This window comes from Schistocerca cancellata, chromosome 10 (assembly GCF_023864275.1).
Source record: "Schistocerca cancellata isolate TAMUIC-IGC-003103 chromosome 10, iqSchCanc2.1, whole genome shotgun sequence".
Taxonomy (NCBI): Eukaryota; Metazoa; Arthropoda; class Insecta; order Orthoptera; family Acrididae; genus Schistocerca; species Schistocerca cancellata.
In genome coordinates this window covers 119,238,668-119,310,756 of record NC_064635.1, presented here as the reverse complement: position 1 = coordinate 119,310,756, position 72,089 = coordinate 119,238,668, and the positions used below count along the sequence as shown (strand labels likewise).

General features: G+C 43.7%; 1 pseudogene; it reads left to right on the top strand.

Moving 5' to 3' along the window:
* Positions 1-35,092: 35,092 nt before the first annotated feature.
* LOC126106948 (5S ribosomal RNA) lies at positions 35,093-35,210 on the top strand (annotated as a pseudogene).
* The last annotated feature ends 36,879 nt before the right edge of the window (positions 35,211-72,089 follow it).

Below are 72,089 nucleotides of genomic sequence, written 5' to 3'. Positions count from 1 at the left end.
GGTGGGAACTGTGAATGCCACGGGACTAGGAGCGAGTTCATTGTAGTGGGAAGCATGTTTCCCACGGCTCGCGAAAGGGTTAACAATAAATATGGTTTCAGCAAAGAAAGTGGAGCATTATTTACTGAACGACCATCGCATATACAGTGAGCGGACAAAATAAAAGAGACGATTTAACAAAGTATCACTCCTTAAACTGCAAACGGTGTTGGTGTGTTCTTCAGTCCCAACAACGCTGCGACACCGTCCTGTATGACAGTCTATCCGAACAAGGGGAGGCTACGATCACAGACTTACTGCAAACTTGGTACACCTTTGGTAGCCATTAAAATAACATAATGTGCTAATAATAAGATACACTGCTCCGGCAATTCCGAGAAAATCGCAAGAGATGTTTTACGTGTCGACTATGTAACTGATGTGTCTGTGCGTATGTATTGTGTTGGCAGAAGAGCCAACACCGTGTTGCTAGAGGAGGCCGAAATGCACGCCTTTAAGCTCACGCAGGCCGGCGTGAGGTCTGGAAAATGACAATGTAATTAATATAGACAATAAGGTACGTTGCTGCTGGAATACTTAACTTTAATCCATAATTGGTGTACATCGGTCTGATAGTACAGGCATCACAATATACATAGCAAAGGATAAATGGCGCCTTGCTAGGTCGTAGCAAATGACGTAGCTGAAGGCTATGCTAACTATCGTCTCGGCAAATGAGAGCGTATTTGTCAGTGTAGCATCGCTAGCAAAGTCGTCTGTACAACTGGGACGAGTGCTAGGACGTCTCACTAGACCTGCCGTGTGGCGGCGCTCGGTCTGCAATCACTGACAGTGGCGACACGCGGGTCCGACGCATACTAGCGGACCGCGGCCGATTTAAAGGCTACCACCTAGCAAGTGTGGTGTCTGGCGGTGACACCACAGTATGCGCTGGATGTTACAGTTCATGGTGGGCAAGTACTTTTCGTTCGAGCTACGTAAGACGGACGTGTATGAGGCGATGGTTCTACTCCCGCTCAAACTTAATTTTCAATCTATTTTTTTCATCACTGTTAATATTATTTAATTTCTATGACATTTGAGAGGTTATATAATTTTTAAAAAACCACGTGTATTTTCACGAAGTTTTAGTGAACTTCATGTTATTTGACTACTTACTATTTTTAATTAAATTTAATTGTTAGAACAAATATATTTGTAACTATCAACAAGTAAACGAAGAAATGTGTTCTGATTTATACAATGACAAATTTATCGATGACATAGGTCTTCCAAGTTGTACAGTTAAACTCATACTCCCCAAATGTACTCCGATTTGCCAACCATGCGACGTTTATTTGTATCGGCAAGTTCCTCTCCTGTGCCTACCTCTTAGAGTAGCACTTGCATCCTACGTTTCTCAATTATTTGCTGGATATTCCAATATCTGTCTTCAGTTTTTGCCCTCTACAGCTCCCTCTACTACCATGGAAGTCATTCCCTCATGTCCCTTCTCCTTGTCAGCGTTTTCTACATACTCTTTTCCTCTCCGCTTCTGCGCAGGACTTCCTCATCCCTTACCTTATCAGTTCACCAAATTTTCATTATTCACCTGTAGCAACACACCTCAAACGCTTTCGATTCTCTTCTGATCCGGTTTTCCCACAGTCCATGCCTATCTGCCGTACAATACTATGCTCCAAATGTCCATTCTCAGAAATTTCTTCCTCAAACTAAGGCCTATGTTGAGATACTAGTACACGTCTCTTGTCCAGGAATTCCCTTTCTGCCAGTGCTAGTCTCCTCCTGATGCCGACCTTGCTCCATCCGTCAGCGCTTATTTTGCTTCCTAGGTAGTAGAATACCTCAACTTCATCTACTTCGTGATGATTAATCCTGATGCTAACTTTCTCGCTATTCTCATTTGCTGCTAACTTTCTCGCTATTCTCATTTGCGCTACTGCTCATTACTTTCGTCTTTCTTCGATTTACTCTCAATCCATATTCTGTACTAGTTGGACTGTTCATGCCATTCAGTAGATCATGTAATTCTTCTTCATTTTCACTCAGGATAGCAAAGCTATCAGCGAATCGTAGCATTGATGTCCTTTCACCTTGAATTTTAATTCCGCTTCTAAACCTCTCTTTTATTTCCATCATTGCTTCTTCGATGTAAAGCCTAACAGTAGGGGTGAAAGACAACATGACTGTGTTACACCGTTTTTAATCCGAGCACTTCGTTCTTTCTCGCCCACCCTTAATATTCCCTCTTGTCTCTTATACATAATGTATAATACCCGTCTCTCCCTATAGCTTGCCCCTATTTTTCTCAGAATTTCGATCAACATGCACGATTTTATCGAATGCTTTTTCTAGGTCGACAAATCCCATGAACGTGTCTAATATAGTTATACAACAATAAAGTTTAAGTGATTTTGCATACACCAGGAACAATGAGATTGCTAAGACGATGACCGCTTGAAGCAGCTTTGCTCCAATGCGCTTTGTGTCCAAGAACAACTAGAAAGTCATAAAAGCAATTTCCCCTGTCGACCGCACGCGGGGCGGAAGACAGAAGCAGCTCCGCCGTATCGACTGCGGAGGTTTATCCACTGGTCTGCAAGTTTTGCAAGCCTCCCTCGCTCAGCTTCGCCCCTCTTGCTACCCCGGCACACACTTACGTGGTGGACTTACGAGCTGGCGGTCCAACTTCACCGCCGGCGCAGGTGCAGCCTCTGACAAAGTTTGGGGGTCGTCGACCTCTGCCTGCGAGGGCGCAAGATGATGGACTGCTAAGACCACTTGAGGCAGCACCAGAGTAGCGAAATATGGCGGAGAACAGGGAGGAGCTGTCGGATATGGGAAAACTTCTCCACGAACCGGTTCGTGATACACGTGTGGCTCAGATGACCGTGGAAAAGGTCTACCACCGGCGAATAAAGTAAGGAAGAGTGGAAAATCAATATACAAATGACAAATTCAGGAGCACGTAATATATTTTAACGTGATGGACAATATCAACATACAAATTCTGTGGCGGTGTAATGGTCAGCATATCTGCCTAGTAAGCAAGAAGACCGCAACACAAATTTTAATTCACTTCTTCAGCTTCCAACGTTGTCGTAGATAAATTAGAGACTTAAATGTCTCAGGGAAAATTTAAGATCTATACGATCACTTAACTTCCCATGCTGGCGTGCTATTCCAATGACGGAGAGCCCTGGTAACAGTGACAATATAAGGGGAGATGTGAATTAGAGTTTGTGTTGGGAAGGGTAATTGACTTGGCTAATTCGTGCAGCTATGTTGACCATAATGCTGTGGTGGTGTAATGATCAGCATATCTGCCTAGTAAGCAAGAAGACCCTCGTTGATATTTTTGCCAAGTTGATTTCATGTCTAGTGTATATTCTACTACGGTCTGGTCTTCAAGGCGCAACGTAAAATGCCTCCCGTTTTTGCTTTCCAACACTAGATTTAATAAGAAACTTGTTAAAAAACAACATTATTTTAAAAGTGATAGAAGACATCCACAATTCAAAGTATAAACAAATAATAATAATCCAACTAGTAATAAGTAATTCCTTAAAATAACTTTTATGTATCAATTAATTCCGTGTAACTAGCTAGATCTTGCAATCAATGCTTGCTTCCAAATTCCTTCTGCCACATGTAATGAAATAATTACTGTGGTGTCACCGCCAGACACTTGCTAGGTGGTAGCTTTAAATCGGCCGCGGTCCATTAGTACATGTCGGACCCGCGTGTCGCCACTGTCAGTGATCGCAGACCGAGCGCCACCACACGGCAGGTCTTGAGAGACTTACTAGCGCTCGCCCCAGTTGTACGACGACTTTGCTGGCGACTACACTGACGAAGCCTTTCTCTCATTTGCCGAGAGATAGTTAGAATAGCCTTCAGCTAAGTCCATGGCTACGACCTAGCAAGGCGCCGTTAACCATTTCTAGAGAGAGTCTCACTTGTATCATCAAGAATGCTGTATACAAATGATGGATTAAAGTTAAGTATTCCAGCAGCTACGTACTTTTCTTTATAGCATTCATTACGTATCCTGTTTCAGACCTAACGCCAGCCTGCGTGAGTTGACGCGTGCATTTCGGCCTCCTCTCTCAATTAGTGTGCGTTGTGTTGGCTAATCTGCCGACACAACAATTACCTGGACAATAACAGAAAAATAAAAGCACAGAACCAATTGCCTTATCGGAACTAGTAAAATGCAAACTGTATTTGTAAAACGAAAATTGTTATTTTGTAAATAAAAGTTTAGAAACGTTAAAAAAATGGTTCAAGTCCTCGTCGCTACACAAATTTTTAATTCACTTCTTCAGCTTCCAACGTTAACATATACAGTCTTATACAAACAAAACAAAAATCTGTAATGTTTCCATAAGGTGAGGTTCAACAGCTGTAAAGTATTTTATTTGATGGTAAGTTCCTATGCGACCAAACTGCTGAGGTCATCGGTCCCTAGGCTTACACACTACTTAATCTAACTGAAACTAATTTACGCTAAGGACAACAGACACACATCAATGCCCGAGGGAGGACTCGGGCCTCCGACGGGGGGAGCCGCGCGTACCGTGGCAAGGCGCCCTAGACCGGCTGGCTACCCGCAAGGCAAATATTTTTACAAGATGCATTTTAACCATCAGCAGCTTCTTTACCCCCACCTACCGATTTCGGTTATTAACCATCATCCAGGATTTAGGGTACAGTAAGTTGGTTAAAAGCATCCCATATTTCTTTGAAGCTGAACAATATCGAAATTATCCAGTGAAATGGTACAAACAACTGACGTAATTTGTCTCACAATACTAAGACTCATATCTCATGTCAAAAAAAAAGGGAAAAAAAGGTATGACAGCATTCTAAGACAAATTATGTCAAGTGTTTGCCTTTAACTAACCTGTTGCACCCCACATGCTGAGTGATGGTCAATAACAGAAACCGGTAGATGACTGATGGGTCAAATAAACAGCTGGTGGTTAAAACGTATTTAAAAAAAAAAAACAAAGATTCTTCGTATTTTACATTTGAGGTACTGTACAAAATCATACCGTCCCAATACCCATTATAAGCTTTTAATGTATGCACTGGTAATTCAGGGTTGGGGTTGGGTTGTTTGGGGGAAGAGACCAAACAGCGAGGTTATCGGTCTCATCAGATTAGGGAAGGATGGGGAAGGAAGTCGGCCGTGCCCTTTCAGAGGAACCATCCCAGCATTTGCTGGAGCGATTTAGAGAAATCACGGAAAACTTAAATCAGGATGACCGGACGCGGGATTGAACCGTCGTCCTCCCGAATGCGGAAATTCAGAAAACAGCCATATATTTTGTTTTTGACGCGAGAACGTCGATGTGTTCGTCGGTCAAACTTTCTTGTGTGACAAAATATACTCAGATTTGAACCGCTAAGAGCTTTACATGTGTAAATAATGACTGAAATTCTTCCAATCCATCTATCGCATGAATCAGGAAACCAGTGTTTAATAGTATTAGTTGAAAACAGTCTGGGTTGCCATTTAATTTTTTTTATTTATCAACTACGCGTTTCACCTTATTTAGGCATCTTCAGGCTGATCTTAATTTGGTATTTCTTAGGACGATTCTTTAGAGAGTGTAGCTAAAGGGCATCGTCGAATACATCAGGTCAACATCGCCTTCGTTAACCTCAGTAAATACTTTCTAGATGGACGTGAGTGACTCCAAGACCTGCATAAGGCGTACACGTTCACAGGACAAAATAACAGAATAAGATGGGGCTTAAGTAGTTAGCATAATGCACCACGACGCTGTGGATACAATAGTAAGTCTTCTCGTTACGTACAATGAAATCAGAGAGAACCTAGTATCTCCGAGTAATGGACCACTAATAAGAGTTTATAAATTATTAACGCTGCTTGCGACTAACTCGCGGTCGGAAAAAACCGTAATTATTTCGCAATAATCGCATTTAAATAAACTGTCTCTGAAATAAAAAAAATTTTTGCATCACTCCGGTTCCCAGAACTCCTGAACATAGACGTTGACTGTGGATATTGTATCACAGACACAGTCCGTTTCACCGTTCAGAGGTGTCACTAAACCCGCCCAAAGATGTAAACAACCATGCATGAGCAGCGCCTATTAGACGGAGGGGGTTCCGACAGCCGATCAGTTCCAGTCATTCCACCAGGAAGGACGTACACGGTTCGTGTTGTCTGTAGTTCTATCATGCCTACAGGGTCAATACCGCGGTTAGATCGCGTACGCACTGTTACTTTGTGTCAGTAAGGGCTTTGAACAAGGGAAGTGTCCAGGCGTCTCAGAGTGAACCAAAGCGATGTTGTTCGGACATGGAGGAGATACAGAGAGACAGGAACTGCCGACGACATGCATCTCTCAGGCCGCCCGAGGGCTACTACTGCAGTGGATGACCGTTACCTACGGATTATGACTCGGAGGAATCCTGACAGCAACGCCACCATGTTTAATGCTTTTCGTGCAGCCACAGGAGGTCGTTACGACTCAAACTGTGCGCAGAAGGCTGCATGATGCGGAACTTCAGTCCCGACGTCCATGGCGAGGTCCGTCTTTGCAACCACGACACCATGCAGCGTGGCACAGATGGGCCCAACAACATGCCGAATGGACCGCTCAGTTTCATTCGCCGATGTGTGTCGCATATGTCTTCAACCAGAAAATCGTCGGAGACATGTTTGGAGGCAGCCCTGTCAGGCTGAACGCCTTTGACACACTGTGCAGCGAGTGCTGCAAGGTGAAGGTTCCCCGCTGTTTTGGGGTGACATTATGTGGGGTCGACGTACGCCGCTGGTGGTCATGGAAGGCGCCGAAACGGCTGTACAACACGTGAATGCCATCCTCCGGTCGCTAGTGCAGCATATTGGCGAGGCATTCGTTTTCAAGGACGACAATTCGCGCTCCCATCGTGCACGTCTTGTGAATAACCTGTAACGTCCCTTAGCAAAGGACATATTTTGTAGTAAAGAGAAAATATTGTGCATTGTATTCAGTTATTGTATGGAATTATGTATTTTTTTTATTATTATTTATATTAGATAATATCTGTGTCGTCGAGTACTGAAACCGCACAGACGATAAATATCATACAGAGATGAAAAATATCCCTAGTATAAATAATACAGAACGAACAGTAATGTCTTTGTCTTCTTCTTGGAGTTACGTGAGAAGGATAGCCTGTGACGTGATATTGTATGCTAGCGTAGCATTCTTTTGTCAAGTTTGTAAGAGGGACGCCATTAGGCAAGATTGTTAAAAAGGTGTGTACTACTCAAATTGTTTAAATGTTTGAATAGAGTTATTTAGTGAAACCTCGCATTATGATTCATGTCAAGCTTGCCTGGTATTTTATCCCATCCCTTTAAGACATTTTCAGTTGTTTAAATATTATTCGTGGTGCAGAGCGGCGCTACGAACGAGCCAGCCGCTGCCGCGGTTCATTTAAATTGCAGTACATGAAACCTATCATACCGCAAAGAAGCGGTCAGGTAACAGTGAAGTGAAAAATTATTTCTTTCAGCTTTCGAAGTCGCAGAGCAGAGCTGCAGATTTTATGATGTGTTTTACAGGCTGACGCGGGCTGCTGATAATATAGTACTAATAGTGAAAAGAGATAATTTATTTTCATCACATGAAAGAAATCTTGCTGTGCGTAGTTCTGGTCTGGCAACCTTATAGTAAAAACATCATTTTTCTCCGATAATAGTCTCATGTTCTCGGGTTAGCCGTGATACTTATTGTTGTCTTACTATTAACAAAAATCCACTGCAAAATTATGATGTTGAACAATCATTGCGTACTATAACTGCTTTAATAGAAAGCCAGATACAGAACAATAAGAACCCAATATATTCTGTTTTGTTGAAAATTAATGATTATAAAGAAATTCTTGGCACAGCATTACTAAAAGGTATTTCCCAGCTCTTTTCGTAGTAACATATCTCATTTAATATATGAGTTGTTACGCGAATAATAATAATCACAATAATAATAAAACAAAAACAAAATAAATAGAAAAGAGAAATTTACAAGTTACGCGAAAAACCTTTCAGGATAACGGCATCGCTCGATCAGAGTGGCCAGCATGTTCTCCAGACATGAATCCTATCGAAAATGCCTGGAATACATACAAAAGGGACGTTTATGGACGACGTGACCCATCAACCACTCTGAATCGCCATTGAGGAGTGGGACAATCTGGACCAACAGTGCCTTGATGACCTTGTGGATAGTATTCCATGATGAATACAGGCATGCATCAATGCAAGAGAGCGCGCTACTGGGTGTTAGAGGTAACGGCGTCTACAGCAATATGGACCACCACCTCTGAAGGTCTCGCTGTATGTTGGTACAATATGCGATGTGGGGTTTTTATGAGGAATGAAAAGGGCGGAAATGATGTTTATGTTTATCTCTATCCAAATTTTCTGCACAGGTTCTGGAGCTCTCGGAACCCAGATGATGCTAAACTTTTTTTTGGTGTGTGCACTACTTTAAGTCAATACGTTTTAACTTCTTGTTGTTGAGGTCTTCAATCCGAAGTAGTTTTGCATGTTAGTCTACCTCTTAATGTCCGAATAACTACCGCAGCTTACATCCTTCTGAATCTGCTTGCTGCATTCGCCTCTTGGCCTCCCTCTACAATTTGTACCACCGCACACTACCCTTCAATACTAAACTCGTGATCTGTTGACGCCTCTGAATATGTCCCATCAACCGATCCCTTCTTCTATCCCTTCTTCTATTTAGATTGTGCCACAAATTTCTTTTCTCCCCAGTTCTGTTTAGCACTTTCTCATTAGCTACGTGATCTACACACCTAACCTTCAGCATTCTTCTGTAGCGCCACATTTGGAAAGCTTTTATTCTCGTCTTGTCTAAACTATTTCACTTCCGCACGTGGCTACACTCCAAATACCCTCAGAAAAGACTTCTAACACTTAAGTCTATATTCGATGTCAACAAATTTCTCTTCTTCACATACGCTTTTCTTGCCATAGCCAATCTACATTTTATATCCTTCCTGCTCAGCCCCAATCGGTTATTTTGGTGCCCAAATAGCAAAACTCTTCTCCTACTTTAAGTCTCTCGTTTACTAATGTAATTCCCTCAGCATAACCTGATTCATTTCGACTACATCCGATTGTCATTGTTTTTCTTTTCTTGGTGTTCATCTTATATCCGTAAATAATGACAAATTAATACACGCACATCGCGTCATTATATTTGATGCGTTTAGATCGGTGCGCCGGATGCCCTGTGTCATTTGAAAAGAAGACAGAACCGCGACTCACCAGACCACACTATACTCCTGCCGCCAGCTGCTGCCCAGTTTCTGCGCTGTTTGGTCCACTGCAGACGAACAGCTTGTTATGCTGCTGTGAGCAGGCTCTTTTGCGAGACATCCTAATCTAACTGTCATTTGCATGCAGTTGTCTTCAAGGTTCTCTCGGAAACTGGTTGAGATGGACCTGAATTCACCGACTGCAGCAATTCCTGTCGGTTTTGAAACCAGTTATCGTGTTAGAACTCTTTTTACAACTACTGTTCTTACACCGAATTACATGGCTTGGAGTCGCAGACCCCTGATTGTAGATGTATTGCACAGCCCTTGTTCATACACCATGTCCGGCAGTTTCGTTCACCGTGTGGCCATGGTCGGGTCCAAACACGATAGAACCTATCTGCCATTATGTTTCGTCTGCACGTCGACCCATCTTAGGGAACTGATTCCAAATAACCGACTGGCACATACACGATCCTTCGCTACAGTAACTTATATCGGCGGTGGAAGGTCAGGTAACGCGTGGTGGATTGCAAACCGTAGAGACAAGAGTTCGATTCCCGACCAGGTCGGAGGTTCTCCACTCGTGGACTGGGTGTTCTGCTGCCCTCACATTTGTGTATCGTCACAACTGACAGATGGCTGTAGGAAACGTCCAGGAAAAAAAAGTCCTGCCACATCAACTTTAGTGACTGATCTGCAATGCTGCAAAGCGGCTGCCTTTTTAAGGCGACAACCAATATTTTGTGTTCTGACCTTTTCATGTCGTATTCATATTTTTTCCCTGGCAGTTTTACGCTCTGACATCAGACCGACCCCTATTGTACGAGCGGGAAGACGTATTACCTGGCCTTTGGTGATGGCGACCCAGTTACTTTGACGCGGCTGTCAATGCCCTCAGAGCGACGACAAAACGCGGTTCTTCGACCTGGGGGAGGAAGCGGAGGCGCCTTTGTCGCAGCAGACGGCGAGTAATGGCGGATCCCCGGCCAGTTACTGTGCAGTCGCGGGTCGATGCATCGCGTCCAGGCTCGGACAAGCAGGCCGCAGTCTTTGTCTGCTGCTCTAAGGAAACAGGCGGCCGACCTGAACCACTGCTTACTCCTCCAGACCGGAGAGCTCAGAAATGTCATGATGCGACTGCCTTGGGAACAGGCGTGATTTTCTGTTGCTAGACTCCCAACTCAAAAAACACCACACCCCGATGACTGATGTGAAAATTCCTGTGCGTAACGTTGGGGAAAAACGCTAAGGATCAGGCCTGCCATTACAGACAGAGACAATGTGTGTGTGTGTGTGTGTGTGTGTGTGTGTGTGTATTTGTGTACGTTTATAATTATTTGTGTGTGTGTGTGTGTGTGTATCTGGGTTTTCCCTCCTAATCCCGCGTTCACCAGTATAATTACATAATCTTTAATACACTGTAAATGTGGGCAAATCTGCTAAAATTTTGTATTAAAACAACAATTCTGTTAAAATAACGAGATAACGATATGTGGCTGACCAGACGGGGCTGTGGTTTCCATACTAGCGAAGGCTGCGACATTTATCGATCGGAACTCACCTAGGCCTTGGACTACGGTACAGATCAGCCTGTTACCACAAGTAAGATTACCGGAGGGGTGAGGGGGCGGCAATATCACACTCTATACAAACGTTTACATACTGTTTCTTTCACCATCAACTATTAAATAAGATCAAAAGCTAAATCCAAGGGAAAATCTGTACGTAGCTCAAAAATAAATAAATAAATAAAATGTTCAAATGTGTGTGAAATCTTATGGTACTTAACTGCTAAGGTCATCAGTCCCTAAACTTACACACCACTTACCTCCCCCCATATGAACCATGGACCTTGCGGTTGGTGGAGAGGCTTGCGTGCCTCAGCGATACAGATAGCCGTACCGTAGGTGCAACCACAACGGAGGGGTATCTGTTGAGAGGCCAGACAAACATGTGGTTCCTGAAGAGGGGCAGCAGCCTTTTCAGTAGTTGCAGGGGCAACAGACTGGATGATTGACTGATCTGGCCCTGTAACAGTAACCAAAACGGCCTTGCTGTTTTGGTACTGCAAACGGCTGAAAGCAAGGGGAAACTACAGCCGTAATTTTTCCCGAGGGCATGCAGTTTTACTATATGGTTAAATGATGATGGCGTCCTCTTGGGTAAAATATTCCGGAGGTAAAATAGTCCCCCATTCGGATCTCCGGGCGCGGACTACTCAAGAGGACGTCGTTATCAGGAGAAAGAAAACTGCCGTTCTACGGGTCGGAGGGTGGAATGTCAGATCCCTTAATCGGACAGGTAGGTTAGAAAATTTAAAAAGGGAAATGGATAGGTTAAACTTAGATATAGTGGGAATTAGTGAAGTTCGGTGGCAGGAGGAACAAGACTTCTGGTCAGGTGACTACAGGGTTATAAATATAAAATCAAATAGAGGTAATGCAGGAGTAGGTTTAATAATGACTAAAAAAATACTACAAACAGCATAGTGAACGCATTATTGTGGCTAAGATAGACACGAAGCCCATGCCTACAACAGTAGTACAAGTTTATATGCCAACTAGCTCTGCAGAGGATGAAGTAATTGATGAAATGTATGATGAGATAAAAGAAATTATTCAGGTAGTGAATTAGACGAAAATTTAATAGTCATGGGTGACTGGAATTCGAGAGTAGGAAAAGGGAGAGAAGGAAACATAGTAGGTGAATATGGATTGGGTTTAAGAAATGAAAGAGGAAGCCGTCTGGTAGAATTTTGCACAGAGCATAACTTAATCATAGCTAACACTTGGTTCAAGAATAATAAAAGAAGGTTGTATACATGGAAGAATCCTGGAGATACTAGTAGGTATCAGATAGATTATATAATGGTAAGAGAGAGATTTAGAAACCAGGTTTTAAATTGTAAGACATTTCCAGGGGCAGATGTGGACTCTGACCACAATCTATTGGTTATGAACTGTAGATTAAAACTGAAGAAACTGCAAAAAGTTGGGAATTTAAGGACATGGGACCTGGATAAACTGACTAAACCAGAGGTTGTACAGAGTTTCAGGGAGAGCATAAGAGAACAATTGACAGGAATGGGGGAAAGAAATACAGTAGAAGAAGAATGGCTAGCTCTGAGGGATGAAGTAGTGAAGGCAGCAGAGGATCAAGTAGGTAAAAAGACGAGGGCTAGTAGAAATCCTTGGGTAACAGAAGAAATATTGAATTTAATTGATGAAAGGAGAAAATATAAAAATGCAGTAAATGAAGCAAGCAAAAAGGAATACAAACGTCTCAAAAATGAGGTCGACAGGAAGTGCAGAATGGCTAAGCAGGGGTGGCTAGAGGACAAATGTAAGGATGTAGAGGCTTACCTCACTAGGGGCAAGATAGACACTGCCTACAGGAAAATTAAAGAGACCTTTAGAGAAAAGAGAGCCACTTGTATGAATATCAAGAGCTCAGATGGAAACACTTTTAAGCAAAGAAGGGAAAGCAGAAAGGTAGAAGGAGTATATAGAGGGTCTATACAAGAGCGATGTACTTGAGGACAATATTATAGAAATGGAAGAGGATGTAGATGAAGATGAAATGGGAGATACGATACTGCGTGAAGAGTTTGACAGAGCACTGAAAGACCTGAGTCGAAACAAGGCCCCGTAAGTAGACAACATTCCATTAGAACTACTGACGGCCTTGGGAGAGCCAGTCCTGACAAAACTCGACCATCTGGTGAGCAAGATGTATGAGACAGTCGAAATACCCTCAGACTTCAAGAAGAATATAATAATTCCAATCCCAAAGAAAGCAGGTGTTGACAGATGCGAAAATTACCGAACTATCAGTTTAATTAGCCTCTCCCCGATGTTATTCAATCTGTATATTGAGCAAGCAGTAAAGGAAACAAAAGAAAAGTTTGGAGTAGAAATAAAGAAACAAAATCTTTGAGGTTCGCCGATGACATTGTAATTCTGTCAGAGACAGCAAAGGACTTGGAAGAGCAGTTGAACGGAACGGACAGTGTCTTGAAAGGAGGATATAAGATGAACATCAACAAAAGCAAAACGAGGATAATGGAATGTAGTCGAATTAAGTCGGGTGATACTGAGGGAATTAGATTAGGAAATGAGACGCTGGAAGTAGCAAAGGAGTTTTGCTATTTGGGGAGAAAAATAACTGATGATGGTCGAAGTAGAGAGGATATAAAATGTAGACTGGCAATGGCAAGGAAAGCGTTTCTGAAGAAGAGAAATTTGTTAACATCGAGTATAGATTTAAGTGTCAGGAAGTCGTTTCTGATAGTATTTGTATGGAAGTGAAACATGGACGATAAATAGTTTGGACAAGAAGAGAAAAGAAGCTTTTGAAATGTGGTGCTACAGAAGAATGCTGAAGATTAGATGGGTAGATCGCATAACTAATGAGGAGGTATTGAACAGAATTGGGGAGAAGAGGAGTTTGTGGCACAACTTGACTAGAAGAAGGGATCGGTTGGTAAGACATGATCTGAGGCATCAGGGGATCACAAATTTAGCATTGGAGGGCAGTGTGGAGGATAAAAATCGTAGAGGGAGACCAATACACTAAGCAGATTCAGAAGGATGTAGGTTGCAGTAAATACTGGGAGATGAAGAAGCTTGCACAGGATAGAGTAGCATGGAGAGCTGTATCAAACCAGTCTCAGTACTGAAACCACAACAACAACAACAACAGCAACAACCTAAATTATCCTAAGGATAAACACACACACACGTGCCTGAGGGAGGATTCGAACCTCCGCCGGGACCAGCCGCACAGTCCATGATTGCAGCGCCCCAGACCGCTCGGCTAATCCCGCGCGGCTGTACGTAGCTCATTTATCACACAACGTCAAACTTTTGACAGAGTACCACAATCGTACTAAAAGTCGTGTTTTTGCAGAAATCCTTAATGTGATGTATGTTAGCTTCGCTGCATGCTTGATGTTTTTGGTACGTTCACTTCTAAGATTCAAATGTTTAGGCCGGCCGCGTTGGCCGTGCGGTTCTAGGCGCTGCAGTCCGGAACCGTGGGACTGCTACGGTCGCAGGTTCGAATCCTGCCTCGGGCATGGATGTGTGTGACGTCCTTAGGTTAGTTAGGTTTAAGTAGTTCTATGTTCTAGGGGACTGATGACCTAAGATGTTAAGTCCCATAGTGCTCAGAGCCATATTTTTCAAATGTTCAGTGTTTTGGGTGATCAGACTGCGAAGTTTTTGAGTTCGCGTGACGAGACAGTGATGTTCCCATGACGTCACGATTCTTGTGCTGTGATCGGCAGACATGAGCAATCCGAACAACCGCCATGGTCACTTACACACCGTACTTGTCGTTATACTTGTGTGTTACAAAAATGTGCATTTTATGTGACAAAAGGCACACTGCACTGTACATTGCTATGTTAAAACTGGGCGTACATCACTGACTGGATTTACACAGTTTTTGTTCTTGATTCATGTTTACACCGGGTGTGGGCGCATCAAGTTTCTTTACTTCGATCCTAACCGCGTGTTCCAAAATTTTACCTGATAAAGTGCACGCTGAATGTTTTCGAACACGCAGTATGCTACTGTTATTCTCAAAAACGCAAAACTCACTAAACCCATGCACAATACACTCGCAATAAGAAACTTGCCGATAACGTACGTTACCCGTAGTCAGAAAGTAAAGTAACGGGACACATTTCGCTCATGGAGCATATTTCGCGCACTTTTCCTCGAATCATTCGTGAACCTCTCTCGAGGTTGTGACACGTTACGGTGCTTCTGTGCACTGTGCCGGGACGTTTCCAAACTTTTGCAACGATGGACAGAATAGACATGGGCAGAAACAAAAAAAACTGTCTAAAACACGATAAAAACAATAATACAAAACGTCGATTATTAACACAATCAAACATAATAGAGATACACAAAATCTGGACACCTGGCTGAAAATGACTTACAAGTTCGCGGTGCCCTCCATCGGTAATGCTGGAAGCAATATGGTGTTGGCCCATCCTTAGCCTTAATGACGGCTTAAACTCTCGTAAGCATACATTCAAGCAGGTGCTGGAAGGTTTATTGGGGAATGGCAGCCCATTTCTCACGGAGTGCTGCACTGAGGAGAGGTATCGATGTCGGTCGGGTGAGTCCTGGCACGTAGTCGGCGGTCCAAAACATCCCAAAAGGTCAGGACTATGTGCAGGCCACTCCATTACAGGGATGTTATTGTCGTGTAACCACTCTGCCAATTGCCGTGCATTACAAACAGATGGTCGATCGAGTTGAAAGTGCAATCGCCATTCCCGAATTGCTCTGCAACAGTGAGCAGCGAGAAGATGCTTAAAACATCAATGTAGGCCTGTGCTGTGATAGTGCCACGCAAAACAACAAAGGGTGCAAGCCTCCTCCATGAAAAACACGACCACACCGTAACACCACCGCCTCCGAATTTTACTGTTGGCACTACACACGCTGGCAGATGACGTTCACCGGGCATTTGCCATACCCACACCCTGCCATCGGATCACCACATTGTGTACCGTAATTCACCACACAACGTTTCTCCACTGTTCAATCGTCTAATGTTGAGGCTCCTTATACCAAGCGGGGCGATATCTGGCATTTGCCGACGAGTGGCTTATGAGCAGCCGCTCGATCATGAAACCGAAGTTTTCTCACCTGCCGCCTAACTGTGATAGTACTTGCAGTGGATCCTGATGCAGTTTGGAATTCCTGTGCGATGGTCTGGATAGATCACTGCCTATTACACATTACGACACTCTTCAACTGTCGGCGGTGTCTGTCAGTCAACAGACGAGGTCGGCCTGTACGCTGTACGTGTCCTTTCACGTTACCACTTTACTATCAGATCGGAAACAGTAGACCTAGGGATGTTAAGGAGTGTGGAAATCTCGCGTACAGAAGTATGACACAAGTGACACCCAATCACCTGAACACGTCGGATGTCCGTGAGTTCCGCAGAGCGCCCTATTCTGCTCTCTCACGATGTCTATTGGCTACTGAGTTCACTGATATGGAGTACCTGGCAGTAGGTGGCAGCACAGTGCACCTAATATGTGTGGCGGTGTCCGGATGCTTTTGATCACATAGTGTATATACAGAATGGGATTCGATAGTGAAGTTTCAGAACTCTGTTCATTCCCTTTTGATGTAACAATGGAACGTGAAAATTCTGTGCTGGTTGGTAGGACAACATTAGGCAGAAGCGCCACGCCCTACTGCCACGGCCCAAAACCTCTGCTAAGCGGCATTTCAAGGTGCAGTCGTAACACTAGCTACTACCCGTTCGCAAAACATCGCTTCATATCAGATATCAATAGTTCCAAAAACGTTGACAGCTATTAATTAAAACCGAGTGGGAAATATACGAAATAATCTCTTACAGTGAGTTCCAAAAAGGACTTTACAACATCAAAAATTCGTATAAATTTATTCAAAGAAGATACAGAGCTGGGATTAGTGTTATGTTGTAGGGAAACACAACAAGTTCTTTTATCTTAAACTAAAGATCTTGTATGTGGTTTCCGTTGGTTATCCTGCACACAACCCTTCAGAAGTAAATTTCCGCCCATAATGGCTGTAGCAATGCAGGTGTAACTTGTTCAGTGGCGGCGTAAATTCTTGCTCTAAGTTTAGGCAGAGGAGCCGTCGCAGTAGGTACAAACACGATATCCTTGATGAATTCCCATATAAAAAATTCATGTGGTGTCAGGTCTGGAGAACGTGGCGGCCACGCTATTGGCGCGTTACGGCCAATCAGTTGACCTGGAAAGCGGTCACTGAGAAAATCCCGGACGTCAGCCGGCCGGTGTTCTTGGTCATCCTCATCGATCTACGGTATCAAAAATTGTTGTAACATTTCCAGGTACACAATCGCGTAGTTGGTTCTCTTACGGAGAAAATGGGCCTTACACTTTGTTCTTAAGCACGAAAAAGTTCAGTTTAGGGCTGTCACCAACAAGCAGCTTTAGCGTACTTGGTACGGAAATTACGCTGACCTGTTGTCGCAAACTTCGATTCTTCAAACCAAAACACACAGCTAGCACGCTCGGGTCCAGTGAAGGCAGCCATCTTTAACGCAACTGCCGCTAGCGCTCCTTACAGTGCGATTCGGCACTAGCGAAATACAGATTGACACTACAGTCACCTGTGTAGGTACTATGAATTAATTTATATGAAGTTTGAAAGTTGTAACGTCCTTTTTGAAACACCCTTTTATAACTAAAAATCTACACTACGTTTTTGAGAATTTTTTTTTCAAATGTTCAAATGTGTGTGAATTTTTAAGGGACCAAACTGCTGAGGTCTTCGGTCCCTAGACTTACACACTAATTTAACTTATACTAAGAACAACACACACACCCATGCCCTATGGAGGACTCAAACTCTCGGCGGGAGGGGCCGAGCTGTCAGTTACATGGCACCTCTAACAGCGCGGCCACTCCGCACGGCGATTTTTTTTGAATATATATATTTTTTTTTTGGGGGGGGGGCACCGCATTTACACAAAACATAGTTGAACCAGACAGTCTGGTCCACACATAAATACAATGTTAACTCGTGCAATATGACTCGATGATTCTTGGACTACATATAGAAGAATGGTATAGCAGGTAGCTTAATAATAATGCTTAATGAGACAAACACAGAGACAATAACTACACAAAAGTCACCGCAATTCATAATGGTGAACTGGGTATTGCAAACAGCGGGACATGATTCGTAAAAGAATGTGTCATCACCATGGACGGCAATGCATGGTTGCAACGTGGTCCATGCTGGAGTTCTTGTACTAGGGGGTTCCATTAGTCCATAGGTTCGATTGACAGCTGTTGGATGTTCATTGGTGCATGACCGACAATGCTCTACGCACCTTCTTATAGCAAGAAATGGGAACACGTAATGCACTCAGAAACATCATCGACCATGGTCGCTTTGGTGGCCGAGTTGCGATGGCGTGAGAAGCATAATGTTCCATTGCTGCACCGGCCTCCAAATCTTTGAACGCGGTACAGTCTTCACCGAAATTGGCCTATTGATCACTGGAAACATGTTGCCTGGTCGGATGAGTCTCGTTTTAAATTGTATCCAGCAGATTGGCGTGTATGGGTATGGAATCCATGGACCCCGCATGTCAGAAATGGACTGTTCAAGCTGGTGGAGGCTCTGTCATGGTATGGAGCGTGTGCAGTTGGAGTGATATGAGATCCCTGAAACGTACAGATACGACTCTGAGAGGTGACACGTACGTAAGCATCCTGTCTGATCACCTGTATCCATTCATGTCCACTGTGCATTCCGATGGACTTGGGTAATTCCAGCAGGACAATGCGACATCCCAAACGTCCAGAATTGCTACAGAGTGGCTCCAGGAACACTCTTCTGAGTTGAAACACTTCCGCTGGTCATCAAACTCTCCAGACGTGAATATTACTGAGCATATCGGATTTATGGACAGCCCTGCAGGATTCGTGACGTCAGTTTCCTCCAGTACTACTTCAGACATTAGTCGAGTCCATGACACGTCGTGTTGTGGTATTTCTGTCTGCTCGCTGAGGCTCTACACGATATTAGGCAGGTGTACCACTTTCTTTGGCTCTTCAGTGTATAAGCATCAAACAGTATGAAAGGGAAGCTGTTCATGTCCAACTGCCCAACACTACAACAGCGAATATTCCAACAATGCCAACCAGCCACAGACGGCACACAGCACAGTCAGTGATTTTCATACAGAGCGCTACCTGTCGTTACCAACATAAAAACCTAAACAGCCTACTTACAGATGGATTTCAACCAAATTTGGTTCACTTGCTACTTACTGAGTGGAAAGAAATACTGTGGGAGTAAGAACCACCTAACTCCCATAGGCATGAGTGGAAAATGTTGGTAACACCTAACATCCAGGCTGCCTTGCACTACTGATGTGCTGTGCAGGTAGCATCAGAAAGCATTCCAGGCAGTATGAGAGCAGATGACATGGCTGAGCAGAGAGATAGAGCAGGAGGAGATGCATAATGAGTGGGATGATGAGATGGACAGAAAAAGCGGAGAGGAGAAGATGGACAGATAGAAGTGGTAATAGGAGAGGGACAGAGGAAAAGAGAGAGGGGGAAGTGGAGACAGATGGAGACAGCAGTTAGTAGGATATGGACAGAATGAGGAGGGAAGAGGAGACAGGCAGAGATGGGGGAAAGGAGGAGATGGAGAGAGAGTTGGGAAGGAGGAGCCTGACAGAGAGAAGGGAAGGGCAGATGGATAGATAGGATCTGTGCAATATTTGCGACATACGCATACGCGAGCGAAGCCGCGGGTAAAAAGAAAAGGAGGGAGACAGTACAGTTTGGTCACCCTCTGTTGTGGCACATTGCAACTGTCCTTCACAACAGCTGTAACTTCTAATTCTGGGAAAAACAGCACTCGTCTGAGGCGACTTCTCCAGTTACTTGTTTCACCGGGAAGCTTTCACTTCAACAATTGCACACGAGGTCTGGCAGTCACGGATCCATTGTTCACCCTTCGTGTCCGGTGGAATTGATCGCGTGCGCTGGTTTCACGGTAGCTGCTGCGGTTCCGTCCATTTAGGGAACTCTAGTATTTGTAAGAAAGGTAATGGAAAACTGTTGTATAACCTACCGTAGAATGTGTTGGAATGTTGAAGAATAATATGACGTTGACGTAACTGGGGATATAGACTATGTACAGAGATACTTGTGAGAACACCTGCATTAGAGACACGGAAAAGTGTACAACTGTTGAAAAATGAAGGAGGATATTACTATTTGCACGATCACTTTATAGGAATCGGAAATGCATAACGGCATTTCAGCGCAGGTATCTGAAGACGATTCAAGTCAAGAGACATTGAAGACCTCGTTATTATCCCAGGAAAGCACCCCGTCGGACGTTAAGTCTTGGGATCTTTGGAAGAAAACCAGAATACACGTCGTATACTAGATGAACCAGATGTCCCTTTTAAAGCAGTTTTACATACGGTGTTGGTAATAATTCTCATACTTCTATCCCCAAGGTGTATCGACTGTTCTGCAACGGTATTCCTTGTCATATCGCAATGTTATGTTCGGAAAATATAGGGCTAGGTTACATAATATTAATGCTTTGGCAGAGGAAGGTGTAATGAAGTTAACCAAGAGTAATGTACCATGTATATAACTTTATGGGTAAAACGGCAGCACAGACACCTACTCCAAGCCGCACGTTGCCTATCTAACGAGTTTAAGGGGCAACAAAAACGTGATATTCGATATACTTATTGGCCGAATTGAAAAATTTAAACTGCTGTCATAATCTACTCATTAACAGATATAATCTTACGTTAAGGGTTTAACACAATGAGTCAAGTATTAATATTAGAAACTGCGTACATCGTCTTGAAACAACGTAACCCTTTTGGTCATGAATTATTAATTTTTTCCTGAAAGAAAAAAAAATCATGGCTTTGCTACCCGGTTCTTCGAATTAAATCATGACTTTTCAGATTTATAAAATATTCCGAGGTGCCCCCCAAGGGGGTATACAACGTATCCCCATATGAGGACATTGTGTTCAGGTGGGTGCAGTGTAAGTCGAAAAGTGAAAGTATTGTATTTGATTTTATTTCACCAAAATACATGAATTACATTAAGCTTACTTGATGATTATATACATGAACTATTCAAATTCAAATGTGTGTGAAATCTTATGGGACTTAACTACTAAGGTCATCAGTCCCTAAGCTTACACACTACTTAACCTAAATTATCCTTAGGACAAACACTCACACCCATGCCCGAGGGAGGAGTCGAACTTCCGCCGGGATCAGCCGCACAGTCCATGACTGCAGCGCCTAAGACCGCTCGGCTAATCCCGCGCGACACATAAACTATGGTTTTACGCTTGTGAAGAATGATAATCCAAGAAACAATTTTTCTTTCTATCCAGACACAAGTGAATGTTACATTCTACACAATAAAATTTGTGTTTTGCCTTTGAAACCCGGTTTCTTGTGCCTGTCGAATGATTTTTTTGTCACTGACCACTGGAAGATGCCCAGCGTTGTCCAAACGAACATCAGCTTCAGGACGAAATTCTGCATTGGCTCGTTTTGAAGTACTTGGAGATGGCATTGGACTCTCATTAGTGGGACGCCCCCTTTTCCTGCCAGCTGACTTATCTATTTTAGTCAGTACTTTGGCCACATTTGCCCTCAAGTGAAGCAAATGAAGGTTTTTATTTTTAGGAACGCCTAATGCTGATGGGTTTTTCTTGTACTCCATCCGTTCATTTCCACATGCAATATCATTTGCATGAGCAAACATGCGAAGCGTTCACTTTCACGATCTGATGAATGTGCGAAAAATTGTGATCAGAAAATCCATCTTGTCGACCCTTCCCATATGCTGATTGTAAACTTGCCCAGGGCAAGTCGATACTAACATATTTCTTTTCAGTTTTATCCCATCTTTTACACACATTTTTGTTTCCAATTCCCACAAATTTCGAGGCCATTACAGCTGGCTTACTGTTATACCATTTTATTACTATAACGTCTCCATCCTCACTTATCAGTTCCTCAGCAGAACCTATACCACGTTTCTTCATGTCTTTGTCACTAGAAAACGGTGGCTTCTTGAAGTGATTTTGGCGCAGTGTACATGTTGTATACATACTATTATTTCTCAAGTAGGCCTACTACAGGAGACTATAATTTGGGAAATAATTATCAAAATGAGAAGCACACATCTTTTATTGATTCTTTCTGCTAATTTCACTACTACTGATGCACCAATGCCAAAAAGTTTTAACACTGCTGGATCAAGTTCTGTCGTCGAGCCTTGATATAAAATCAAACATTTTTATTCCCCATGGTTTCGGTTTGCCTTTAATATACTATTTCAAATTCAATGATCCCTTGAAAGGCACCATTTGCTCATCGACACTAAGATATTCTTCTATTGGCAAACTCCGTAATGGTACTGTTATGGAATTGTACATTGGTCTGACCTTCCAAAATCGATCATTTTTATCAGGATCACTTGTTATGTCAACACAGTGGAAGTTCTGTCTCAATTTTAACAAACGGTCAACTGACGAAGTGTCTGCTATTTGGGACATACGTAACTGCGGCTCCCAGTAATATCTAATCCTGGGGTGTTTCAAATTCCTTTAAATGAAAGTATTTATTTTTCTGTCGTGAGAGCAAAAGTACCTACACTTCTGCAAACTGCATAAGTGTTTGTGCACTCCACACATTTCTGCACAAGAACATCAGTAATATATATATATATATATATATATATATATATTTTAAATTGGCAGGGCCTCTCAAGGTTAGACCGAGCGAGGTGGCGCAGTGGTTAGCACACTGGACTCGCATTCGGGAGGAGGACGGTTCAATTCCGCGTTAGGTTTTCCGTGATTCCCCTAAATCGCTCCAGGCAAATGCCGGGATGATTCCTTTGAAAGGGCACGGCCTACTTCCTTCCCCGTCGTTCCCTAATCCGATGAGACCGATGAAGTCGCAGTTTGGCCTCTTCCCCCAAACAACCCAACCCACTGGCTCAGAATAATATTTGTACCATTCTATAAAAGTAGATATATGAGTGAGTCCTCTTTTCCTCCACCATATATCTTTTTTAGGTATTCATTATCCAAAATTATGATGCCACTGTAGATCAACAACGTCCATCATATCAGTTGAGGATGGTCTTGTTCATTGTCATCACTGTTTTGCGCTCCGATTATAGGGGGATCTCCTGAACCTATAATATAAAATGCTATTACAAAAAGAAAAACTCACAAAAAATGTACATCTGAGTACCCCAGTTGTAAAAGCCGTTAAATTCATTCTGAAATGGGCATATGGCCGTACAGATTTTTTCAGCATCTACATGATGTAATATGTTTCAGGTTGCAAAACGGGCTATAAACCGTCGAAAATGGCTGTTGAAAACTGTGTTCGGTTTCAAAAGCAGCTAACTGCATTTTGTCTTCGGGTGCAAATCCGGCTAACTGCCCAATAGGGGTGGCTGTCGCCCTGCCATGTTAGGATGCAAGGCACGTGAACAGACATCAGACTCACAAATAGGGACATTCAAAGCTGCCTGTCAGTCTGTTACGATCAGAATGGATATTTTTCTTATCCACCTTTAGGTTGGCTGTACTGTAACAAATTCGTACGCAACAACAACATTCTCGCTGCCAAAGCATTGTCGTTTGGATGGGACGAGTGTTTTGTGATTATCTCATTGTCACTTACCATGCAGTTAGCGGGCTTTGTATCTACGCAACTTAGCTCACAATATACCATACGATATAAAATGTCTAACATTACCTCCGTCATTGTCCTCTTGTTCAGAATCATCGCCGGGATAATCGGATAGATCGTCAGTTTCAGACGAATTATGGAAGTCTATAATTTCTTCTTCTGTAAGTGGCCTTCGTCTATCTTGGACTTGGCGCATTGTGAAATCACCATTAGATGACTAAAAAGACAGCGAAAAAATGTTCTAAATTTCTATGCTTTTACAACCTTTCAATCACAGTGTCCTCATTTGGAGACAGGTACAAAATGATAAATATGTCACTTACCTTTCGTTCTGAGGCACACCTTTAGTTTTTTCTTTCAAGAATGCTTCTTTCTACGCACAAATAAATTTTTTTACCAGAAGATATTAACCGGCAGATGGGAGGTACAAAGATTACTGGGAAGCGTCCATGTAACTGTGCTCATTCAGTTTTGTTTTGTGGCACAGCAGTTCGACAGGTGTCGACAATGTTCTCAAATGAACTATCTGTTTGTGACAGTATGAGGACAACAATCATAAACGGTAAAATTTAACGAATTTTAATATAACAAACATTTATTTTGTATGTCCTTGTATGAGGATGCCATGACCGAAAGGGTTAATCCATGCCACGCAAAGTACCCATACTTTATTCGTCCAGGGTTTGAGGATGAGATCGCTTAGCCACTTCCAACAAATTTTAAAGATAAATTCAAACCTACTCATAACTTTTTTCTCGCTGACACCCACCACACACAGAAGGCAACAAAAGGAAAAAAGTTTGTCGCTTACTACATTTTCGCTGTTCATGTATCAGCACCAGCCATTACGTTTTAATTTACGACTACTACGTGTGCCACTGAATGTACGTACAAAGTTATATGCCTGTACGACACGTAGCTATAAGATATGACGTCACAAACATTGAGATGTGTGAAAAACTATGTTCTCCTGTTTTATACATGGGACTTCGATACTTCAGAGAATCGGCTATAGGGGAGGGAAGGGGGGAGGGGGTTACTGTCAAATACTCTTCATCTAATATACAGATATAAAGATGGTCTTAAAATTGCTGTGAACTTTGAACACTCTGGTTTATTTGAAAAATTAGGGGCTGTCTTTCGCAAGAAATCAGATCTACCCCTTATCAAAAAATGTTCAAATGTGTGTGAAAATCTTATGGGACTTAACTGCTATGGTCATCTGTCCCTAAGCTTACACACTATTTAACCTAAATTATCCTAAGGACAAACACACACACCCATGCCCGAGGGAGGACTCGAACCTCCGCCGGCACCAGCCGCACAGTCCATGACTGCAGCGCCTCAGACCGCTCGGCTAATCCCGCGCGGCTACCCCTTATCAATGTAGCGGAAACCCCCTTTCGTTAAGTGGCGTACCATTACTAACGAAACGAAAATTATTTTATTTAATCATTATTTATGAGTATCTCAATCAGTAGGATTGAAGCTAATGTTCTGAATAATAATTTTAAAATATTTGCATCCTTAACAGAGTTGCGGAAAAACTTGAAAATACCTACATGGGAAATTTTCCAAACCGAACTCGGGTGAGAAGTGTAAGAACATTCTGAAGTTTCGTACAGATCATCTCGGCGTGTACTAGATTGAGTGGAAGATACAAGTAATTATCCCGTCCATGGTTCATCCATGATTCGACCTGGACTGGAAGTACGCTCTGCTATGTATTATCGTAGCTCAGCTGTTCTCTGAGGTCTGCAGAGAGCACTCGTCCCACAAGCAGACTTATAAATTGAATCGACCTAGTGGGGACCAGCAGTAAACGTAAGCCGCCGACGTGAAAAATAAATTGCTAGTTCGTCAGCAACATATTGTTCAAGTACTATGTCCAACAGATACACAGGGAATACCAATTACGAGCCATCCGTTAAGAACGTGAATTCATCGTACTAGAAAGGAAACTTGTACATACCCGTAGTGTTGCAGTGAGAATGTGTCAGCAGGACGGATCAAGTATGGCTTACCTGGAACACAAGAAAGGGATAGGTCATGTTATTAGAGCGCTAAAAATTCGAATAACAGCAGTATAAAAATCTTACATAACGACAAAAGTCTCTTGCAACGTATTCTTTGTATTAAATATTCTCCGTGTACTTGTTGTGGTTGTGGTCTTCAGCTCTCCCCACTAGTCTATCCAGCGCGAGCCTCTTAATCTCTACGTAACTACTGCATCCTACCTCCATTTGAACCTCCTTACTGTAATCCGGTTTCTATAATTTACCATCCTCCCCCGCCACTTCAAACACAAGCACACTTCCCTCGATTACCAAATTGAAGATTCGTCTATGTCTCAAAATGAGTCCTCTTAATCGATACCTTCTTTTTCTCAAAAGATGTCAAAAATAACATTTCCCCCTAATTGTATTCCACTTCTCCTCATTAGATATTTAATCTGCCCATCTAAGCTTCACCATTCTTCTGCAGCACCATACTTGAAAAACTTCTATTCCCTTCTTGTCTCATTTATCATCAACGTTTCAGTACTGTATACGACTGGGTTCGAGACAAACACCTTCAGATAGGACTTAATAATATTCAAATAAATATACATTATCTCCTCCGTTCAACACTTATTCGAAGTGTTCTGCCATCTCTAACAATGTCATTAGTAAATGTCAAACATTTCTTACCTTCTCTTTGAGTCCCCTTCCAAATTTATGCTAGGTTTCCTTTATTGCTTTCTAAAGGTGAAAAATGTGAAACTAGTCTCATCTCATCTCAACTTCAGCTTTCCTTTCATGCCGTTTGACACTTACACACTGACGAGCCAAAGAAACTGGTACACCTGCCTAATATCGTGGAGGGCCGCGCAAGCACACACAAGTGCCGCAACACGAAAAAAAATGGTTCAAATGGCTCTGAGCACTATGGGACTCAACTGCTGCGGTCATAAGTCCCCTAGAACTTAGAACTACTTAAACCTAACTAACCTAAGGACAGCACACAACACCCAGCCATCACGATGCAGAGAAAATCCCTGACCCCGCCGGGAATCGAACCCGGGAACCCGGGCGTGGGAAGCGAGAACGCTACCGCACGACCACGAGATGCGGGCGCCGCATCACGACGTCGCATGGACCCAACTAATGTCTGAAGTACTGCTGGAGGAAACTGACCCCATGAATCCGGCAGGGCTGTCCATAAATCCGTAAGAGTACGAGGGGGTGAGGCTCTCTTCTGAACAGCACGTTGTATGGCATCCCAAATATGCATAATAATATTCATGTCTGGGGAGTTTGATGGCCAGCGGTGTTTAAAATCAGAAGTGTGTTCCTGGAGCCACTATGTAGCAATTCTGGACGTGTGCAGCATCGCATTGTTCTGCTGGAATTGCCCGTCGGAATGCACAACGGACATGAATGGATGCAGGTGATCAGATACAATGCTTACGTGCGTGTCACCTGACAGAGTCGTATCTAGACGTATCAGGGGTCTCATATCGCTCCAACTGCACACGCCCCACACCATTACAGAGTCTCCGCCATCTTGAACAGTCCACTTCTGACATGCAGCGTCCATGGATTACACACCCGTACACGTCCATCCGCTCGATACAATTTGAAGAGAGACTCGTCCGACCAGGCAACATGTTTCCAATTATCAGCAGTCCAGTGATGGTGTTGACGGGCCCTTGCAGGGCGTAAAGCTTTGTGTCCTACAGTCATCAATGGTACACGAGTGGGTCCTCGGCTCTGAAAGCTCATATCGATGATTTTTCGTTGAATGGACACTTGTTGATGGCCCAGCATTGTAATCTGCACCAATCTGCGGATGGGTTACACTTCTGTGACGTAAATCGATTCTCTTCCGTCGTCGTTGGTCCCGTTCTTGTAGGATCTTTTTCCGGCCGCAGTGATGTCGGAGATTTGATGTTTTATCGGATTCCTGGTATTCGAGGTACACTCATGAAATGGTCGTACGGGAAAGTCCCCTCTTCATCGCTACGTCGGAGATGCTGTGTTTTAAGCTCGTGCGCCGGCTATAACACCACGTTCAAACTCACCTAAATCTTTATAACCTGCCATTGTAGCAGCAGTAATCAATCTAACAATGCGGCAGACATTTGTTGCCTAACGCAGGCGTTGCCAACCGCAGCGCCGTATTCTGCCTGTTTCCATATCTCTGTATTTGAATACGCATGCCTATACCAGTTTCTCTGGCGTTTCAGTGTAACTGTATTCTACTATACGTATATTTTTATTAAAATTTTATTAAAATTGAAGTTCCTCCAGCTGTACTTAAGATTTTTTATTTACTTCACTACTAGTTTCTACGTTGCGTCAACGCCGTCTTCAGGCCCGTATACTTTGATGCAATCAGTTGCGTGTGGCTCAGTCTAGAAGTCCGCGGTGAGACCAACACGTGCTCCACTTGGATGGCTGGCAGTAACTAGTGTCCACTGCTCGCCATCCTTGTGGAGCACGTGTTGGTCTCACTAGACTGAGCCACACACCACTGATTTCATCAAGGTATACGGGCCTGAAGACGGTGTTGACGCAACGTCGAAACTAGTAGCGAAGTAAATAAAAAATCTTGAAGTACAGCTAGAGGAATTTCATTTCTAACAAAACTTATACCAGTTGTGTCCCACCTTCAGCCCGTTTAAATATGGATGTACGAAGACTATCTGTATAATTTGTAGATAACTTCTCAGACCCTGTATTTTATTCCTGTTCCTTTGGAAATTTCGGTGAGTGGACGCAACGTTGCTGAAAGACTTCCCTGCATCTTCAAGTGTTATAAGTGTAGGGTTGGTTTTCTTTACCCTATCTTCTAAGATAACTCGTAGGATCCGTACTGCCTCCCGTGTTGCTACATTTCTGCACACTCAAAACTGACTTACAGCTTCTATCAGTTTTTCCACTCTTGCGTAAAGCATTCTTGTCAGCACTTTGCAACTAAGCTAGTAGCTCGGTTGTTAAAGGGCAACCTGCTAACCACAACAAAAATAAACAATACCTGCCTAGTGATGTACACTACTGCCCATTAAAATTGCTACACCAAGACGAAATGCAGATGATAAACGGGTATTCACTGGCCAAATATATTATACTGGAACTGACATGTAATTACATTTTAACTCAATTTGGGTGCATAGATCCTGAGAAATTAGTATCCAGAACAACCACCTCTGGACGTAATAACGGCCTTGATACGCCTGGCCATCGAGTCAAACAGAGCTTGGATTGCGTGTGCAGGTATAGCTGCCCATGCAGCTTCAACACGATACCACAGTTCATCAAGAGTAGTGACTGGTGTATTGTGACGAGCCAGTTGCTCGGCCACCATTGACCAGACGTTTTCAATTGGTGCGAGATCTGGAGAATGTGTTGGCTAGGGCAACAGTCAAACATTTTCTGTATCCAGAAAGGCCCGTACAGGACCTGCAACACGTGGTCGTGCATTATTCTGCTGAAATGTAGGGTTTCGCAGGGATCGAATGAAGGGTAGAGCCACGGGTCGTAACACATCTGAAATGTAACGTCCACTGTTCAAAGTGCCGTCAATGCGAACAAGAGGTGACCAAGATGTGTAACCAACGGCACCCCATACCATCACGCAGGGTGATACGCCAGTATGGCGATGACGAATACACGCTTCCAATGTGCGTTCACCGCGATGTCGCCAAACACGAATGCGACCATCACGATGCTGTAAACAGAACCTGGATTCATCGGAAAAAATGACGTTTTGCCATTCGTGCACCCAGGTTCGTCGTTGAGTCAACCATCACAGGTGCTCCTGTGTTGCAGCATCATGGGTAACCGGAGCCGTGGTCTCCGAGCTGATAGTCCATGCTGCTGCAAACGTCGTCGAACTGTTCGTGCAGATGGTTGTTGTCTTGCAAACGTCCCCATCTGTTGACTCAGGGATCGAGACGTGGCTGCACGATCCGTTACAGCCCTGCGGAAAGGATGCCTGTCATCTCGACTGCTAGTGATACGAGGCCGTTGGGATCCAGCACGGCATTCCGTATTACCCTGAACCCACCAAATCCATATTCTGCTAACAGTCACTGGATCTCGACCGACGCGAAGAGCAATGTCGCGATACAATAAACCGCAATTGCGATAGGCTACAATCCGATTTTTATCGAAGTCGGAAACGTGATGGTACGCATTTCTCGTCCTTACACGAGGCATCACAACAACGTTTCACCAGGCAACGCTGGTCAATTGGCGTTTGTGCATGAGAAATGGGTTGGAAACTTTCCTCATGTGAGTACGTTGTAGGTGTCGCCACCGGCGCCAGCCTTGTGTGAATGCTCTGAAAATCTAATAATTTGCATATCACAGCATCTTCTTCCTGTCGGTTAAATTTCGCGTCTGTAGCACGTCATCTTCGTGGTGTAGGAATTTTAATGGCCAGCTGTGTAGTTGCTTCCTGGTAAAACCATAACTCAGTGATGTTACGTGACACACACTGTATAAAGTAAAAAGCTTCGCAAAGACAAAATAAGATATTGAAGCTACACAGTGTGTGTGTGTGTGTGTGTGCGTGTGCTGTGCGTCTCAACAAGTGAATGCCCCGGTGCTCCCAGCTCCTTCCGGCGGAGCGTCGACCGCAGAGCTCTCGAGACGTCGAGTGCCTGCGTCTCGTCCCACCCCCGCCGCCCCCACTCGCCGTTCCCTGCAGAGCGGCAGCCAAGACGCACACCACACCGTCCGCCTAATTGAATTGGTTCCAGAGTCGGGCACAATCCGCATTTCTGTTCATTAAAGTTACATCCGCGTCTTCCGCCGGCGCTGCTACGAGAGGCCTGTCAGGAGCCGTGGATTACGTCAGCTCTCCGCCGAATAACTCAATTACGCGGCTCTGCAACATCCCTACCTCTGTTAGACCGTCTTCTCATTTCTTGTGATCATCTTACGTAGCTAAAATAATTCCAAGGGTTAACAGGGCCACTTGTAAGAAATAAGAAATCAAATGATTATTTCGGGTACGTTGTCAGTTTAATAATTCATGGTTACCAGATACTGACACGAACGGAAATGATCGTATGACGTCAGTGGCCGGGAGTCCCCAGGCGGCAAGTTCGGCCCCCAAGTGCACTTCTTACTGAGTGCGGCGCCACACTGAGCGACCTGCGCTTCGACAGTGGGGATGAAATGATGACAGCACAACACCCAGTCTCTGAGGGGAGAAATCTCCCTCCCCCGCCGGGGACCGAACCCGGGTCCCCGTGCGTGGCAATCCCACGCGCTGACTATTCAGCTAATGGGGCGGACACTGACACGAATTACACTACTGGCCATTAAAATTGCTACACCAAGAAAATGACGTGCTACAGACGCGAAATTTAACCAAGAAGATGCTGTGATACGCAAATGATTAGCTTTTCAGAGAATTCACACAAGGTTGGCGCCGGTGGCGAAACCTACAACGTGCTGACATGAAGAAAGTTTCCAACCGTTTTCTCATACACAAACAGCAGTTGACCAGCGTTGCCTGGAGAAACGTTGTTGTGATGCCTCGTGTAAGGAGGAGAAGTGCGTACCATCACGTTTCCGACTTTGATAAAGGTCGGATTACAGCCTATCGCGATTGCAGTTTATCGTATCGGGACATTACTGTTCGCGTTGGTCGAGATCCAACGACTGTTAGCAGAATGTGGAATCGGTGGGTTCAGGAGGGTAATACGGAAGGCCGTGATGGATCCCATCGGCCTCGTATCGCTAGCAGACGAGATGACAGGCATCTTATCCACATGGCTGCAACGGATCGTTCAGCCACGTCTCGATCCCTGAGTCAACAGATGGGGATGTTTGCAAGACAACAACCATCTGCACGAACAGTTCGACGACGTTTGCAGCACCGTGGACTATCAGCTCCGAAACCATGGCTGCGGTTACCCTTGACTCTCCATCACAGACAGGAGCGCCTGCGATGTTGTACTCAACGATGAACCTGGGTGCACGAATAGCAAAACGTCTTTTTTCGGATGAATCCAGGTTCCGTTTACAGCATCATGATGGTCGCATCCGTGTTTGGCGACATCGCGGTGAAGGCACATTGGAAGCGTGCATTCGTCATCGCCATACTGGCATATCACCCGGCGCAATGGTATAGGGGGCCATTGGTTGCACGTCTCGGTCACCTCTTGTCCGCATTGACGGCACTTTGAACAGTGGACGTTACATTTCAGATGTGTTACGACCCGTGACTCTACCCTTCATTCGAACCCTGCGAAAACCTACATTTCACCAGGATAATGCACGAGCACATGTTGCAGGTCCTGTACGGGCCTTTCTGGTTACAGAAAATGTTGGACTGCTGCCCTGGCCAGCACATTCTCCAGATCTATCGCTAATCGAAAGTGTCTGGTCAATGGTGGCCGAGCAACTGGCTCGTTATAATACGTCAGTCACTACTATTGATGAACTGTGGTATCGTGTTGAAGCTTCTTGGGCAGCTGTACCTGTACACGCCATCCAAGCTCTGTTTGACTCAATGCCCAGGCGTTTCAAGGCCGTTATTAGGGCCAGAGGTGGTTGTTCTGGGTAATGATTGCTCAGGATCTATGCACCTAAATTGCGTGAAAATGTGATCACATGTCAGTTCTCGTATAATATATTTGTCCAATGAATACGCAATTATCATCTGCATTTCTCCTTGGTGTAGCAATTTTAATGGCCAGTAGTGTATATTCAGGAACGAAAACCACAGAAGACATTGTACAATTCGTAGCTTCTCTTTCGTAGGCGTTTTGTAATGCAGTATTACAATCTTGCGCTAATCTTATAGCCAACTGCTTCAGGTACTATTACTGTCAATGACGTAAAGTCTGTAACCAGAAATAAGGAAATGATTTAATATGATAGCTATAACTGACTCATCTAAGACCACCGCAGCATATACACTGCCCGAAAAAAAAGGACACGCTTTTAGAGATTTCCAATTCACTCAAGATTTATTGTTACAACACAGCATATGAAGTACATGAAATGATTACATTTACACATCAATAGCACCAGCTGTTCTGTGATATAGGTATCGCCCCATGCCGAAACACCTGTACAATACTTGGTGTAGCGTCCACAGGCGGCAATGCAGCCTGTGACTCTGGCATGCAGACGATCGTGCAGATGAATACGTCGTGCCACGCCTGCTCGACCTTGTCACGCAGTTCTGTAAGAGTTGTTGGTTGATAAGTCACACGAGTCACTTCTCGTCCCATCGTATCCCACATGTCCTCGATTGGAGCCAAGTCCGAAGATGGTGCTGGCCAAGGAAGTTGCTGCACGTCTTGCAGGGCACTTTGAGTTTCACCAGCAGTGGGTTGGCGAGCATTATCCTGCTGGAACGTCATTTTCCTTTGCGAGAACGGAAAAAGAACGGCTCTAGCAACATTCTGTTCGTACCGAGCGCTGGTTAGCGTCTTCTATAGAAACACCGAAGGCAAACGAGAGTTGCAGCTTATCGCACTCCAGACAATAAGGTCTGGGGTGAGGGCAGTGTGTCTCGGACGAATGTACTCTGCGAGATATCGCTCACCACGTCTACCTCCTACACTAAAATGACCATCACTTTTCGGCAGGCAGAATCTGCTGTCATCGCTGAAGACCATGGCGAGCCATTCCATTTTCCAAGTGATCGTTTGATGTCACCAGTCGAGCCGTGCACATCAGTGCTACAGCGCGAGTGGAAGACGAGCTAGAGTTGTGCGTGCCAGTAGTCCCACAGTTAATAATTGGTCCGCAACAGTTCGTGTTGACACATCTTGGCTCAAAAGGCTGTGGTAGCTGCATGACCTGCCACTGCTGGCCTTACAATACGACGATCCTGCCACGCTGTATATGCTGTGTGGAGGTCCAGAACCTCTCGCTACGGTCGCAGGTTCGAATGCCTCGGGCACTGATGTGTGTGATGTCCATAGGTTAGTTAGGTTTAAGTAGTTCTATGTTCTAGGGGACTGATGACCATAGCAGATACGTCCCATAGTGCTCAGAGACATTTGAACCATTTTTCGTCCAGAACCGCGTCTGCGGGTGTAAGAATGTTCGCGTGATCAGTGATACCAGCTCCGTTGCACAGCTGACGCACCACGTACCTTAGTTCTCCGGCAGTTCTCCGAAGGAGCCATCCCACCACTAGGGAGGCCAAGATGGTCCTCCGGTAGCGATGCCACTGTGCTGTCTGTTGGCGGACGACGCTGAAACTACGAGGGTTGTCCAGAAAGTAATTTCTGATCAGTCGCGAAATGGAAACCACAGCGAAAACCAGAAACGTTTTATTTGCAACAGTTAGGTACACCTTCCACGTACATCTCTACATAGACGCCGCTGCAACTTCGAGATTTGTCGTAGTGTTGTATCAACTTTCCAACATCCTCGTCATAGAAAGCAGCCGCCTGTGCTTTCGGCCAGTTATCTGCACTGGTCTGCAACTCGTTGTCTGTGGAAAAATTCTGTCTTTACAACCAGCGGTTCTCGTGAGCAGAGATGAGACTCAGGGGAGCCAATTACGGACTTTATTGTGGGTAATGAAACACTTCTCAATGGATACGCTGCAGAAGCGTCTTCACTGCCCCTGCAGTCTGCGGCCGAGAATTGGCACGAAGAAGGAACTGCTCGACAGTTGTGTTATGTGGGCTGCATGACACAGGCGAAATCTCTAACCAGGCCCTCATACTTGGCGGGAGACGCCATTCCCTAAGCATATTCACGTGCTCACTGTTCACTCAAAACTGAAAAGAGCGACGCGACACGATCGACGGGCAGACTAGAGACACTGCCCAACACATCTGTGCAAAGCTTTACCGGATTTTCGCAGTGGTTTCCACTTCGCGACCGATCGGTACTCTCTGGAAACCCTCGTATTATCAGTACATCCAAAGTCCCCCAAGTGGCATAAGCGTCATCGGATAAAATCGACGTCGTCCTCTCTAGGTGTACTAATTATTTTTCCGGCAGTGCACATAGATAGCACAGGGTATCCATAAAGTCCCTCTGTCATTTAAGAAAACTATAACTAGAAAACTAGTCCTTATTTATATAAACTGTTTCTTATTTAGTTAAAAGATATGCCCTCTAGTATTACAGGTGATTATAAAATATTTCTGTTTGCTGATGACACTAGCTTGGTAGTAAAGGATGTTGTACGCAACATTTGCACTGTTTAAAATAGTGCAATTAATGACGTACGGCATAGCTTGTAGAAAATAAATTAACGCTAAGTCACAGTAAGACTCAGTTTTTACATTTTCTAATACACAATTCAACAAAACCCGACATTTTAATTTCAAAGAATGGCCATATGATTAGTGGAACTGGACAGTTAAAATTTCTACGTGTTCAAACAGATAGTAAACAGTCATGGAAAGCCCACGTTCAGGATCTTGTTCAAAGACTCAATGCCTGCATTTTTATTAATCAAATGGTATCTGAAGTAAGTAATAGTTCGTCACGAAAAGTAGTCTTTATTACTTATTTCATTGGCTTATGACGTTTGGGCCAACGGCCTTGCCGCAGTGGTAACACCGGTTCCCGTAAAATCACCGAAGTTAAGCTCTGTTGGGCTGGGCTAGCACTTGGATGGGTGACCATCCGGTCTGCCGAGCGCTGTTGGCAAGCGGGATGCACTCAGTCCTTGTGAGGCAAACTGAGGAGCTACTTGACTGAGAAGTAGCGGCTCCGGTCTCGTAAACTGACATACGGCCGGGAGAGCGGTGTGCTGACCACATGCCCCTCCATATCCGTATCCAGACGCCAGTGGGCTGGGGTTGACACGGCGGCCGGTGGGTACCATTGGGCCTCTCAAGGCCTATTCGGGTGGAGTTTAGTATTATGACGTATGGTATTTTATTCTGGGGTAACTCTTCCTATTCTCAAAGGATATTTTTGGCTCAGAAACTGGCGGTTCGGGCAATACGTGGTATAAGTTCGCGAACCGCTTGTCGACCCCTGTTTACTAGTTTTGGTATTCTGACATTGGCCTCTCAATACATATATCTTACAGTCATTTCTTGTTAACAATATTAGCTTATTCCCAAGTATTAGCAGCTGTAACTCAGTTAATACTAGGCAGAAATCAAACCTGCATTTGGATCAGAGTTCCTTGACTCTTGTGCAGAAGGGTGTGCAGTATACCACTGAATCCATTTTACATAAGTTACCACAAGAATTAAAAAATCTTAGCATAATCCACGCGCTTTCAAATCGAAGCTGAAGAGTTTCCTCGTGAGTCACTCCTTCTATTCTGCCGAGGAGTTCCTTGAAAAATTAAGCTGATTCCTGTGTTAATTGTTGTTTGCGTTTATATAAACTTATGGCTTGTCTTTTATTGGTTTCATAAACATGTAATTTTATCTGTTATTACTTTAACGTTGTAATTTCATGTACTGACATGAGCTTGGAGATTTGGTCCTCAATTTGGTCCTACGGAACTAGACGTGCAAAGTAAAAAATAGAGCATCATGGTATGTTGCACAACGTTTATTAGCTCTTAAAGTTTCTTTTCTGTTATGGCAAAATCTGATATGTTGTACAACGTTTAGTAGCTCTTAAAGTTTCTTTTCTGTTATGGCAAAATCTGAATGTGCGCTTCACTCGTCGTTCGTACAGCATCATGGCGGTATTCGAGTTCTGTCCAATGTACCGGTCAGTATTGCAACATCGACAGTTCTGACTGCTTCTTTAATTCGTGCGCGAAGGGTGCAGAGCCTTTGACTTCAGTACATGCGAATCGCGACGTACAGCTAGAAAAATAAGTCTAATGGCGTGACATTGGGAGAGCGCGGGTGCCATCCTGTCCACTTCTCAGAAAACGTGTTATTCAGCACATCGCGCACGTTGAAAGTCCAATGTGGGGAGTGGAGGGGTGAGGGAGGTGCACCGTCGTACTGGAAGACGATGGACGGATGCAGCTCCTCTGTCTGTACCAGCAGGAGCTGTCAGAGCACGTCCTGGTAAACTTTTCCCGTGATGGATTTCTCTGCGAAGGGAAATGGGCATATCGTGAATCAGACCACAACAAACATTAAGCTTCGAGCTATCACGCATATGTTCACGAGTGTCCTGTTGGAATCCTTATGGTGATTCACATATTCAAAAACGTGGCACGTCACTTCATCTGAGAACAGCCACTTCTTCGCGTAGTCTTTGTCAGCATCAATGGAGGCCAGCACGGAACATGGGCGCCGGCCGACGTGGCCGAGCGGTTCTAGGCGCTTCAGTCTGAATCCGCGAGACCGCTACGGTCGTAGGTTCGAATCCGACTTCGGGCATGGATGTGTGTGATGTCCTTAGTTAGGTTTAAGTAGTTCTAGGGACTGATGACCTCAGATGTTCCACAGTGCTCAGAGCCATTTGAACCATTTTGAATGGAACACGCGAAAGTATACCGCAGAGGATGATCGTTTGGCTGCAGTGTTGGGACTATTTTAGCTTTGTGCGATAAAAAGCGCAACCGCTTACGTAACACTTTACGGACAGTGATCTTCCTTTCTGCAATTCGCAGGAGAATTGACTTCTGGAAGGTGGTTTGGAATGCAGCTTGGACTCGGTCAACACATGCTTGGAAATTTTCAGATGTGTGTGAATTCTTAAGGGACCAAACTGCTGAGGTCATCAGTCCCAAGACTTACACACTACCTGAACTAACTTATGCTAAGAACAATACTCACACCCATGCCCGAGGGAGGACTCGAACCTCCGGCGGGATGGGCCGCGCAATCGGTGACATGGCGCCTCAAACCGAGCGGCCACGTGCTTGAGACACCGAGGGGACGTCCACTTACAGTAATGTCTTTGACACTATCTCTTTTTAGAGTTTTGAAACCGCTCCCTCATTTATGCGTTTTTGGCGGAGATACCGTTCCATATGTAATTCTTCTTCATGTAATTATTCTTCTTTTTCACTCAAGATAGCAAAGCCATCAGCTAATCCTAGCACTGATGTCCTTTCACCTTGTGTTTCAAAAATTGGTTCAAATGGCTCTGAGCACTATGGGACTTAACATCTGAGGTCATCAGTCCCCTACACTTAGAAGTACTTAAACCTAACTAACGTAACGACATCACACACGTCCATGCCCGAGGCAGGATTCGAACCTCCGACCGTAGCAGCAGCGCGGTTCCGGACTGAAGCGCCTAGAACCGCTCGGCCACAGCGGCCGACGCCGTTACTTTATGGACACCCTTTATTCCTTTGACCCGGTATGTAGTGTGTAACTTTCGTTACCGTCGCATCCCTCTCTGTTCTTATAAACTGATGTAATGTGATGACGCGTACTGTCTAATTCTGAACTATGGTTCTAACTTGTGATCTTTGTCCGCAGTGAAGGCAAAAATGGTGTATCCGATATACTGAAAGCAGAAAAAAACATTGTAAAAACTTTTAAGAATTGAGTATTAACAATTAAAAATGGGTAGAGACGAAAGGCCAATAAAGGAAATTTTAAGAAAGTAAATAGATCAAGTACAGACGGATCCGAACTTTTTCCCTAACAACGGTGCTAACCGCGAGAATCAGCATGTTAATGTTCCGTGCTCCAAGACAAGAACTCTCCATTCAGCTACAATAGAGGTCGCTGCGTTTGTATCACGGTTTCGTAGGAAAGTTCTAAACAGAATTTAAAAAAAAGAAAGAAAAGTGGCCGTACCATGCATGCTGCAACAGCTACGAGAGAGTGGATTGAAAATTCAACCAGAAGACTGGCTTCTCTCTCTCTCTCTCTCTCTCTCTCTCTCTCTTTCTGTGTGTGTGTGTTTCTGTACGGCCGCAGGCAGCTGTCGGAAGCAGAAAGCTCGTGAAACGCACTGCCCCCAGCAAAGCCGCTTTGCCGTCTGCTGAACTGTGTGACAGGTCACAGCTGGAACAGGAGTACGTGAGACCACATCTCTGCGTTCACAACGCAGCAAGTAGCACGGAACACGTACCGCAGAGGACGTGACAACTGGACTGCAGTGCCAGCCTGTGAGCTCTCACGCCCTAATTTCCCAGCACGCACCAAGTAATAACGTGTAAGGAAGTCGTGGTATCTCCAGAAACACAGTGGAGGCGGAGAAGCCTCCGTTTGGACCACAACACAGCAGCCAGACCAACTGGAAGCCGTCCCAGTTGCGTGATGACCGTCGTCCACAATTGTCTACAGTCATGTTACCTTCAGAGCTTCCCACCTTTGCTAAACGGTATTGCTGGAAGCTACAGCGGTGAATAAACAGTTTTACAGACACTTTATTTGCCGGACAAATATTAATGTAAATTAAATATCCGTGTCGTTGTGTCTGGGGTAAATTAAAATCCACAAGAAAGTCCACAAGAGAATACTAAGCAGAATCAACTGCCACATGGAGTTTCGGCTGTTTGGCGTCTATCATAGGCTGAATGCAATCAGTGACAATTCATAACAACATGAGCAAGTTTAGATTTTGTAAATGACACCATGGTCGCCTTTTGTCTGTAAAATTATTACCTTGTACAACACACTACTCCAGTTTCGGCTGAGTGACCACTGTCAAATGAAAATATTACAAAAAAATGTCCGCCTTGATAGCTGAGTGGTCAGCGTGACGGATTGCCGCCCTACGGGCCCGGGTTCGATTCCTGGCTGAGTTGGGGATTTTCTCCACTCAGGGACAGGGTGTTGTCTTCATCACCATTTCACCCCAATCCGGCGCGCAGGTCACCCAATGTGGCGTCAAATGTAATAAGACCTGCACCAAGGCGGCCAGACCTGCCCCGCAAGGGGCCTCCCGGCCAATGACGCCAAAGACTCATTTCCATTTTCTCTTGAAGTACAATGTTCAGCATTCACAAAGGTACACTTCCATCTGAGACTTGAATAAGTCCTTAGTGCCACTGGATGATGGTTACTGCTTCAGCTCAGCTGGGGCACTGCACTTCCATGCTCAGCTCCATATTGACCACCGCACGAGGGCGCTGCTGTGCTAAGAGAGGGGGGTGTGTCTTCTTTAACTTCTCCCATTCATCACTGTGGACTGCAGCAAGACATGACTAATGTCTTTGGTATCGACACGTGTTTCCGACAGTGGTGTGGAACTGAAGTCTTTGCATGACATCACAAATGTAGCTATCACTGCCTTTCTTTAGGTCACAACTGGCATCTGCATCTATTATCTATACCACAAGGCATCTTACGGTGTGTGGTGGAGGGTATTTCTGGTACCACAAATCCCCCCCTTCCAATTCCCTGAGAGGTGGCATGAGCCCCCTCTCATATTTCTATCTTACGATTTTCCTCTCTAATTGCACGCGGTGAAAAGTTGCTATTCCTTCACTTGCAGACTTCCCACGCAGCGTCTCTCGTCACCCGGGTGGTCTGGTGACAGGCGGGCAATGCTGATCTTGAAAGGGTAAGCCGACGGGTGTGAGGGAGTTGAGTGAATGCTTTCCAGACGCCGACATTGTAGAATAGCCGCGGAAACACGCTCGCAGGGGCCTGAAGTAGCGGCTGGGCTAGAGGTTCCGTTACTTCGCAGAAACTTAGCGAAAACACTTTCTGGCGGGCTACCAGCGAGGCGTGGGAATGACTTGTGTACCCAGGCAGTTGTGGCGGGCAAATTCCCGCGCTTTCTGCAAAATCGTAACTGTGATTGGTTTGCTCAGGGCATAGCTCCGTGACGTAGCAAAATCAGTGCAGAAATTGGCGCCAAGAATCTCCATTGGTGGAATGGTAGTGCTCCGGCAATAGAGTGGAATTTTCCGCCGGTTTTCGAGTTGCTGATTGGAACGGTTAACCACGGGCACTGTCGTGGGGGCAGGAATGTTCTGTGTTCGGTTTGTATGGGTGCTCTTGTGGGGAATCGGCTCTCGCCTTTCGGTCGGAGTAGGTTACAAGACTGAGCTCCCGCTGCTCTGGACAGCCTGCCTTCCGTTGGTTGTCTAATATACTTTCATTTAATTGTAACTGTTTGACGAAGTTGCTGAAGTTTCGACTTCAACATAACTTTCCGAGTACAGTTGGCAATTGAGCGTTCTGCATACACGAGGCCTATGTTGTCTGTCTTGAGCAGTTTTGGCTAAAGTTGACTGTATCGGAGTTACTGTGTGACTTCGCTTGTTAAAATCAATCACTGTACTGTCAGTGATTGTGTGGCGAGCCTTCTTCGTCTCCCTCAGAGGCGCATTTGTATTGCTAGGAAGTCTTTAGTCTGGAACAACCAGGCCAGGATAATTTGTTTCGGGCTATACTCGTGACATTATCATCACCACGACGTGACGTCGAAGCAACCAGCCATCGCCTCCGGTATGCCAGATCGTGTCCGTGCAGTTAAGAAGACAGCTTGGTAATGTACGTCCGCAGTAGCAGCAATTAATGCTGGGTTGGCTGTGTGTCTCTCTTAAGACTTGAGTTGCAAGGAGTTGGCTCCACATACCACTTCATCATAAATGTCACAATCTAGTTTAGGGACAACTTCACCTTCACAGCATTTATTTGAGTATCCAATTTGAGCCAATTTGATGTATTGTAAATGTTTCATGTGTTTTTGTTTATTATTTTGAGTTATAATAAATCATATTGTTATTTTGGACAGAACTTTCATTCTGTTAATCGGCAGAGCAACCCTATCATTTCTCACTATGTTAATGAAACTTGCCTTTATTTAACTTATTTATCAAATGAAATTATTGCAGGTGCCAAACTCTTTTCTACTCCAATTGCAGGGTCGATTACAGTCAGTTCGCGTTTCTTTTTAATCCATGTGCAACAGCAGAAGCCGGAGTTAGAATTGGGGGGGCTTAGACCATCATTTACATATGTAGATTCTAGAAGAATTTAGTGTTAAATACACTGCTAGCCCCGGCACCTCGCATCCCCACCCTCCGCCGTTTCCCTGTTTAAGTCAGAAACTTTGTGATGGGAGAAGGACTGTCAGGAAAGCTCCGTATGTCATCTGATTTGTCTGATTTTCTCATCGTGATCACTTTGCGAGATGTATGTGGGAGTAAGTAATACTACACTTCTCGGAGACAGCAGTCACACGAAGGTGGTAGATACACAACTGAGCCAAACAATGCAGACTCTCGCTGGAACAATCAACTGCACTTCAGCATTCTCGCTACGCGCCCTGAGTCACATTCCACCATCTAACCCGAGAAGAAAGGATATCTTTTTGCCCAAATGTAAGAAAATCTGTAACAACCAGCCGTTAACAATTCCTGAGGACATACCAGCTGTCCAGATTAAGACGCTCTGCTGCACACATCCCTTGACAAAACAGCTACCAACCCCATGGACCGTAACTTCAATCTGCACGAACCTTGGCGGCAAGAGTGGTACAATAATATTCCACCAGCTTCTTACGTGCCAACAACAAACCATGGGAATTTGATCTGTAACAGAAAACATGGAGTACACTTAAAAGAATCCGGATCAACTATAGGAGATGTGGTGACCTACTACACAGATGGGGAAAGCCTACCACTGCAGATTGAACCTGTGGCTTTGCAGGACAGGCAGTCAGATACATCGCAGAAGGCTGCCCTCAGAATTCGAACCCTCCAAACCGGTCGAACTTCTTTGATACTAAAGCAGATGTCATAAATAATATGTCTGTAAATTTGTAAATTATGTATATATTGTTTTTCTATTTCTAAAGTGATACATAACTGCCATATGGTTAACAGTAATAATTTCACCAGCTGCGACATAGTAGCGAATATGAACAGTGCTCTAATACTATCAAATGTTTTTTATTCCAGTTTTGATCACAATATCAATCCTTTTAACAATGACCAGCTTCAGTCCGTAATGGCCATCCTCAGATCTGTTGTTGTTGTTGATGTCTTCAGTCCTGAGACTGGTTTGATGCAGCTCTCCATGCTACTCTATCCTGTGCAAGCTTCTTCATCTCCCAGTACCTACTGCAACCTACATCCTTCTGAATCTGCTTAGTGTATTGATCTCTTGGTCTCCCTCTACGATTTTTACCCTCCATGCTGCCCTCCAATGCTAAATTTGTGATCCCTCGATGCCTCAGAACATGTCCTACCAACCGATCCCTTCTTCTAGTCAAGTTGTGCCACAAACTTCTCTTCTCCCCAATCCTATTCAATACCTCCTCATTAGTTACGTGATCTACCCACCTTATCTTCAGCATTCTTCTGTAGCACCACATTTCGAAAGCTTCTATTCTCTTCTTGTCCAAACTAGTTATCGTCCATGTCTCACTTCCATACATGGCTACACTCCATACAAATACTTTCAGAAACGACTTCCTGACACCTAAATCTATATTAGATGTTAACAAGTTTCTCTTCTTGAGAAACGCTTTCCTTGCCATTGCCAGTCTACATTTTATATCCTCTCTACTTCGACCATCATCGATTATTTTACTCCCTAAATAGCAAAACTCCTTTACTACTTTAAGTGTCTCATTTCCTAATCTAATTCCCTCAGCATCACCCGACTTAATTTGACTACATTCCATTATCCTCGTTTTGCTTTTGTTGATGTTCATCTTATATCCTCCTTTCAAGACACTGTCCATTCCGTTCAACTGCTCTTCCAAGTCCTTTGCTGTCTCTGACAGAATTACAATGTCATCGGCGAACCTCAAAGTCTTTACTTCTTCTCCATGAATTTTAATACCTACTCCGAATTTTTCTTTTGTTTCCTTTACTGCTTGCTCAATATACAGATTGAATAACATTGGGGAGAGGCTACAACCCTGTCTCACTCCTTTCCCAACCACTGCTTCCCTTTCATGCCCCTCGACTCTTATAACTGCCATCTGGTTTCTGTACAAATTGTAAATAGCCTTTCGCTCCCTGTATTTTACCCCTGCCACCTTCAGAATTTGAAAGAGAGTATTCCAGTCAACATTGTCAAAAGCTTTCTCTAAGTCTACAAATGCTAGAAACGTAGGTTTGCCTTTTCTTAATCTTTCTTCCAAGATAAGTCGTAAGGTCAGTATTGCCTCACGTGTTCCAACATTTCTACGGAATCCAAACTGATCTTCCCCGAGGTCGGCTTCTACCAGTTTTTCCATTCGTCTGTAAAGAATTCGCGTTAGTATTTTGCAGCTGTGACTTATTAAACTGATAGTTCGGTAACTTTCACATCTGTCAACACCTGCTTTCTTTGGGATTGGAATTATTATATTCTTCTTAAAGTCTGAGGGTATTTCACCTGTCTCATACATCGTGCTCACCAGATGGTAGAGTTTTGTCATGACTGGCTCTCCCGAGGCCATCAGTAGTTCTAATGGAATGTTGTCTACTCCCGGGGCCTTGTTTCGACTCAGGTCTTTCAGTGCTATGTCAAACTCTTCACGCAGTATCGTATCTCCCATTTCATCTTCATCTACATCCTCTTCCATTTCCATAATATTGTCCTCAAGTGCATCGCCCTTGTATAAACCCTCTATATACTCCTTCCACCTTTCTGCTTTCCCTTCTTTGCTTAGAACTGGGTTGCCATCTGAGCTCTTGATATTCATACAAGTGGTTCTCTTCTCTCCAAAGGTCTCTTTAATTTTCCTGTAGGCAGTATCTATCTTACCCCTAGTGAGACAAGCCTCTACATCCTTACATTTGTCCTCTAGCCATCCCTGCTTAGCCATTTTGCACTTCCTGTCGATTTCATTTTTGAGACGTTTGTATTCCTTTTTGCCTGCTTCATTTACTGCATTTTTATATTTTCTCCTTTCATCAATTAAATTCAATATTTCTTCTGTTACCCAAGGATTTCTATTAGCCTGCGTCCTCAGATCTACAATACAAAAATATATACACCTAGTGGGGAGTGTGTCTTTCAACACAATACAGCATAACGTATCACAGTATACTATCATACAACCAGGGAAATGTACAAAAAAAAAAATGGTTGAAATGGCTCTGAGCACTACGCGACTTAACTTCTGAGGTCGTCAGTCGCCTAGAACTTAGAACTAATTAAACCTAACTAACGTAAGGACATCACAGACATCCATGCCCGAGGCAGGATTCGAACCTGCGAGCGTAGCGGCCGCTCGGTTCCAGACTATAGCGCCTAGAACCGCTCGACCACTCAGGCCGGCCGCTGATGGCAGCAAGGTGGCCCAGTCGCAGTCGCTGTCTTCAGTCTTAGGCAGCCTCCAACTGTTTGCCACAGCATTTGTAGCGGGAGCCTCACAATACACGACACTAGTTTTCTTCTCGTTTCTGTGTGTCTGTCTTTTCAGAGATGGTTGCGGGGCTCGGCTGTTCGATACAGGACGTCAAATCAAACACCTGTCAGCCATCTAGTTTCCGAACTTATTTTATTGTATTCCGAACTTATTTTATCTGGCTGGTAGGCAAATAAAATAAATTTGGAAACTGGACGGCTGAAATCATTTCTGCTCCTGTCCAGCGTCCCTACGACGAGAGCTGCTCACACCTCTGCTTCTAACCTATTCTTACCATTGTGTAGGAAGTATGCAGCAGAAAGGGACGCGTCGATTTCAGGAGGAACTGTCTTAGGTCGTTGCGGATTGCAGCGAACCCTCGTGTTGACAGCTATGGCGTGACACAATTCTGTACAATACCACGATATTGATAATTAGAATCCGGATTATATGCATTTGCTTGTTCCATATGTATTTGCATATTTGCCTCCTTTTCACCGGTTATTGCATACTTTAACTAAAAACTAGTGACGATGCATATTTTCGCTGTATGTTTACAATATTTCAAAAATTTTGACGGTCGGTCTCGACCTAGTTTTGATGTCTCACAGATTGACCGCGACCTAGAACTGCGTGCAGTCGCTAACCGAGAGGCCACTGCCTAGCGAAATCATTACAGGAGAGGAACAGGAACAGGCAGACAGAGTCAATGTTCTTGAATACTTTCTGGTAGAGGTTAGGAATGGGGCCTTTCTGGGATTACTTTCTAAAACTTCGGGAAATGGGGACGCATACCGTGTTTCAAGAATTGTTCCTTCTTTGCTATTATTGTCGGTAACAAGCGGATGCGATGCGAGTGAGTCGCAGCGAAACAATCGATATGTACAGGACCAACTTCGAGATGTATCACATGCAGATGGGCATGCTCAAAAGCTCCGTAATATTTTGTTTAAAAAACAGCATACGCCCCAGTTAATCCTTTCCGCTGTCATACCGTACGCGTTGGCAACAACTAAACTACGCAAGCTTTTAGTCGCACGTCCATTCTTTCAGTTTTCTGTTTCCTTGTACGCAATTGAACGTCTTTACGGCGTGTGGTGTGTAACGTGTTGTGCATCATTCCACCCGACAAAAGAAACGTCGTTTCGTGGACAGCTCTCCATTGCCGGTCGGAGTGGCCGAGCGGTTCTACGCACTTCAGTCTAGAACCGCGCGACCACTACGGTCGCAGGTTCGAATCCTGCCTCGGGCATGGATGTGTGTGATGTCCTTAGGTTAGTTAGGTTTAAGTAATTCTAAGTTCTAGGGGACTGATGACCTCAGCTGTTAAGTCCCATAGTGCTCAGAGCCATTTGAACCATTTTGAGCTCACCACCCTGGAACATTTAGATACGACCGAATGGTTTTATATTGTCGAGTTTGCGAGGAAAACGTTTCGTGTAAAAAAAAGTTTCAAATAGACCAGAATGTCAAGACAAGTATTCATATCGCAGGAATGCTGAAGAATGGACCACGACAACAACTTCTGACAACAGCAAGTTGCAGTAGCAGGGATTTGTCCAAAGGTAACCAAAAAAGTATGTTTAACATGGATCTATGCGAAGCATTCATTGCAAGCAATATTCCTCTTCACGAACTTACAAACTCTATCCTCAAAGGCTTCCTGCGCAAATATTGCTTAAATCAAAATATACCAGATGAAGCAACATTGCATGAAAATTACATATCGACAAGTTACGTAACTGTTCTGGAAGAAATACGCAACGAACTAGATTTCAGCTGACACTAGTGGTCGTTACATTGCAAATTTAATTGTTGATGCTTTAGAAGAAGAGCCTTCTTCTTCCTATTTAGCGGCCTGAAAGAACTTGAAACAGTAAATGATTCGACGATCGCCATATTTGTGAATGAGGGTATTAGAAAAATATTTCCAGATTCTTCTGCAGATGAAAGGGAGTTTGTGTTTATTTCAGATGCTGCTCTCTATATGATTGAAGCAGGAAAAGCTCTCCGACTATTTTATCGCAATTTGATTCAAATGACGTGCTTTCCTCATGGAGTAGCTCGTCTTGCTGAAGAAGTGCGTTCCACGTTTATGAATGTAAATAAACTGATTTCATCCACAAAGAATGTGTTTCTAAATGCTCCTGTTCGCATCAAGACCTACAAAGAAAAACTATCGAATGTTTCTTTACCTCCCGAAACAGTGGAAAAACTCGTTAGGGTACGTGGGTCAAAGCTTCGTTGTTTTACAGTGAACATTTCGAGGTCATTAGAGGGGTACAGCAGAGGCTTTTCCACTTTGCCAGTACAAGGAAGCTTTTAATTATTCCGCTATTCGAAAAGACATTGCTGTGATTAACATTCATTTTTCCTATATTGTACCTGCAAGTATTAAAAACATTGAAGCTCAAGGTTTGGCGCTGAACGAATCTATTCAGTTTACGAATAAAATTATTCTAGTGAACTTCTCATTGCTGGAAGTCTTCCCAAGAAAACTTACAGAAAAGTTTGAAAACGTTTTAAACAATAACCCAGACCTTGAACCTTTGTGCGAAACTGATAGATTTATTAATGGAATGAATGAACTTTTACCAGAAACAATAAGTGCCAACATAGCACCCACATTCAATTACTGTCCAGATATAGAACGGTCCTTTTCTGCTTATAAAAATGTTTTGAGTGATCGAAGACACAATCTTACTACCGAACATTGGGAACAGTACCTGGTCGTTTATGTTTACAATAGCAGAAAAATGTAAAATAAATTGTAAATGATGCTTTGGTCCAATAGTATTGATTAAAAGTTAGTGCTGTTCAAAACAATTCATGATCGTATGTTGTTTTTTAAACAAAATATTACGGAGCTTTTGAGCATGCCCCTCTGCATGTGATATATCTCGAAGTTGGTCCTGTACATATCGATTGTTTCGCTGCGACTCACTCGCATCACATCCGCTTGTTACCGACAATAACAGCAAAGAAGGAACAATTCTTGAAACACGGTATGCGTCCCCATTTTCCGAAGTTTTAGAAAATAATCCCAGAAAGGCCTCATTCCTAACCTCTACCAGAAAGTATTCAGGAAATGATAACAGCATTCTAGCCGGCCGGTGTGGCCGTGCGGTTCTAGGCGCTTCAGTCTGGAACCGCGTGGCCACTACGGTCGCAGGTTCGAATCCTGCCTCGGGCATGGATGTGTATGATGTCCTTAGGTTAGTTAGTTTTCCGTACTTCAAGTTCTAGGGGTCTGATGACCACAGATGTGATCAGAACCAGCCATTTTTGATAACAGCATTCTAAATGTACCGATTTTGCGCGCGGTCTGCGCACTTCCTAGTAACTGATATGTACAGGTACGACTTTGAGATACACTCCTGGAAATTGAAATAAGAACACCGTGAATTCATTGTCCCAGGAAGGGGAAACTTTATTGACACATTCCTGGGGTCAGATACATCACATGATCACACTGACAGAACCACAGGCACATAGACACAGGCAACAGAGCATGCACAATGTCGGCACTAGTACAGTGTATATCCACCTTTCGCAGCAATGCAGGCTGCTATTCTCCCATGGAGACGATCGTAGAGATGCTGGATGTAGTCCTGTGGAACGGCTTGACATGCCATTTCCACCTGGCGCCTCAGTTGGACCAGCGTTCGTGCTGGACGTGCAGACCGCGTGAGACGACGCTTCATCCAGTCCCAAACATGCTCAATGGGGGACAGATCCGGAGATCTTGCTGGCCAGGGTAGTTGACTTACACCTTCTAGAGCACGAGATACATGCGGACGTGCATTGTCCTGTTGGAACAGCAAGTTCCCTTGCCGGTCTAGGAATGGTAGAACGATGGGTTCGATGACGGTTTGGATGTACCGTGCACTATTCAGTGTCTCCTCGACGATCACCAGTGGTGTACGGCCAGTGTAGGAGATCGCTCCCCACACCATGATGCCGGGTGTTGGCCCTGTGTGCCTCGGTCGTATGCAGTCCTGATTGAGGCGCTCACCTGCACGGCGCCAAACACGCATACGACCATCATTGGCACCAAGGCAGAAGCGACTCTCATCGCTGAAGACGACACGTCTCCATTCGTCCCTCCATTCACGCCTGTCGCGACACCACTGGAGGCGGGCTGCACGATGTTGGGGCGTGAGCGGAAGACGGCCTAACGGTGGGCGGGACCGTAGCCCAGCTTCATGGAGACGGTTGCGCATGGTCCTCGCCGATACCCCAGGAGCAACAGTGTCCCTAATTTGCTGGGAAGTGGCGGTGTGGTCCCCTACGGCACTGCGTAGGATCCTACGGTCTTGGCGTGCATCCGTGCGTCGCTGCGGTCCGGTCCCAGGTCGACGGGCACGTGCACCTTCCGCCGACCACTGGCGACAACATCGATGTACTGTGGAGACCTCACGCCCCACGTGTTGAGCAATTCGGCGGTACGTCCACCCGGCCTCCCGCATGCCCACTATACGCCCTCGCTCAAAGTCCGTCAACTGCACATACGGTTCACGTCCACGCTGTCGCGGCATGCTACCAGTGTTAAAGACTGCGATGGAGCTCCGTATGCCACGGCAAACTGGCTGACACTGACGGCGGCGGTGCACAAACGCTGCGCAGCTAGCGCCATTCGACGGCCAACACCGCGGTTCCTGGTGTGACCGCTGTGCCGTGCGTGCGATCATTGCTTGTACAGCCCTCTCGCAGTGTCCGGAGCAAGTATGGTGGGTCTGACACACCGGTGTCAATGTGTTCTTTTTTCCATTTCCAGGAGTGTATAATGCACGGCCGGCCGCTGTGGCCGAGCCGTTCTAGGCGCTTCAGTCCTGAACCACGCTGCTGCTACGATCGCAGTTTGGAATCCTGCTTCGTGTATGGATGTGTGTGATGTCCTTATGTTGGTTAGGTTTAAGTAGTAATGCACGCAGTAAACTACCATGTTTCTTTATTATTTGATGTTGCATATTTCGACACTTTTCGTGTATTTTAAGTATTTTAAGGTTTCTATGATATAATCCGGTCTCTACTGATAATCTTGAAGACATAAACAACATAATAATACTAGCCAAAATTTCAGGATACTTGATAACGCCTGCATATTCAGTGTAGCCTGTTTCGTCTAACTACAACATTTAAAATTTTCAAGTGTAAACTTCGCATATATAGATGTTACAAAACAAATGGTCCCCAGTGAAAACCAACATACGACTAAAATTAGCAGTTGCAGGCGGCACGTTGCATACACACAAATGTAAATGGATATAAAGCAAATCATCTCGTATGGAGAAAAGGGGAATTTCGCTTCGCCTGAGCAGAGTAGCAATAAAGCAGAAATACGTTTCAACGAAAGCACAGCATTGTACTTCACCGCCAGGTGTAGGACCAGCTAATACACAGAGCTGTTGCAAATTCGCTGCTTCTTTAGTAGACAACTCGACAGAGAGGAAAAAAAAGTCTGTCGTCCTGTGTGTGTAGTCGGCTTTTTAGTGTAATTACACTTTCACAGTAGGCAGACAGCCGTTATTCCATTACAGCTGCGACTGTGGAAAGCTGCGGATGCGTGTGTCAGCTGCCCTCATAGCCGCCCTCTGTATCCGAACACAGCGGGCTTAAAAAAAAAAAATTAAAAATGACGCTGAATTCCTGCAAATACGCGTAGCGTGAGAGCGTGGAACATAATAATCTCCGGCACGCGCAGAGCGTATACCGTACTGTTGCACACGCTCTGCGTGCGTTTGTGTGTTTTCCCTATTTCCTCTCTCTCTCTCTCTCTCTCTCTATCTATCTCTCTCTCTACTCGCCTCATATCTCTCCCTCTCTCCCGGCCATACCTTCCTGTTAACACTGCGCATCTGATAAAACGGAGGCTCGGCGGGCAACATTACCCCGCTCTATAGAGTGCGTCGTGCATTATGGGTCACTTTGCCGCCGACGCGCGTCGACGTAAATATCCGCGGACTCTGGAAGAGCCCGCGGGTGTGTCCCGCTGGAGGCGTGAAAGTCTCCCCGGGGGGGAAACGTGATTCGAGAGATTTGTTTCGCTCTCGGGCCGTAATACGCGCGGAATGCCTAATAACAGGCGCAGGCGTGACGTATCGGCCATTACCCGGCGCTACACACTCCCAAACACTGCCAATTAGCTCGGATTTACGCCCTTACTATTGGAATCCGCTGTCTACGGTAGGAGCTTTTGCGCGGGCGAAGAACGCCGGGTCCCGGCTATCAACCGAAACACAGAACGACCCCTCGGTATAACAGATATTTCCAAATTGATGTTACGGCGTTCGCTTCTAGATAGCGAGTCGGATCTGAGCAAATTTTGCGACACACATTCACAGTGACTTGCAGAAAATTGCGCATCGATAGCCGAAAAAATTCATGACCGTACGATTACATTAAAAGCAACAAATCGCTGCAAACAGTACCGTGCTATTACAGTATTGACGATAAATCACTGGAAGCAGACACTACCATAAAGTACTTTGGGGTAATCATATGGAGTGATCTTGAGTAGACTGACCACATACGAGAAGCAGATGCCACACTGAGACACATGGAATACAACTATTTGTTTACAGTTCATCTAAATTTTTATTATTTTTTGCTTTAAAATTTTCGCATATTGGTACTATATTTTCTGTATATGTAAAGTAAAACGTGCAATACTCGAGGTTGAATTTCTTTGAATTGTATGTAAGTAATGTATGTGAAATACTATGAAAATTGTTTATTACTTTAAATAATTTTCTGATGACATTTTGTATTTAAAAATATTAGTGTGTATAAACTGTTCAAGTTGATGTAAACTTGACAATTATAAGAAATGGTCACGCTTAGGAACAATGTAAGAAATAGGTGTTATGTAAAAGCCAGAGTGCTTTTGTATGAAACGAAAGTGTCCCTGGGGAGTGGAAAAGGTGGCAAGGGCGAATCGGCGCGCTACCTATAACAAGCGCGGGAAGGACGTTACACAGTCTGTAGGCAGCAGTGATTGAGGCAACACCATTGGGGAACAGGAGAAGCTTTGCCTGCAAATTTGCACAAAAATGTCTCGGATGTGGACTGCAAACGGCTTACGGCATAGTAGCGACCTGTTGGGCTACTGTATGTAAAATTGAACGACGCCAACAAGAGAAATTGAGCCCATACAGCAAGATACTTGCAGGCCGTACTGTGGGTAGTGTAACCGTCATAACTGTTCGCCACACCCAAGCTTACAGCCACCAGAATCGATTTTCTTGGTATTCTACTTTTGTACAGCGCGAATCATTAATTTAAACTGTGTTTTATTAGTGAATAATCATTCTTGAACTTTATAGAAAATGGTTCATCCTGTTATTTCATCCTAATCATACACCTATATAGGGTTCTTTCCTGGTGTTTGATTAATCCGAGTATCCTGTTTTACAGACTTACGAAGTGCCAAGTTAATATAAAGACGCACCATTTAAACTGTTTTTGTATAAATAATGAGAAAGTTTTCTTAACTACTGGAAAGTGTTAGAGTAAAAGTTTGCGGAATCTATTAAATGAATATAGAGAGTTAGTTCAAAGAGTAATAGCTTTTGAAAGTAAATTCCAGTAATAAAGAGATTATCTTGAAGTGAAATGTTCAGTATAAAAAGTGCGTGCTTTAGTATATAAGTATTTTAGTATTTAAGTATGTTGATTACGGAAAGTGCTTTTCTAAAGGTCCAACCGTCCCCCCCCCCCCCCCTCTGGCCAAATGTTTTAAGCTTCCTTGAAGTTTTATAATGGGCTTTTTCTCTTTTAAAAACGTAATGTATAAGGTTGTAGTCCAACATTGTTTACATGGAGTAATATCTATCTGAAGAAGCAACTTAAAGAGTAACAACAAACTAGGCAAAACTCACACTTCTGCTTTTCCAGTACTTCACTGTTTCATTGCCTGGATAGGCTGGCGAGCGTTTTAAACCACTAAATGAACTTGGAACTGAATTGTCATACCTTGAATATAATAGTATTCATACTGCGATTCCTTCTAACCGATGGATAAGATCTTAGGGAAAGAATTGAATAGACTGATTTATTTATCCATTAGACACAACACACCGTCAAATCCTGTAAAAAGGCTAACTCTACTGATTAGCTTTTCCTATTAACAGGACTATCCTCCCATAGTGTACTTTATCTGGAAACTAAACTAAATTTAGTAAGAGGGTTATGCATAGCAACGTAGAGACAGGGTTTTCTGTTATTTAGATAAAAGCATACTAAAGTACAATAGAAGTCATCATCATCATCACAATTAGTGTTCTGCCATAAGGCAGGATTTCACATGGTATTTCTCGAGGCTGTCCGGTCTTCTGCCATCCTCTTCAGATCTGCATAATTTCCTCTTCCCTTTATGTCGTCTATCATCTTGTATCTTCCTCCTCTCAGTCCTCTCCCACAAACCAGTCCTTCTGAAGCATCGCTAACAAGCACTCCCTTCTCAATGAATGTCCCAGTCTGTTCTTCCTCCTTTCTCTTATAACCTTCCGCAGACATCTTGTCTCACCAACCCTTTCCAATACTCTTTCATTACTCACTCTCCACATCCAGCTTCTCCTCTCCATTCTTCTCCACATCCACATCTTAAATGCTTCTAACCTTTTCTCATCCTCTCGTCTCAGCGTCCATGTTTCTACCCCATATAGTGGCACACTCCTGAGAAAACATTTACCAAGCCTTTTCCTTAGACCTTTATCTAATTTGCCACATAAGTCTCCCCTTTCTGTTTAATGCCTCCTTCGCTATGGCAGTTCGAGTTTTCACCTCCTGGTGACAACTCTTCAGTTATTGTGCTTCCAAGATGTTTAAATGCACTTACTTGGTTAATGGTATTTTTTCCTATTTTAATATTGGAATATTCCACACAAGCTTCATACAGATCTTTCAGCATGTTATTCACTGTCCGCTCACTTTCTGCCACTAATACCATGTCATCAGCAAATGTTATACATTCTATTCTCTTACCACCAATACATATTCCTCTTTTCCCATATAAGCCTTTCGCAATAATCTCTTCAAGGTATGCGTTAAACAATAGTGGGAAAAGGTAACAACCTTGACAAACATCTCGTCCAATACTGCTTCATTCCGACATTTCACTTCCAACCCCTATCCTTACTTTCTGTTGTAAATATAGATTCTGTATCAGTCGTTTCTCTTCCTATCCACTCCTTTCCTCTTCAAAACATCCATCAACTTGTTCCACTGAACTCCGTCAAAAGCCTTTTCTAAATCTATAGAAACAGCACAGATTTCTCTACCTTTTTCCATATATCTTTCCCCTATAGTTCTTAACAGGCCAATAGCATCTCTTGTTTCTTTTCCTCTTCTAAATTCTAACTGCTCCTCTGCAATCTCTCTGTCCAAGTTGCCATACACCTTTGTTTTCAACACTCTCAGCAACACTTTAGCTGCATGAGAAATTAGACTGATGGTCCTATGCTCTTCACATTCTTCAGTGTTTCCCTTTTTCTCTATTGATATGATAACTGCTGCAAGGAAGTCATCAGGCCATTCCCCTTTGTTTCCCAGACTCTTCAACAGTTCTGCTGGCAAATCATCAATTCCACATGTCTTCCTATTTTTCATCTCCTTCAGCGCCTTTTCTACTTCTGCTTCCAAGATGGTGAATCCATTTTCCAGCACATATTGCTCCTCTTCAACCTTAATTTCACTTTGTATTTCATCCTCCTTATGCATTCAATATATTGTTGACATCTGTTCAAAACCTCCTTCTGCTGGAGTACCATCCGCTTTCTATTTCCATGTTATTCCTCTTTCTTTTATGTTCAAAAATTATGTCACTACACATCATTTCATACTTTTCCTCTTTCTTCGTTTTTCCCTATTTCGTCGCATTTCTGTTTCATTCATTTCTCCATTGCTACTTCAGTTTCTCTTTTTAATGCATTATTCAGTTTCCTGTACCTCTTTTTGCCTTCTTCAGTTTCTACATTTTTCCACTTTCTCCGCTCTTCCATCTTTTTCAACATGTTTTCTGTTATCCATTCTTTCCTGGTACTTTGGGATACTCTAATTCCTAGTACTTCTTTGGCAGAGTCCATAAGTCCTTCCCCCTTTTTTATCCACTTGTCATTAATACTATCATCAACACAATCTCTTTTCCATTTTTCCATAAATCTGTTTTCCACATCTGATACCTTTCCTACCTTTTCGAGTCTTTCTATGTTTAGTCTTTCTTTAGCTTCACCTCTGCAGACTTTTTTCAACTTCACTTGTATTGCCGGCCGGGGTGGCCGAACGGTTCTAGGCGCTACAGTCTGGAACCGCGCAACCACTACGGTCGCAGGTTCGAATCCTGCCTCGGGAATGGATGTGTATGACGTCCTTAGGTTAGTTAGGTTTAAGTAGTTCTAAGTTCTAGGGGACTGATGACCTCAGCAGTTAAGTCCCACAGTGCTCAGAGCCATTTGATCCATTTTTTCACTTGTATTTCTCCCTCTATTAGGTTGTGGTCTGAATTTATACCCGCTCCTGGATAAGCTTTGGCATTCTTGAAACAGTTCCTGAACCTTTTTTGTATCAGGATGTAGTCCAACTGATATCTTTCACTATTCAAATTTGGTATTCATATGTAACGTCTCAATAGTAGTGGTAGGGTTACAATAGGAAGCATCTTCAGGAAATGCGAGGTGTGTTTTCCAGACTCCCAAAATGACGTCCTTTTAAGACATTTTTCAATTTCGAAATAGAAAAAAGTCACAGAGACACAGATCAAATGAATAGCGGGGCTGTGGAGCGCCAGGAATGCCTTTTGAGGTCAAAAATTCCATTATGGTAGTGGCCGTGTGACACGGGGCGTTGTCACGATGCAGCGCCCACTTGTCTGCAGATTTCCGTCTCATTCGATTCGAACTTTTCCTGAGCCTTTCAATGACATCTGTGTAAAAAATTTGGTTGACAGTTTGTCCCGGAGGAACAAATTCTCTCTGACTTCACAAGAGCACGCCCACGTTCGACATTTTCGTCGGTTTTGAATTCGAAAGTCTCACTGAAAGAGGTTCATATTTAAACGCGTTCTCTGTCTTCCGAAAGTGACTTGTGGCAGCGAAAACCTTGTGCTCTTGATAAGGAATGTTCCTCACAGGGCTGTTTCAACTTCTTCACGCTTGCAGATTCCCCAAGTTTAACACTTAACTTGATGGAGTGACATTGCTCGAAATCCTGTTGTTCCATTTTCGTAACACACAACAAAAACGCCACTTCAGTGACGGCGTTCTCAAAAGTTATGTTGCTGCTGTAAAGACCTGAAACTCTGACTATGCCTCTGCAAGGGTCCTGGTGGAGGTTCGAGTCCTCCCTCGGGCATGGGTTTGTGTGTTTGTCCTTAGGAAAATTTAGGTTAAGTAGTGTGTAAGTGTTGTGTACATAGTTCCTCGTAGTCAGCGTGTATACGACTTTCCCACTAGAGCGCCCCCCGCTAAGCAAAACAGCGCAGGCGCAGCGCTCGTCCGTCTCCGCACTACGAAATGGCGCTGCCATAGAGACGGACCAAATTCTGCTTCCGTCGATCTGCATATTAATATGTAACGCAGCCACTGAGATTGCTGCTTACATAGAACCTTTTCTCCTCGCGGATCACACTCGCGCAGTGATACCTCAACACGCGAGGTATTATAACGAGTGTACAGACCTCCGATTAACCAGTCCGCATTTGTCTGCACCAGTCTGTAGCCAAGTTTCAGTCTGTGCTAATAAGTTACCATATTCCTGTACATTGCCATGAAGATAAATGTATAGACACTTTTGTCAAGTGTCACAGATATATGTGAGAATAAGATTAATGTACCAAGACCAAAGGAACTTCAGATTGTCAATTGTAAACAACATCCAGAATCAAGTTACGTAATATCTATGATTTTTATTATTTTAATAAATGTGTGTGAAAATTAATAAAGTTCTGTTTAAATTTGGTCACCATCAATCTGCTACTCTAAGCGTGCAAGTGGCATTTCTATCGTCTGACCTAACGGCAGAAGATAAACACCCCACGATAAGACCACGAGACATATTGCTGACACTCGCCTACTTCGTTAGAGCGACAAGTCAAATAATCTGATGGTCTGTGTACTGAAGGTCTTACAGTACACACACCACAGTAAGCTTAGGGACTAATGACCTTAGCAGTTGTCCCATAAGATTTCACACACATTTGAACACTTTTTGCCGCTGGAAGGAATGAACACCCTGCTGCACACAAACTGAACAACACAACGTTTCCAGGCTGCTCGCTGTTTTGTCAGTGTCATCCATTTCCTCACACATCTCATATAATTCATCCACGAAAGAAGAGGCTAGCGAACACTTGTTCTCCAGATTCTTGAGTGGTCTGGGACCCTTACCAAACAATATCAATTACACAGGCCAACGAAAATTTTTTTTGAAAAGCTTTTTCTCTTTGATGGCTGATCTTTATAGATTTTTATGAGCTGAATCCAAATCTAGCCTTAGTTTTTGTGTATCACCCATAGTTTTCGAGCAATATGCTTTTTACTATATAATATAAAAATCGTATGTTATACGGTAAACGGGGAAATTAATGAAACGCTTTGTTACAACATAAGCATGGTTTGTATTTACAGTAGGCTACTTAAAACAATGATATGTGTTAATAGAGGTTTCACTTGTCAGCTGTATTTTCTTTCTCTTTTTTTCTTTGGAGCCTTTTGTGTAGCTTCTTCTACGATGAGTCGTTTGCTGAACTTCTCGGTGAAGTGACGAACAGTAGTCACCCATCATTCGTCAGACTGGAAATGTCTGAGCAGTACACTAAATCACCTTCTTGTTGAAAAAACTTGGAAAATTACTGCTCTCTCTTTCTATACGTGTACATGCTGGTTCCAACTGCCAATTCAGCTTTTTCTTTCATTAAGCCCAGATCCCTAACCAAATCGTTAAGCTCGGTCTGAGTAAACAATTTGGACTCTAGAGTTTCTGTATTACAATGGATTTCATCATCTGGTTCATGTAAATCAGATTGTACGTCAGAAAATACTTCCGTTGGAATAGAATTTAAACTATCAGGTAGTTCAGGAATCGGCAAATCTACACCATGCCCTACTGGTTGGATGATGGGCGGAAGGTTAGGGTAGCTTATTACCTTCTTGTTTTTCGAATTATCACCAGTAATATCAACACTGCAAAAGTAGCAATCATCGGAATGATTTATCGGCTCCCTCCACATCATCATAGGAACAGCAAATCTAAAGTCTTTTTTTCTCCTTTTTCGACCATTTTCCCAGATCTTCAACACACGTAACATACCTCATGTGGCGCCCATGATTTATCTTGATGACCAAGTTTAGATCCAAAATATGATAGATAAACCTTTTTCACAAAGTCTGTAATGTTTCTTTGGTGTTTTTTAATCACAAATTCACCACAAATACAACAAAAACTGTCGGCAGAGTTTTTACAACCACAATTAGACATTGTACTGAGCACATGTACAGGAAACGGGAAGGTAGGTTAGGTTGACAGTAAACAAAACAGCATCTGTTAACACAAATATAGAATCGACCTTTTTTTGCCAGCAAATGTTTTTCAGCAGTGCTACCAACGTCATCTACATTCATTACACCTCCTTTTTAAATTATTTTAGCTATATAAAAGCTGTTAAATTCTTTAAAAAATCGGTTCATTTAATAAATGTAACTGCAAAATGTGATGAAATAGTGGGTGATACAGTTTTTTAAGTATCATGTTTGGATTTCCCTCCCTAAAAAACATAAGAATAAGGTATATTGAGCAAAGAAGTTTTTCCATCGTTCGCCTGTGTCATAGAACAGATACAGAAAGTAAAACGAAGAACGGCGCGTTTAGTCACGGAACTGTTTCGTAGGTGCGAGAAAATTACGCAAATGTTCAAGAGGCTCCAGCGGTAGGCGCTACAAGAGAGGCGTCGTGCACCAGGGGAAGGTTTTATATTGAAATTCCGAATGAGTTGGTTCCGTGAAGCGTCGGGTAACATATTACTTCCTCTCAAGTACGTCTACTGAAACGACAACAACGAGAAAATAAGGAAATTAGAGCTAATATGGGAGATCTACAAGCAATAATTCTACCCACGCGCAACTCGTGAATAGAGAAAGGAACCGTACGGATGTGGAGGGGGGGGGGGGGGGGAGGAAGGAGGCGGAAAAGAAGAAGAAGCGGAGGATAATTCCGGAGGTACCCTCTACCACACACCGTAACTTAGCTTGTGGATCACAATTGTAGATGTACATGTAAAATAAACAGACAAGCATAGCTTAGAAACTTGTGAATTATATTTCTCTTATTAAAAGACCGTCCACTATTTACTTCAACGACCACCGATAACATATTGGGAAATATTATACAATATAGATATACATAACAAAAACATTTGTCATCCCAAGAGGAGGCATAACGTTAGTTGTAACTATAAAATATAAATATCTATGGAGTGAGCATAGCCTACTGCGCATGTTCTCAACGTCAAACCCGGCTAGTCACTTGGTAGTGGGACGTCGTTGCTTATCTGCAGTTTGTGGTAACAGAGAAACAAACATTACACGTATTCAACTGTTTTTATATACGTTTCTACACGTTCTACTAGTGATAACAGCCATGGTGCAGTATTGTTGTTACTACGGATGTAAAGAGAAGTTCGTGAACGAGGACCAGTTAGTTTTCACAGGTACGTACAACAAACTTCTAATGGTGAATATCGTATTGATGTGAGGCGCTTTATATGTTTAAAAATATCGAGACGCGGTATTATAAAAATATCGAGACGCGGTATTATAATGTCTTGCATTGCAGAGAAAAATTTCTGCTTTTTTTCCCATGTGTTTACGAGAGAAATGCTAGATAAATTTGCAATTACGTTTAAGCTGCCAGTCAGTGTTTACGTATTCGTGCTATGTTCATCTGCAGATGAAATTTATATAAGATAGTGTGATTAATTTCCTCCAGTTTATTCAGGTCCTCAGACCCTTGTGCGTATCTAAATACTTCTTCATGAGACAATTTCCTACATTATATAATTTAAGATAATGGACAAGCAGATGTTGTAAATTGTTTATTTACTGTAGCAATTTCATTGCTACAAGTGCGTTCCACCCCCCAATCCCTTTCTGTGATGCATCGGCGCCCAATACAGTGTGATTTTAACGTAATTAACTGGAACAAAGATTCGACAATTTGAATAAGTGCAACATAAAACCTAAAAAGGTATTGCTGGTTGTCACTTCTTTCAAAATGGTTGAAATGGCTCTGAGCAATATGGGACTTAACATGTGAGGTCATCAGTCCCTTGAAAATAGAACTACTTAAACATAACTAACCTAAGGACATCACACACATCCATGACCGAGGGAGGATTCGAACCCGCTACCGTAGCGGTCGTGCGGTTCCAGACTGAAGTGCGTAGAACCGCTCGGTCGCAACGGCCGGCTGTCACTTCTTTCCCCGCACCCGAAAAAAACGTAAGTAAAATGAAACTGAGCTATGATACTGTGGCCAGAAAGAACAATATCCTTGCTCTTCACAGCTTTAAAACTATTTCAGTTCCAGCTATAAAAATGGTTATATGTCTATAAAACGCATATACAAAGTTTCAGGATACTTCTAAAGGTGGTCTATCTGTTCTAGCGAAGAAATAACACTCAAAATACGCTAAGCGCTATACGGACTGACATGCACGGTCCCAACACCACGTGACTTGAGCAGCAGATGTTGTGGACAGAGTTCTCGTTCTGCCCATCCGATTGCTCACTCCATAGATATTTTTACTCTATGGTTGTCACACGACCTGTAGCGTTCACAATGGTCCTAGCTCGGTGAGGAAGAGAGACACAAGCAGTCATTCGACGACTGAATCATGAAAATATCGCCTGCATTCGTGAACGCCTGTTAAATACACTAATGAACAATAAAATTGCTACACCAAGAAGAAATGCAGATGATAAACGGGTATTCATTGGACAAATATATTATACTAGAACTGACATGTGATTACATTTTCACGCAATTTGGGTGCATAGATCTTGAGAAATCAGTACCCAGAACAACCACCTTTGGACGTAATAACGGCCTTGAAACGCCTGGGCATGGAGTCAAACAGAGCGTGGATGGCGTGTACAGGTACAGCTGCCCATGCAGCTTCAACACGATACCACAGTTCATCGAGAGTAGTGACTGGCGTATTGTGACGAGCCAGTTGCTCGACCACCATTGACCAGACGTTTTCAGTTGGTGAGAGATCAGGAGAATGTGGTGGCCAGGGCAGCAGTCGAACATTTTCTGTATCCACAAAAGCCCGTACAGGATCTGTAACATGCGGTTGTGCATTATCCTGCTGAAATGTAGGGTTTCGCTGGGATCGAATGAAGGGTAGAACGACGGGTCGTAACACATCTGAAATGTAACGTCCACTGTTCAAAGTGCCGTCAATGCGAACAAGCGGTGACCGAGACGTGTAACCAATGGCACCCCATACCATCACGCCGGGTGATACGCCAGTATGGCGATGACGAACACACGCTTCCAATGTGCGTTCACCGCGATGTCACCAAACACGGATGCGACCATCATGATGCTGTAAACAGAACCTGGATTCATCCGAAAAAAATGACGTTTTGCCATTCGTGCACCCAGGTTCGTCGTTGAATACACCATCGCAGGCGCTACTGCCTGTGATGCAGCGTCCAGGGTAACCGCAGCCGTTGTCTCCGAGCTGATAGTCCATGCTGCTGCAAAAGCCGTCGAACTGTTCGTGCAGATGGTTGTTGTCTTGCAAACGTACCCATGTGTTGACTCAGGGATCGAGACGTGGCCGCACGATCCGTTACAGCCATGCGGATAAGATGCCTGTCATCTCGACTGCTAGTGATACGAGACCGTTGGGATCCAGCACGGTGTTCCGTATTACCCTCCTGAACCCACCGATTCCATATTCTGCTAACAGTCATTGGATCTCCACCAACGCGAGGATCAGTGTCGCCATACGATAAACCGCAATCGCGATAGGCAACAATCCGACCTTTATCAAAGTCGGAATGGTACGCATTCCTCCTCCTTGCACGAGGCATCACAACAACGTTTCACCAGGCAACGCCGGTCAACTGCTGTTTGTGTATGAGAAATCGGTTGGAAACTTTCTTCATGTCAGCACGTTGTGCGTGTCGCCACCGGCGCCAACCTTATGTGAATGCTCTGAAAAGCTAATCATTTGCATATCACAGCATCTTCTTCCTGTCGGCTAAATTTCGCGTCTGTGGCATGTCATCTTCGTAGTGTAGCAATTTTACTGGCCAGTAGTGTAGTTTACTTTTGAGAATCGAAGTGGTGAGCTGATGTTAGTCAAGAATGCCTTTAAGGCGACAAAGACGCCGTGCTGGCGGCCGTGGTCGCGAGAATGTACGGCCACGCAGCACTGCCGAGAGGGAAGGCTATCGTGTTCGGCGTATGGCTCTGGCGCATAGTACTGCATTTGCAACTGCAATTTCAGCAGCACTTGTCACCAAGTGACACAGTGAACTGTTACAGATGAGTTACTTCAAGGACAGCTCCGTGTCAGACGGCCTGTAGCGTGCATCCCAGTTATCCCAACCACAGCCATTTGCAATTTCAGTTGTCTCAAGCGAGAGCTAATTCGAGGCCAGGGTGGAGGTCTGTTGTGTTTTCTGGTGAAAGCTGATTCTGCCTCGATGCTGTTACTTAAAATGGCTCCTAACTTTAGTGACCTCATAAGAGAACAGATTGTAAGATGGGGCTGCGGGCGTTCCACAAATACCGTTACGAATATCTCCGCGTGCAAACAGGGAAGAATTTCGCTAAAGCGGTTAGCCACCAGGTACTACGGCGCGGATGTGGTAGGACGCAGCTTCCGCCACTGTGGAAGTGACGCACACACGCGGCCTTTGTGCTAGCCGGCCTTCCAGTTTCTGCCTCGCGGCCGGAATTTCTCAAACAGCAGCTCGCTCTGCTGTGTTCCACACCACTTCCCACCTCCAACCCCCACACGGAATACTCCCCGGGTTGTCCCTTCAAACGTTTCAAACGTTAAGAGTTCTCACTCTCAAGCTTAATTTAAATAATTTTTACTTTCAGACCGAAGTCGCTTTTTTTGCGATTATGACAGGACTCGCGTTATCATAATTTCAGTGATCTCCAAAGAGAATAGGTTGTAACATGGTGCTGCGGACGTTCCACAAATACCGAGACGAATACCTCCGTGAGTGCATCAGATTTGTTATGAAATTCTGTGCCTGAATAGCACATCCTATTGTCACAAAGACCATAGGGAGAATCAGCTACAATTCGCGCCGCAAATACCGCGGAAATGAAAGTGCTATTAATGAACACAATGGATTGATTGTCAGGGACACGTATTGCTGGCCAATCAGCAGACTGTAATAGTACTTACAAGGGAACCTCCCCATCGCACCCCCCTCAGATTTAGTTATAAGTTGGCACAGTGGATAGGCCTTGAAAAACTGAACACAGATCAATCGAGAAAACAGGAAGAAGTTGTGTGGAACTATGAAAAAATAACCGAAATATACGAACTGAGTAGTCCATGCGAAGATAGGCAACATCAAGTATAATCTGAACTCAGGAGCGCCGTGGTCCCGTGGTTAGTGTGAGCAGCTGCGGAACGAGAGGTCCTTGGTTCAAATCTCCCCTCAAGTGAAACGTTTTTCTTTATTTTCGCAAAGTTGTGATCTGTCCATTCGTTCATTGACGTCTCTGTTCACTGTAATAAGTTTAATGTCTGTGTTTTGCGACCGCAGAAAACCGTGCGATTAGTAGACGAAAGGACGTGCCTCTCCAATGGGAACCGAAAACATTTGATCGCAAGGTCATAGGTCAACCGATTCCTCCACAGGAAAACACGTCCCATATATTCTATACGACACTGGTGAGGGCATGTGCGTCACATGACAGGAATATGTTGTCGACCCACCTAACTTGTACACTTGGCGAATGGGTAAAAAGATTCTACATTGCCCGATTTAGGTTTTCTTGTGGATGTGACAATTACCCCCAAAAAAGTGATGAAAACATAAGAGTTTGCCACATAAACTGCAACAAATGAATCCAACAGTTTCACAGTCGCACACTTTTCCCTGTGCTCTGTCAAAACATACGTTTTTAACGTTTTCAAATTTTTCCGTGTGTAGATCGTCAAATCCTGCATATGTCCAAGCAAATCTGAACATGTCCTGGAATTTTGGAGAGCGAAGTTGAATATGTCTGAGTTCCTGAACATTGATAATTGTCTGAAAATAAAAAATAAAATTTTACGCTCGAAGGAAGATTTTAACCAAGGACCTATCGTTACGCAGCTGCTGACGCTAACCACGGGACCACGGCGCTTCTGAGCTCAAGTCTTCCTTGATGTTGCCTATGTTCGCATGGACTACTCAGTTTGTATATTTTGCTTTTTTTTTCGTAGTTCCACACAACTTCTTACTGTTTTCTCGATTGATCTGTGTTCAGTTTTTTTTAAGGCCTATCCACTGTGCCAACTTATAACTAAATCTGAGGGGGGTGCGATGGGGAGGTTCCCTTGTTAGAAAGTATATTCTCTCTGCAAACATACACATCTTAAATTGGAACAATGCCTGTTGACATTAACAACCTAAAAGTAGGGTAAGTTAAAATGTCGTTGGTGTTTGTTGCACGGTTTTAGTGGGACTCCATTACAAGATATTGTATTTTGAAAAGATACCACACCCATATTTGTACCTGTGGTTGCACACACTAAGGAGCAACACAAATGCATACACTAGTGATGTGGATTCTGGCAACTTAAGAGGATTGGCGGTCACAGGCTGTGTTCAAAACGTCTACCTCAGCGGCAATATACGCTTCCAGTCTGGTATGGAACGACAGCTGCACATTTCCTGCCATTTCACTGGAGATGTCCGAGCAGGCTTGCAGTAATACGGGTCCGCATGTCATCGGATGTAGCTGGTATTCCTCGTCGACAGTAGCGTCAAATCAGGGGAATGGACCGGCCGAGGTACAGGTCCTCTACGTCCAGGCCAACGATTTGGAAACAATGCGTGAAGTATACGTCGTATACTAAGGGATGGACACCCATCATGTTAGTATCACAGGTTCCTCCTAGTCGGCAGAGGAACGTCTTCTAGAACCCGTGGAAGATGCTCTGTTAGGAAACTGTGATACTTTTCCGCATTCAGTGTTCCATTTATGAAGAACGGTCCTGCGAGTTGATGGTTCACCGTCCCGCACCACACGTTTACACTCCATGGACGCTGACGTTCCACTGACACAGCCAACGGGGATTGTCAGAAAATATTAGTGCATGTTTTGGCCGTTTACCTGGCCACGATTGGTACATGTGGCTTCATCACTAAACAAGATACATGATACATCCGGAGCATCAAGTCTTAATGCCCATGTACAGAATTTAACACGATTCTCACAATCGTTTCTGCCAGCTAGGTAGTAGATTTCCTTGACTTCTTCTACTCCGTGACCACCAATCCTGATGATAAGTTTCTTGGTGTTCTTATTTCTGCTGTTTCTCATTAGTTTCGTCTTTCTTCGATTTACTCTCAATCCATATTATGTACTAATTAGACTCTTCTTTCCATTCGGCAGCTCCTGTAGTTGTTCTTCACTTTAATTGAGGATAGTGATGTCACCATCGAATCTAATCACTGATATCCTTTTGCATCGAATTTTAATTACACTCTTCACCGTTACTTTTATTCTTTTCTTTCCACTATTGACCCTTTCTTTTATTTCCATTACTGCTTCTACGATGTCTAGATTGAACAGTAGGGGAGAAAGACTACATCCCTGTCTTACATCTTTTTTAATACGAGCACTTCGTTCTTGGTCTTCCACTGTTAGTATTCGCTCTTGGCTCTTGTACATGTTGTATAATATTCATCTCTCCCTATAGCTTACCCCTATTTTCCTCGGAATTTCGAACATCTTGCACCATCTGATATTTTCTAGGTAGTCAAGTCCTATGAAAGGGTCTTGATTTTTCCTACGTCTTGCTTCCATTATCAACCGCAACGTCAGAAATGCCTCTCTGGTGCCTTTACCTTTCCTAAAGTGAAACTGATCGTCATCTAGCACATTCCCAATTTTCTTTTCCATTCTTCTGTATATTATTCTTCGCAACACGTGAATAGTCGTTTTGTTGCTACTTCCCTCAAACATTTCAGATATTCTAATGGAATGTTGTCTATCCCTTCTGACTTATTTGATCTTAAGTCTTTCGAAGCTCTTTTAAATTCTGATGCTATCACTGGATCCCCTATCTCTTCTATATCGACTCCTGTTTCTCCTTCTGCCACATCAGACTATTCTTCCCCCATACAGGCCTTCAGTGTACTCTTTGCACCTATCCTCTCTCTCTCCTCTGCATTTAACTGTGGAATTCCCAGCCTCAATTTTCATTTCACTGAAGGTTGTCTTGACTTTCCTATTTTCTGGATCAATTCTTCCGACAGTAACTTCCTTTTCGATTTCTTCACATTTTTCAAGCAGCCATTTCGCCTTAGCTTACATGAACTTCCTGTTTCTTTCATTCCTAAGCGACTTGAACTTTTGTATTCCTGAATTTCCTTGAACATTATTTGTACTTTCTTCTGTCATGGATCAGCTGAAGTACTTCTCCTGTTACCCATGATTCCTTCGCAGTTAGGTTGAAGTTGAAGAGACTGACTGACTAGCAAGTCGCACTGCACTGGAGGAACACACAAGCACACTGTAAACAAATACAACAACGTCATACCTAGCAGCCCCGCAGGTCGGAAAAATTTTGGAAATTTGTGGTAAGGTCTTATGGGACCAAACTGCTGTGGTCATCGGTCCATAAGCCTACACACTACTTAATCTAACTTAAACTAACTTACGCTAAGGGCAACACACACACCCATGCCCGAAAGACGATTCTAACACCCGACGGGGAGAGCCGCACGGACCGTAACAAGGCGCCTCAGACCGCACGGCTATCCCGTGCAGCTACGCAGGTCGGACACAAACAAGTCTCGGATTGGAAACTTTTCAAAATACAATATCTCATTGACGACTCGCATTAGAATCCTGCATTAAACACCACTGACATTCTAATTTACTCTAATTTTAGTCTTTTAATGTCAGTAGGCATTGCTCAATTTAAAAAGCGTATGCTTCAACAAAAAATATACTTTCTAAGTATTTTTACAATCTGCTTATTGGCTACCAATCCATTCTGTGAAGACAGAACTTCCTATTTCGTCAGTATTTGCACTGCAAGTTTTAGGTGACTGAACCTTTACATGTAGAGTGTGAGGGATATAAGTGCAAATATTTCTATTTTGACTTTTTTTTATTCAATAACATTACATCATCAGTCATCTGTAGACCATATACGAGGTCTGCTCAAAACACCCCGAAATATTGTCCACAAAAATTTTCTACGCCAACCTTTTACTTACAGCGCATGGTCTCCTTCGAAATACTCCCCTCCACAACTGATACACCGCTCCCAACGATGTTTCCACTTCCAGAAGCAGTCTTGGTACTGCTCTTGCTGGATCGCGCGAAGCGCCGTCTGCAAATTTTTTTATCCCGTTTATCGTTGCAAATTTTGGTCCTTTCAACCCGGTTTTCAGTTCTGGAAATAAAAGAAAGTCCGCAGGAGCCAGGTGTGGAGAGAACGTAGGATGAAGCATCACAGTTATTTCGTTTTTCATGGAACAGTCACGCACCAACAGGAATGAATGGTCGGGTGCGTTACCGCGATGAAAGAACCGTGAATTGTCTTGCCACATTTCAGGCCGTTTCCTTCTCTCATTTTCTCGCAGGCGTCGCAACACCTCCTGATAGTGCCATCGATTACCAGTTGGTCACTGTGGTACGAATTCACGGTGAACTAATCCTTCAAAGTCACAGAAAACTATCAGTATGGCTTTGAAATTTGGCCTGACCTGACGAGCTTTTTCTGGTCTCGGAGAACCTTTCCCAAGCCGTTGCGGCCGAGCGGTTCTAGGTGCTTCAGTCTGGAACCGCGCGACCGCTACGGTCGCAGGTTCGTATCCTCCCTCGGGTATGGATGTGTGTGATGTCCTTAGGTTAGTCAGGTTTAAGTAGTTCTAAGTTCTAGGGGACTGATGACCTCAGATGTTGTCCCATAGTGCTCAGAGCCATTTGAACCATTTGAACCCTTCCCGAACCATTGTGAAGATTGAACCTTGGTCTAAACACCATCACCAGTTATGATTCTCTTAAGGAACATCTCGTCCTCATTTGCGTGATCCAAAAGCTCTTCACAAATTGCGAGGCAAAGGTCTTTCTGGTCTTGACTCATGAGCCGTGGGACGAATTTGGTGGCAACGCCATGCATTCCAGGATGCTGTGTCAGGACTTCGTGACATAATTCATCTCAAATATTACATTCTGCTATAATCTCCCGGACGCGTCCTGAACGAGGGTCATCTTTAACTTCCGTCTGCCCATTTTTAAACCGTGTGAACCATTCGCAACACCGAGTACGGCTTAAGCACTGATCACCGTAGGTTCCCTGCATCATTTGGTGTGGCTCTGTAAATATTTTCTCGAGTTTCACGCAAAATTTAATGCAAGCGAGCTGCTCGTCCTAACTCTGACATTTCGAAATTCGCAACCAACGTTCTACTTAATACAGCACTGAACAATTCCTAACAGACATACAACAACGAAACTTCCGGCAGTTACAAATTAAACACAGGCGCGTGCAGGGGCCAACCGCATTTCGCTGCAACACACCATTGGCGCGAAATTACGAAATGTTACGGAATTTTTTGAACAGATCTCATATATGTTCATAAACTGGTATTCATAAATGTTCCTAACATCAAAATATCATAAACAGTTCATATGAACACGAGTCTGAAAATCCTTCGTCAGCGAGTTCGAATGGAATTCCCCGTAACGAACCATGACTATGCGTCACTCCTTGCATTGTTTACCGATGATCTTCGAATTTGCTTTTACTTTGCGTGATTGTGCTTTTTTCATCATTTGAGGCTCTTGTACTAGCCGTGTTTGGAGACAGAATTACTGGATTTCAGGTCTGCCTGTTATGCAACAGCTGTTTATATATACCCAGCCATGTTTGAGCACCTTTGTGCTGTCGTCAATGGACAGTCTTTATTGAATTCTTAATTTTTCCTTAATTTTTCGGTTGTTCGGACCCTCTGTTGATTACTGTTTACAGGTATCCTATCATAGTTACTTGCGAAATATCCGTCCCCATACGAATTCCAACCCGTTGTTGAAATTCAGGAACGTCCTTTTCGCCTGTTCTACTCTGCCTTGTATGTCTCCGTTGGTTCATCTGTGGTACGTCATTTTGCTTCCAAGGCAGCAAAAGTCCTTCGCTTCGTTTATTTCGTTGTCACAAATTTTGATGCTAAGTTTATCACTAATCTCATTTCTGCCATTTCTCATTACTTTTGTCTTCTTTTAAGTTAGTCTCAGTTCATAATGTTTGCTCATTAGACCATTCCATTCTACAGATCTTGCAGTATTTCCTGACTTCTATTGAGCATAGCTATGTCATCTGCGAATCTTCATATGTTTCCACCCTGAATTTTAATCTCACTCTTGAAACTTTCTTAAATCCCGTCATTGCTCCTTCGACGCATAGATCAAACAGTAAGGGCGAAACATTACATCTCTGTCTTACACTCCTTTTAATCCGAGCACTTAATTCTTGGTTTTCAGCAGTTATTATCCCGTCTTGTTTCTTGTACATATTATCCGTCTTTTCCTGCAGTCCAATCCTATTTTCTTCAGAATTTCGCACATCTTACACCATTTGACTTTGTGGAAAGCTTTTTCCAGATCGACAGATCCTATGAATGTGTCTTCATTTTTCTGCAATCTTTCTTCCATTAACAGTTGCAATTGTCAAAACTGCCTTTCTAGTGCCCTTACCTGATCGTTATCTAACAGATCCTGAATGTTATCTTGTATTATTCCGAAGTAACAGGGGATATTGGACTATTCCCAAAAGCGCAGCACAAAATATCACCGGTTTGTTTGACAGATGAGAAACTGTCACGGAGATTCTGAGAAGACTGAACTGGCAGATTCTTGAAGATAAAAGCAAATAAGCGGAAGCTCACTCCCAAAGTTTCGAGAACCAGCTAAGAATCTAGGGGTATGCCTCATCTCTCTACTTACCACTCCCGTAGGCGCCGTGAAGATAAGATTAGAATAGGCTTCTAAGAAGTCATTTTTCGTGCGGTGCATACGCAGATTCAACCGGAAGAAACGTGTGGTATCATTCTAAGAACGCTCTGCTATGTACGAGGGCTATCCAAAAAGTACATTACGTTTTGGAATTAAAAATAAATAAAGTATTGGAATTTTTTTTATTATATACAGATGAAAGCCACACTTACATACTACTTTTCTACATAGTTGCCATTTAAATTAAGGCACTTATCGTAGCGATGGACGAGCTTGGAAATTCCTCCGTCGTAAAATTCGGCCGCCTGCGCCTTCAACCACGTGGTTACCTCTTCTTGAAGCTGTGCGTCGTCATCAAAACGCTGCATAGCCAACCACTTCTTCATTGCTGGGAATAAGTGGAAGTCGCTCGGTGCCAGGTCGGGACTGTACGGAGGATGAGGAAACAATTCCCACTTAAAAGATTCGAGAACTTCACGAGTGGCATTTGCCGTGTGGGCCCGGGCGTTGTCGTGAATCACCAAGATCTTTGAGCCCAACTTTCCCGTGCGCTTGTTTTGTATTGCTCTACTGAGGTTGTGCAGAGTTTGGAAATACCTTTGAGAGTTTATTGTAGTGCCTGTTTCCAGGAAATCCACAAAAATCACACCTTTTCTGTCCCAAAAGAAGAGGTAACCACGTGGTTGAAGGCGCAGGCGGCCGAATTTTACGACGAAAGAATTTCCAAGCTCGTCCATCGCTACGATAAATGCCTTAATTTAAATGGCAACTATGTAGAAAAGTAGTATTTAAGTGTGCCTTTCATCTGTATATAATTAAAAAAATTTCCAATACTTTATTTATTTTTAATTCCAAAACGTAATGTACTTTGTGGATAGCCCTCGTATTTAACATTGTTTTGAAGAGTACGTGCCCATGCTATCTGACGAAAAGTATGCGCACAGCTATTACTGGGCATCAATATAGGATGTATCCACACCGCTGGCGGCACTCTTAATGAGGTGTCTGAATGTCTGTGGAGGACTTAAAATAATGCGCTGCAAGCCACCAGCTAGCTGTACCAACACAACTTAATTACCTTACCGGTTTCGGTTCGTAAAGCCATCGTCACAGGTGGGCCATAACAACGCTACAGACACAATGCAGGATACAGAGACAAATACAGAAAAATGTTCTGGAAACTTATACTTGCGAGGTTACTAGTAAATCTGGACATTGGTGATTCACACATACGTATCAGTGAAGTGGCACTTCAGCATAAACTTGCCTTTGCCTTGGCTCACACAGTACACCATTACAGCAACTCATGTCAGAAATTCGCGATCACAAACTTGTTTTAGAAGAACAAAAAAAAAAGAAAAAAGACTCAAATGGTTCAAATGACTCTGAGCACTATGGGCCTTAACATCGGTCCCCTATAACTTAGAACTACTTAAACCTAAGGACATCACACACGTCCATGCCCGAGGCTGGATTCGAACCCGCGACCGTAGCGGTAGCGCGGTTCCAGACTGAAGCGCCTAGAACCGCTCAGCCACACTGGCCGGCTAGAAGAACAAATAGCCATATTAATACACTAAATTTTGCGTATGAATGACTTCTTGTATTCACTTTTTGCAATTGGCTGTACTGATTACTACTAATGATACGTGTACGCCATTTTGTAGACGTGGAGTAGCATACCACAGTTTTTGGTACGTGATGGTTATATCACAGTCTAATAAGAACAGTCACGATCATGAAGGTAAAAGAAGAAGGGAGGTGGCACTACAGACTTACGCTGTACTTTGTCTTGAAACTGGAGTGGGAGGGGCCTGCCGCCATTTTAAGTAGCCCGAAATATTAGCAGGCAGCTGTTTACGATTGCTTCTTGTCCACTGTCTCTGTAGTATCCGCGCAACAGCTGTTTTAAATACTAAAAATTACAGAGCTTACATGAACAACACAGTGTCACGAAGGCAATTTCGAACGTTTTTCTGTTCTCGAATGCGTATTTGCTCTTGTAATACGACACATTTGGCCTCGTTAACGTAACTCATTTTTTGCTGCTATATTACGGATAACTATAAACAGAAGGAACTGGTGTGAAAAGCATGCTTTCGTAATCCATTCAATTCCACTTTTACTGTGATTGTATCCATAGCAAGTGAAGCTGGAATTTCGAAACCAATGCTTGTTTGT